This window comes from Phoenix dactylifera, chromosome 16 (genome assembly GCF_051530095.1).
Source record: "Phoenix dactylifera cultivar Ajwa chromosome 16, Ajwa_hap1_PhDact_Kaust_v1.1, whole genome shotgun sequence".
In the NCBI taxonomy this organism is placed as follows: Eukaryota; Viridiplantae; Streptophyta; class Magnoliopsida; order Arecales; family Arecaceae; genus Phoenix; species Phoenix dactylifera.
In genome coordinates this window covers 11,134,603-11,206,691 of record NC_143205.1, presented here as the reverse complement: position 1 = coordinate 11,206,691, position 72,089 = coordinate 11,134,603, and the positions used below count along the sequence as shown (strand labels likewise).

Sequence of the window (72,089 nt, the reverse complement as noted above, 5' to 3'; positions counted from 1 at the left end):
TTGCCAAAATCTCTTCATAATATCTTGAGAGGTTTCAGGCATAACATTTATTTTTCACCATTTTATTATTAATCAGACTATTAGTCTTGCTCAATTTCAATGCTTTCATTGACCAGGATGTCTCATATGAATTAACAAGCTCTTAGAAGCCATGTCTTGACGCTGAATTAGTGGATTCATATGATCTTAATTGCGAATGATCTATATTTACCTTAGTCACCCCAAGGTCTCCAACATGTTAGGGGTTTCAGAGTGGCTGCAAGTTCAGTTAGGCTCAGCATTGAATTTATTCCAATTTTTAGACATTCTTGTGAGGCAAGTAAATTAGCAAGGCATCTACATTATACTACTTTTTGGAAGTTTCATACTTCAAGTAACAATTACTAGAGGTACTTCTTTCTTACCTGTCAGATGTGTTCAAGAACCATGGACAGAACCTCTTGAGATTAAAAGGGAAGCAATTCCAATGTTGCAGGAGGCAAGAATGAATTCAGTACCACAATACAGAAGTTCATGCTTCTAAGCACATGCACATTATCTTGGAACGATGTTCATATATAAGCATTGCTTTTTGTGTGGTATAATCAAAGGGATGGTTTTGCTTGTCAGATTGAAGTGTAATACCTTTCATCATGATTTCTTTATTGCCCTTTTCGCTTTCATCATCTCTAGATAGAATTACAGAATTGCCTCTTTAGGCTAATACAAGGGTCCATGGCATCTCACTAACCTGACATTACATACATATTAGATCATAAAGTTTCAAAAAAAAAAAAAAAAGAGCTTCACCTGATTATTGTTGTTGTTGTTGTTTTGGTTTTTATTTCAGGAGTTGGTCTTCTAGAATCATAATCTAAATGCATGTGATGCTTGGTCAGAGATTTTCTTGATTTCTCTCATGGTTGATGATAGTTACCAATTATCTATTCTGTTGCCGAGTAGGAGGCTGTCTGAACCTATTCTTTACTTTATTTAAAAGGTTTTCTTGGATTCCTTCTAATGTTCTGAAATAGCTGAACATTTTTCACTCTTAAGAAATTTACCAGGCTCCATTGGAAGCACAAGTGCTAGGTCTATTCAATCATTCAAAATTTTCATAAACTTTTTCTCTGAAATACTTATGGTTTTTCTGTTTTCCTTCCCCTGGGGGAGGGCTTGCTTAAACATCAGAAAAGCTATTTCTGTCCTAAATCATGCTCGGATGCATCATATTGCTATTCCTTCTGCAGGTTAAAATGCGGAGAGTTCCTACTGATACTCATTGGGCATGTAAATGGGATGGAAAACTCTCCCTTGGGAAGCATACATGATGATGTAAGGCGGCTTTTAGGTGAGAAGTGCGCATCTCTAATATGGGCAGCAAGCCAATTTGGATCCACCCTAGACCCAGAGCAGAGGCAGACTGCATTGCACATCCATGCGCGACGGGTTATAGAGTCCTTGGAGCTATTCTAATGGATGGGTTTGGCCTGCTATATATATATTATTATCATCTTAAGATTTCTTATACACTAATCAGTAGATTTATCTGAATCAAAATTCCCTGAATTGAGAGATCTCTTTTTTCTCCCAAGCTATTTGTTCATCCACTCCTGTTATTACAATCATTTGCAATTTTCAAAATATGTGCACTATGTGCAGTTTATACATGCAAGTTCTTCAACAAAGTTTTGCTATGTTGAAGGCCGATGAACATATTCTTTTTGTTAATGGAATATTGCTCAATTGTTGGTATCTTTCGAATGCCACGCATCTGGTATTGGGGTTCCTCCTTGAAAAGATGAAAGTAATCTTTGGAGATCACAAGATGTTTTGGCATATTGAAGCCAAGCAGTCCTAAGTAACATAATCTCTTTAAAATTGTATTTTATATTTTAACTGAAATATGTTTTGCCTCAAAATATGGAATTTCCTTCCCTTGGGGATTTTGGATTATCTTTTTATCTATGGCTTTCAACTCCTTACAGAGATCGCTATCTAAAAAAAAAAAAAAGGCCTCTGTGGTACATTCTCCTGGACCGCTGCTAATGTGGATGCAGGACTAATAGGAATGTTAGATTAGAATTCTCCTGGATTAATCGTTATATGCTTTTCCAAAGCCGGCTCCAGGATTCATATGCGGCAGCCTTTGCATGGGATGATACATTTACAGAAATTTCTGACGTAGATATCAGTGTGCCCGTAAGAAGAAGAAGAATGATGCTATGTTTTTTCTTATCTTTTATAAGCTAGGCTACTCTTCACCTTATTTATCTGATGTCAGCGAGTCGGAGCTCAGGTTCCCAAACAAAGCGAGTCATTGCTTGCAGAACCCAATATTTAGTTGTTTATACCCCATCTTAGTTAATGATGGCGTTTAAAAGGTAACACACGTACTTGGCCATTTGGTAAGGTCAGGATGAGATAATGATGATGAGGTTTTTAGCCGAACAACCTAAACCGACAAACTGAGATAGTAGACCGAAGCAGACCAATTAAAGCTTGGAGATAGCTCATTTCGGGGATCTATATAATATCCCACAAGCCGAGTAAACAGAGTATTGGCCTGGATAGGCTGGAAAGCTGCCAAAGTCGTGCCGAGTGAAGACAGGCTATCGTGAATTTGAAGCTGATCAGGTATGGTGATTCATGGGATTCTCCTATCGGCCTAGCAAAAAGATCATGATATGTTAGAGAAGTGGAAGCTAAATGTCGGCAGATGCCAGCACCAGAGATGGACGGTTAGTCGGTTACTAAACCATTTATAATGTTATGTATAAATAGTGACATATAACTTTAAGAAACGAATTTTTTAGTCAATTAAACACCTATCGTTATCTTTATCTTTATTTTTAGTTTATTGTTGCATTTATTTTGCCTTAGTAATTTTGCTTTACCCTCATTTATCTGTAACTGTAGCGTAGAATCGTAGCTCTAACTACAACCTGCTTTTTCTGCTTCTGAATAAATGGTACAGTATGATGAAAATGATGTGCAACTTACCACAAGATGATTAGTCGGTATTATAACCCTACCATAGAATGATGTGGTTATATCTCAGGATCGATCAGATAAAATAAATATTTGAAATAATTTGAATCCATGAATAAAATTTTAAGATTTTAAGAAGAATGTGATTTATATCTTGGTATTACATATATTCTTATTTTCTGCAAATTATTATCTATCTGATTGTTTGATTTGTTTAGTTAAAGTGATCATTGCTGACTGGGTTGTTTAACTCATTATATAATTTTTCATTTTTTTTATAGATTCAGAGAACTAGCCTACCAGAATTTTCAATATGGAAGAGTGACTAGAAGAACTATGGCACAAGTTATCTTATATTAGCATTTATTAAATTAATGTTTAAAATTGTGAGACATTGTAAGTTGAGTTAGTTAAAAAAAACAGTTATAGAGAAAGATTGATTGCAATGTTTTGTGCCTTTATTAAAAAGATGTTCTATTTTTTTATGCATGAAGCTATAGAGAAATATTGAATGTTGGATTACCTGAATATCAGTGTAGATATTGCGGTGCTATGTTCTGGTATAATGAATCTCTAAAAAAACATGGAATACATCTAGACCTACTTTTACTCTATGTTGTCAGGAAGGAAAATTTCTTCTTTCGTTGCTCAAACAAACTCCTCCTTTTTTTGGATGAGTTGTTGAATTATAGCTGTGGAGCAAGATCTTCAAAATTTCTAAAAAATATTAGGATCTACAACTCAATGTTTGCATTTACATCAATCGGTGAAGAGGTTGATAATGAGATTAATGCTAGAGCAGGTCTGTATGTTTTCAGGATCAATGGACAGAATCATCACAAGATTAATTCTCTATTGCCTATCGATGGAGAGAAACCTCGATTTGTATATATATATATATATATATATATATGATACTAAAAATAAAATCGATAATAGGATAAAAATATTATGTTCGAACGATGAATTGTTGGGTATAGATCTACATATTACAGAAGGTTTAATAAAAATATTTGATCGGAAAAAACAAATTGTCAAAGCTTTCAGAATGGCAAGGGACCGATTCAAAGAATTTGAATTCTTACTGATTAGATTAAAATTATTGGAAAAATGCCTTGATGATATTATACAATATAATGCTCAATCATATTCTGAAATAGTTGGATTAATAGTAGATAATTTAGGGCAGTTTGACCATCATTATGACATCATTGTCAAGCATAAAACGAAAAGTCTGAAATGTATTAGCGATTTGCACCAAAGGTCTGAAACTCCTTGATGTCAATGCAATATCCAATACTATTTTCCTATGGTGAAGATAGTTTTAGAATTGATATCAGATATAACAAAATATTTAAGAAAAAAAGTACTATCAGATAATATGTCCTTATGCGTAAATTCTTTGCTTATAGATTGCAGCAGAAAATAAATAAAGGTAAAACATTGATTAAAGGAGATCGTCTATTCCAGCAATACATAGTTGATGTTTTTTCGTGCATTGAAGAAGAAAGACTTCATTATATAAAAAGAAATCAAAATGATCTTAGATCATAAATTTATCAAGGTATTAAATATGCTATTATAAGAGAAGATGTTGATAGTAATGCATTGGCAAAAGAATTATATTATCCTCTAGTTTTACCGGAAGTCCTAGATATATGATTCAGAATTATCAGAATGCACTAGCTATTTGTAGATGCTATGGACATCCTGATCTATTCATCACATCACATTCACCTGCAATGCTCAATGGCCTGAATTTCGTTCTGGATTAAGCTTTATATTGGGTCAGAAACTAGAAGATAGACATGACATTGTTAGCAGAGTTTTCAAGATGAAAGTAGAAGAATTGATGATCGATATCACAAAAAGAGAATACTTTAGAAAAGTTGTTGCATGTATGATTTCTCCTTTTTAGATTCTAATTTTTTTTCATATAATCCTAACGCATGATTTACTTTATATATCCTTTCTTTTTCTCAGTTTTATACATTATAGAGTTTCAGAAATGTAGTTTGCCACATGTTCATATACATCTTTAGTTAAGAAAAAAATAATAAGTATCTAGCAACAGCTGTAGATATAGCTTCCATAATTTCTGCAAAAATATCGAATAAAGATGCCAATCCAATTGGATATGAAGGCATTGTAAGATTTATGATGCATGGTCCTTGTGAATCAGCAAATACTAAATCTCCGTGTATGGTTAAAGGTCATTGTTCCAAACATTTTTCTAAAAAAATTTCAAGCCAAAATTGTTATTGACGAAAATGGATTTGCTACTTACAAAAGAAGAAATAATGGATGCACTGTATTTAAGAATGACGTTGAGCTCAATAACAGATTTGTTGTTTCTCATAACTTGGATTTAGTTATTCGATATCAAGCTCATATCAATGTTGATGGTGTAATAAGTCGAGGATGATTAAATATTTGTTCAAATATGTCAATAAAGGACCTGATAGAACAAAAGTTCTTATAACCGAAAATATTTTGACCAATGGTGATACTGGACAACGTCGATACGAACCAGTTGATAAAATAAAAACTTAGTTGGATTATAGATATCTATCAGCATAGAGTTTGTTTGGAGACTATTGCAAATTGATATACATTTAGAGAACCAATTGAATAATTAGTTGTTCATTTACCTTATATGAATACAGTCGTCTATCATGAGAATCAAAATTTATCAGCAATTTTATCCAGAAAAAGTTTTGAAAAAACTATATTTACTGAATGGATGGAGACCAATAAATTTAGTGTAGATGCATGTCAGCTAACTTATGCAGAATTTTCCACAAAATGAGTATAGAATTTTGAAGATAAAATATGGACCCGAAGAAAAAAAAAATGGCAGAATTGTCTACATTCATCCGAGTTCAGGTGAGTTCTATTATTTAAGGATGCTTCTGAATGTTGTAAAAAGACCAAGGAATTATGATAAGGAATGGCGCGAAGCGTTGAATGAAGCTCCTAATTGGGCAAGTGCATCTGAATTAAGGGGGCTTTTTGTAACTTTGATCGTTCAAATGTATTGGAAAATATTTATAGATGATATTATTTCTAGGTTAAGAAATATTTTGGATCTTCATAATCTAGAAATTCTAGAATCGCAGCTTAAAAATTATGTTCTATTTAAACTGAAAAAATTATTCAACTGAAATTACAGTTTTCTCTATGAGCATAGTTTACCGATGCCTAATAGCACTGTTGTAGAACAAATAAATAATAAATTATTAAAGGAGGAATTAGACTATGATATTCAAGAACTTCAAAACCAGCATTCCAAGTCATATAAAGGTTTAAATGATGGACAAAAAATTATTTATGATGAAGTTTTGAATTCTATAAATAACCTTAAAGGAGGATTGTTCTTCGTATATGGACATGGAGGTACAGAAAAAACATATCTCTGGCATACCATTGTATCCAAAGTTCGTTCAAAGTCATGGATTATTCTTGTTGTTGCTTCTTCAGGAATTGCATCTCTTTTACTTCTTGATGGCAGAACAACATATTCTAGATTCAAAATACCTATACATATAGATGAATGCTCTACATGCGAAATTAAAAAAGGAACACAGCTTGCAAAATTAATTGAATCAACAAGTTTGATAGTTTGGGATGAAGCTTCGATGAATCATAGAAATTGTTTTGAAGCCCTTGATAAATCTTTAAAAGATATTTGGAAAACAGCATACTCGAACAACGATCAGAAACTATTTGGCAAAAAGATTGTTCTTCTTGGCAGAGATTTTAGACAAACTCTTTTGGTAGTTATTGGAGGTGGCAAGGAATAAATAATCGATGTATCTATCAGTCGATCATATCTATGGAAATATTATTGAGTTTCTTTTTTAAAAAATACACAATTATTAAATAGCATTATGGCTGATATATCAAAATATATATCGTCTCAGTTTGCTAAATGGGTTTTGGATATTGGTGATGGTGTAGTTCCTTCTATTACATTTTAGGAAAGTGAAGAGACCAAATTGGATACAAATTCTAGATAATCTACTTATAAAAAGTTGTCAAAACTCTATTCAACATATTGCACATGCAATTTATCAAAAATTTGAAGAAAAATTTGATGACCCTTCATATGTAAAAGAGAGAGAGATATTGTCACTCCTACGAATAAAAAAGTTGATGATATTAATTCGTATATACTTTCTTTAGTTTCTAGTGAAGAGACAATATATTTAAGCTCTGATACAATATGTTAATATTCGTCGATCGCTAATTTTGACAATGTTCTTTACCCTATCAAATTTTTACATTATTTAAAATTTAGTGGAATTCTGCATCATGATTTGCAGTTGAAGATAGGCTGTGCTATAATGCTGCTATCAAATATCAATCAGAGCGCGGGTCTCTGTAATGGTACCGGGTTGCTAATCACACAATTAACTCCAAAGGTGATTGAATATATAATTATCACTGGTAATCATGTTGGTGTCAAAGTGTAGATTCCCCGTATTGTGATGCAAGTTTTTGAAACAAAATGGCCATTTATTTTAAAAAAAGATAATTTTTGGTCAAGCTTTGTTATATAATGACTATTAAGAAAAGTCAAGGACAAATTTTAAAACATGTTGGAGTTTACTTGCCTAAACCTGTGTTCTCGCATGGGCAATTATATGTTGCTGTTTCCAGAGTAACTTCACGACAGGGATTGAAATTTTTGATTGAAATTTTTAGTAGCCTACCTTCAAGTACTATTTTTTATGATGAAAATAAGTCTTCGTTATTTACAAAAAGGAATATTTTAACTATTTATCAATGTTGTTTAATTAAGTACTATTTTCTGTAAAAAATAGGTTGATATAAGAAATGGAGTATAGTTTATTATCCACATTGTCGCTGGAAAAATATAATTGGAAAATAAAATTAAGGCTTTCAAGGATGTGGGATTCCATAAACCCGAATATGGATAATCAGTTGATGAGCCTTGACTACATATTTCTTGACAAAGAGGTTGTTCAAACTTCTACTTATTTTCTTTCATGATATTTTTGGTGTCAAATTCTTATGTATATATCACTGATATATTTCTTCTGTATATAGGGAACCTCCATTTAGGCATCTATACGGAAAGAAGATGCTGGTAAATTCAAAAGCTATCTTATTGAAGGACATGTATATTATTTAGAAAAAATTAATATAGCATGAAATAGGAAAAAATTTAAGACAACTGTCCATGAATATATGATCTATATAAATAAATGGATAAGTATACAATATGTGGACAACAGCACTGACATTATACCTCTACATAAGTTCAATTTTATTGATATTTCTGAAATCCCAAGCAAGAAAGTATAATGATTTTTATATGACGGGTATGCTTACAAAATAACTGGCTTATTCCTAGCAAATATTGATAAAATATACTTATATAGCATTTCTTTCCTCCTATGCAGATGTTATTGGTCATTTCGTAATAATTGGCCTCCTTGACTAGTTATATATCAAAAAAAAAATGGTTTATAAAAGGATTTTGGAAATTGAAAACTTAAAGCAAACTAATTTGGTTGTCATTTTTATAAATATTCGTGCTTTCTTTTTGCTTCCTTCCATTTTCTTTACATTGTGCTGGCAAATTCTATTTGACTAGCAAAAATGAAAGGTTGCTATCACTTTTTGGGGTCAATTAGCTCAAGAATTTGATGAAACTATTGTTCGCAAAAATGAAAGAAAGAGACATGTGATAGTCATTTTGGTTCACATGATTGTAAGAACATATAAAAGTAACTTTCCTTCTACTTCTTTTGTTGAAAAAAAATGGCGCTAGACTCTTTGCAATAAAATTTTCCTGCAATTTTCTTCTTATTCGAAAAAGGACTGCCTATCCACCACTTCTGCATCAAAATATTACATAAATTCACATATTACAGAAACTATAGACTATTGAAACAGGTTATGATGAAATAGTTTTCTCCCCTATTCAAATTATATAAAAATTATCCAGCTTTTTACCCGAATATGTATGGTATTAATGTTCAGATTAGAAATACAAATTGCTCTAATTATATTCATGGCACAACAAGAACATGGCACTTTTGACCCCCGTGAGGAAGCATTGGCTAATAGAAAAGAAATCAAAGATTTATTGGAATTGGGTCCAAATAAATTTCAGGTACGATATAAAACCCCAAAAAAATACTACAAATGCTTCGACATTTAGAACATAAAATATTTACTTAAGGTGATTTAACATTTTTTGGGATACAATCTAGGTATTATGTTTTTTCAAAAAAATTAATATTTTTTAGGGGATCAAATTTACATGCAAAGCTATTTTAAAAATGATTGGCAATAGCTATGGGTAGTGGTAATAACTGCAGAGCTGTTGTAAAAGTTTATGAAAATAGTTTTTGGTGTAATCAATTTTACAAAAATAATGATCAACCTCTCATACCATGGTAAAGACATATTTGTCATATCTTTTTCTTTGTTTGCTTTAAAAAATATATTTATAGTCTAAGATCAGAATAATATTTTCCTGTTAACCTATATATAGGTACAAATTAAATGCGATTGTTGAGAATAAAACTGATATTGCAAATTTCGTAATATTTGGCAATTGGATCAATAATTGATTGGTGTACCAACGGTTAACCTTGCTATCGACAAAAAATCTGATAGATTCGTTCTTCCTCCTGTTATTCAAAAGATACTCAACCTCAGTTATATATTCCAAATTACATTTGGTTCACAGAATTTTGATACTAATATAACAAAAATTTTCCAACAAGAAGAATTATTAGTGGACGAAGCTATTGTTTCCACTCCAAAAAAGCATATTGGTGCCGAATTCTTTGAAGATAAAAGTCCCAAAAAAAATCTGTCGGTCGAGTATTGTATCTTTAATACCAATCAATTTTTCATCACTTTCAACTTTTTAGACTTTTATTTCTCTCCTATTTTGAGAAAAAGATGCAGGAACCTACTAGATCTTTCTTCAGAAAGAAGAATGGGTACTGTTGCTGGAAATTGGACCCGGGGGCAATCTTCGGTTGAGGAGAGGGAGCGGCAGGTCCTCACAGGGGAGCGGCGATCCGTCGGCGAGCGGCGTCCTCCGTCCGGGTGCCTGCAGACAAACCGGTGGCCGGGTTTTCCGGCGCCAGCCCTCCGACGCTCAAGTCAGATGGGGGGCAAAATGTATAAAGAGAAGAAGAACAGTGTTTGTAGAGTGTGGAATTTTTTCCAAGCCCCCTCTGAGGAGCAAAGGTCCCCTTTTATAGGAGGGTCGGTTTACCTGTGATGTGATGGGGCGAGGCCATTGTACGGCTCGGCATGTTGCTCAGATCGGTGCACGATCGAGTGAATTATTGCGTTGATGTTGGAGGTGAAGTCGTCGTACGACCCGAGCTGGCACGCAATCGGGCGAATTATTGCATTGGTATCGGGAGTAAGGCCGAGATCGGAAACTTATCATAGCTGATTGGACTCCGCTAGCCTGACTTGCCGTGGAGAACTGTGAGTCCGTAGATAACAGGAGCCACGCGCATTAATTGTAGAGTAAGCCGGAGATCCGCATTGATTGTGGAGTAAGCCGGAGATCCGCATTAATTGTGGAGTAAGCCGGAGATCCGCATTGATTGTGGAGTAAGCCGGAGATCCGCATTAATTGTGGAGTAAGCCGGAGATCCGCATTAATTGTGGAGTAAGCCGGAGATCCGCATTAATTGTGGAGTGAACTAGAGGTTTGTAGGGGTCGTGCGCAATAAATGCCGGGGCAGTGGCAGGATATGGCCCTTGGCCGGACCTCGGAGGGGTATGGCCGTGGTAGGTGGCTGACAGGAGTAGACCTCGGGTGTCAGGAATCTTCCGGGTCGGGAGTTCTGAGGTCGAATATGTTGAGGTCGGACGTTCCGAGGTCGGACGCCGACTTCGGCTATCCAGGGTCGGCGATTGTGCGACTTCTTAGGGGTACTTGCGTCACTGGGGGGGGAATCTTATTCCCCCAACACTACCCCCCGACTTCCGAGTTCGAGCAGCTTGCAGGCTCGGACGTGGGGAGTAAAGACTATCATTAGAGTTGGAGGGAATCTCATCCGCACCCTTACGCTTCTCGGAGCCTTTATGACGGGACCTGCGCCCTTTGGCGCTTCGAGGTCGCTTTATTCAGCGAACTTATGATAGGGCTCGTATCTTTATGTTTTTCGAAACAGCTGTAACAGGAGTGGCACCTCTTGGATCTCCGAGATCGCTTCGTGCGGCGAACCCATGATGAGGGTCCCCGAGCCCGACGAGGCGGCGCCTCGATTTCGTGGTCGAGGCTCCCTGTCCATCAATGAGTATGCCGTTTCGTGCTTCGAAACGGACACGCGGCATGATCTGAGGTCGGACGTTTCCGATCTCGTATTATCGGATCATTGATCTGGGGAAGTGGAGGCTGCATCGGGGCTCCACGTGTCCCAGAGATTTATTAAATGAGGGGAGTGGGGGTGACGTCCGCTCGTTCTTCAAGGTGATCTGATCCTGCGGACCCATGATGAGGCCCCGGGATCCGATGGGACAACATTTCGATTTCGTACTCGATTTATTGATCCGGAGTGAATGCGGTGCCTCGGCCTCCGAGGTCGACACGTGGCGTAATCCAGTCGGGGGATGGGGACCGACTCTGTCGATCTGGGCCGTCAGGGGGGTCTATATAAACCCCACGGGTCTGCCCTAAGGGTCCCATTTGGTTGCCTTGCATTTTCGCCATCCTCTTTCTTGTTCCACCCCTTGACTAAATCTTGCCGTCGGTGCCCGGAGCGATTTCCGGCAATGTCCCGTAGGTTCCTATCCTGTAACTGCTAGGGTTCTTCTTCCTCCTCCTTTCTCTGTTTTCAATCTAGTTTCATTCTTCTGCAAAATGGGTCTCGGTCCTGAGGAGGTAGGGTCAAGTCTGTCGTGGGAGGAGTTGGAGTTGATCCGCTCCCGGTTTTTCTTCCAGCCCGTGTTTCGCCTCGAAACTGCAGGGCCGGAAGATAGGGTGACGCGGCCGCCCCCAGGTCGGATCGCGGTCCATCGCGAGACGCTCTGGGCCGGCCTGCGGTTCCCTGTTCATGAGTTCGTGAACAATTTGCTGGTCGAGTACCAACTCGTCCCAGCACAGCTTGCTCCGAACTCGTGGAGGACTATAATCGGGTTCCTATCCTTGTGCCTCGGGCATGGGATCCCGATCTCGGTGAGCGTTTTCCGCCGGTGTTTTTTATTGAAGAAGAACCCGGCGGACGCGGAGTGGCTATACTTCGCCTTTCGGGGCGGTATGTCACTTTTTCATGGGGCCCCTTCCTCTATTCATGAGTAGAAGGGGAAGTTTTTCTTTCTCGCGTCCGAGGCGCCGTGGGGGTTCAACCCGAGGTGGGGGCACCCTCGGCTGGAGACCCTCAACAAGCTCTCCGAGCCCTCGGGGAGGGAGCTGAGGGTCCTGGACTCTTTGCGGGCCCTCAGAAAGGGGTACGACCTGACCGAGCTCCTACGGGAGGACGTCCTGGCGAGCATGGGTCTGAGCTCGGCGCGCCCCGAGGGTAAGAGCAGTTGCATTACCTTCTTGTTTTTCCTTTTCACTTACATTGGTCTAACACTTGGGAAGATTTTTGGTCTCAGATATCCCTCACATGCCGACCAGCAACGTATCCCTCTTCTCCCGCTTGAAGAGGCGAGAGGCCGAGGCCGGGGGAGCTATTCCCCAGCCTCGGAAGAAGGCGAGGTCGGCCGGTGCTTCTACATCGGCCGGGGCAAGTGGCCCAGAGGCGGGGGCCTCCGCAGCCGACCCAGGGCGGACGCGGGTCACCGGCAACACGGGCCCAGCGGCCCCCCTTTGTCCTCCCCCTATCGCCCAGTGGGAGGGGCCGGCCGTGGTCCAACTGCGGCGCCCGGGGCCCGAGCCGACCCGAGGCCCCGAAGCGAGCGGCTCCGGGACCTCAGGCTCGGGTGTGCCGGGCTTTTCCTGGGCTTTCCGAGAAGAGTCGGTCGAGCCGGACTCCCCTGTTCTCGAGGGGAGCTCGGCTATTCATGATGCCGAGGTCGCACGCTCTGTATTCCGGCGTGCGATGCTTCCAGCGGACCGGGCCGAGTTCCAGAACTTGCCGTTGGAGGAGGTCGTTGACGGTACCTACTGCAACACCGCCCGGGTAAGTCCTCTTCGGAATCTCCTCGAAGTTATTAGTGAACTTGTGTGCTTTTCAACTCACAGCCATCTTTGTTCCTTTCTCTGCAGCATATTCACGAACTTGACACCCTGGTGTTCATCGCCCAAGGGTGTCAAGAGGAGGCCCGGCGGCTCGGCCGACAATTGGAGCCGACCCAGAAAAGAATCGCCGAGCTGGAGGCGGCGTTGGCCGAGGCCGAGGCTCGGAGGGAGGCTACCGAGGCTGGGCGCCTCGCTATGGCGGAGGTGCTCGAGGAGGAAAAGGCCGCCCATGGCTTGACCAAGTCGGCCTTGCGCGCTTCGGAGGCGCGCCTGGGGGAGGCCCAATCCGAGGTTGCGGGCCTCAAATACGAGGGCGGGGTCTTCCGCCTCAAAATCGAGCAGCTTGAGGCCCGGGAGAAGAGGGCGCTCGAGCGAGCCAAGCATGCCGTGGAACTCTTCAAGGAGTCGGAAGAGTTCCGCGATATGTTGGAGGAGGAGACGGTAGACGAGTTTCTCCGGGGTTTCGATAACTTCCGGAAGCAGATGGCTCGGATCTGCCCCCAGTTCGATCTTTCGATGGTTCGTCCGAGGATGAACCTGGGCTACGGGTCCGACACGGACGACATTCCCGCCATTTTGACATCCGAGGCGGGATTGTACGAAGGTGACGCCGCCGAGCCCGCGACGGCGGTGGCCGAGTTGGAGGCACCTGCCGAGGCCCCCGCTACAGACCCCGAGCCCGCACCTGCCGAAGGCCCCCAGGTCATCACCGTGGACGACCCCGAGGGTGATGCGGACGCTGCTGCCGCCGCTTAGGACTCGCATACATTTTTTCTTTTTCGTTGTAATCGAGGTCGGCTTTTGAATGGCCGACCTCCAATTTTGTAATTGGCCTTCCGACCCTTTATTAATGAAAGGTCCCTTTTATCACTTCGTTTTTCTTCCTTTCTCTTGTCGTAAATAAGGCCGGAGCCTTAACCTATCGTTCCTCCGACTTTTAACTTTGTATCTTAGTTTTCGAGTTGCTTAACGAAGTCGTCCTTTTTCCTTGGCTATATCTTGGCCTTCTTGAGTTCTGGTCATTCCGACCAAAGGGAGCTCCGAGCTTAGGTTTCTAGAAAATTTCTCTAAGTCCTACAACTCGGATCTTAGAATCGCGGAAGTTGCCATGTTTGGCCTTTAGGTTTCCAAGGCATTGAGGTCGGGCCTTAGCGCTTCAAGTAAGATCGTGCTAGGTTTGTATGTGCTGCTATTCGAGGAGTCTAGTCGGGCTTCCGAACTTGACTCTCCGGATCGTAGGATCATAGAAAAAGTCGGTGCCGTCCCGCAAGGGAGAGCATGAGCCAATAATCGAGTTGTCGCCAGGGTTTCTTAATTTTCATCCTCGGATTTTGCCGAGGTCTCGGTGAGCGGGGTCGGTACCCTTAAAAGATACCTCGGCCCTTCCGGACCCAATTGGTATGTCCGCGGTCACGATTGTCTTCGTAGCTCGACATTGGAGACTACGTATGGGGGCCGAGTTGGGCCCTAATTTATGAGGACTTGCATAAGTCGTGGAGACTTGACGGGCGGAGCATGCATAATGTTGATGGGAGATCGGTCTTAAGCCGACTCATAGGAGTGGTCCGGCTTTGGGCGAAATAAGGCTCCGACTTCGACTGAGATTCCTGTTGCCCAGATAGACAACCCAAGAGGGGGGGGGGTGAATTGGGTTTTTAATATAATTTGGCTAATTAAAACTTTGTGGATGATTAATTAAAAACTATAGCAAGTTATTTAATTAAAGCCTAGTGCTGTGAGTAATGTGCGGGGAAGGAGATGAGAGACAATGCACTACAAACACAAAATTTTATAGTGGTTCGGAGCTAACCCTTGCTCCTACGTCCACTTCCCAAGTCTCACTTGGGAATTTCACTATAACCCCCTTGGATTACAGCCGGTTGTTTTACAAGCTCACAACCAAACTTGTTGTTTTACGAGCTCACAACGAACTCGGTCGGTTTTCCCAGGCTCACCGACTAGAACCAACCCCGATTGTTTTTCCGGGCTCACAATCAAACCCTTACACACGTTGGTTTTAACTTGGCTCACCAACCAACCTTAAACCCCTTGATTCAATCCCCCGATTGAATCAAGTAAATACAAGAGATAGAAGAAAACAGAAAATAGCTTCTTAAAAAGCAGATTTAAGACAATATAATCGTAAAGGAGTTAGAAGCCCTCAAACGCTTTTAAGCTGGTGAAGAGGTATGGCTTCTGGAACTCTGGTCTCCTCTTGAAAGAGTGGTCGACTTGAATGCAGGAGGAGGAAGCTTTGATTGTTGGGAAGAAGTTGTTGGAGCAGTAAATGCAGATCTCCCCTTTTTCGTTTAAGAGCACTTGGAGAGCTTGAAAACTTGAATGCTTGGAGTGGAATATCTGTTCTCTACCTTGCTACAGTCCTCTGTGGCTATTTAAGCCAACCCCCACGGAAACTAGCCGTTACTCTGCTTTTTCTGGCCGTTCTGCACACTCTGCGCAGCCTGACAATATGACCGTTGGTGGGTTGGAGTCGACTCGCGCGATCAGGAGTCGACTCGGCTGTAGCAGGAGTCGACTCACGCTTTTCCAGAGTCGACTCGGCAACTGTTCCAAATTTGAATTAAAGTTGCCATCTTGACTGGGAGTCGACTCGTCTTGACCTGGAGTCGACTCGCCAACTTCTGGAGTTGACCTGGCAATTTTTGGAGTCGGCTCATCCACTGAAGTCCGTGGATCCAAATTTGAATTTTGTCCACTCGAGTCGACTCGACTGTCCTGGGAGTCGACTCGAATCTCAGAGCCCGAACTCTCGATTCTCTGTCGTTTGGCTCATCCAGTCTTGGAGTCGACTCGAACCTCCTTGGAGTCGACTCGGCTCTCAGTTTCCGAAAGTTGGTCTTCTGCCTTTTGACGTGTAGCTTGTCTTGGAGTCGACTCGAGCTGTCTGTGAGTCGACTCGAATCTCAGAGGCAGTAACATGGTCTTCTGTCTGTTGATGGTCGCTCAGTCTCGGAGTCGACTCGTGTACTGCGGGAGTCGACTCGAATCTCAGAGTCCGAAAATCGTTCTCTGACTTTTTTCTTGTGTTCCTCTGAGAGTCGACTCTTACCTTCTTTGGAGTCGACCTGCCAACCATCGGAGTCGACTCGCGTTCCACTGGAGTCGACTCGAATCTCAGACCCGAAAACTGCTCTCTGACTTTTCTGCCTGTGACTGCTTGGAGTCGACTCTTACTTCCCTGGAGTCGACTCGGTGAACATTGGAGTCGACTCGCGCACTTCAGGAGTCGACTCGTTGACAGGTTCTGAGATGAAGCTTTCTGTTCTTCTTTCTGTTCTCAGTCGGAGTCGACTCGTACTAATCTAGAGTCGACTCGAGCTCGTGCCAGTGAACTTGATACGCTTGGAGTCGACTCGTGATACTCGGGAGTCGACTCGAGTCTCAGACATTGGTTCATGCAGACTTCTTAACTTATCCAAAATACTATGAACCAAGTCTAGAAACACTTGGACAGGATTTTCACTGAAACACTCAATTGAATTCATTAGTAATCACAAGATATACTCAATTGCTTTGAGCTCATCAAAATCAAATGGGGTTTTAATCAATCACTCCACAATCTCCCCCTTTTTGATGATGACAAAACTTTGAGTATATGTAAAATGAATTGCTCATAAAACAATGAAGTAAAATCCATAAATGAATTCAAATGTCTGATAATTTAATTTATCCAAGTTTGAAAGGAGTGAAACATTAAATTTCGGAGTTAAAGCTCCCCCTTTCATTTGGAATTGTATAAGCCTTCATATTATGCAATCAATTGTTTGGCTTATATGTCATTAATGATTTAGCTTGATTAAAATTCAGATTCTCCCCCTCAACATATGCATTCAACTATATTTTGATTTTCTGAATTTCCTCTTCATGCTTTGAAGTTTTTTTTTTTGAACTGAATTTTATCTTTTTAGAGGGAAAATCTGTCAATTTGTTCTTGAGTAGGATTCAGCTAATCTCCGAATATCCCTTGAATAGATTCTGGAGATTACTCCATTAGGAGCCCCAAAAGAGAGATAATGAGCCTCGAGGTACCGAATCCACTTAGAACAAATTTGTGTGTGTTTTTAAGAGTTTATCGTTTTATTTATTTCCATTGATTTCTTTTACATATTTTTTTTCAATATTTCTCCCCTTTTACATATTTTACCATATTTTATACATATTTCTCCCCCTTTTTGTCATCATACCAAAAAGGAGGTAATCACACACAATCAATGGCACAATCAACAAATGGCACATCAAATGGCACATAATTGAAGATAAAATGTCTACTCATTGTATTGATATGAATGTGAACACATTTGAGCATACAATAAGTAAAGCAAAACACGACAAAACACAAAAAACATCTATGGCCTCCTCGAGGATGAGGCTCCCCCTCTCGAGGATGCATCTCCTCCTCTGGAGGATGTGGCTCCTCCTCTCGAGGATGTGGCACCTCCTCTCGAGGATGGTGCTCCTCCTCTCAATCGGCTCTGCTCCATGAGGAGGGTGACTGCATCTGTCACATGTCCGAGCTGCGTGATAATAGACGTGGTGGCTCTGCTATGTGTAGTGGAGAGCTCTGTCACCGACGCCTGAAGCCCAGTCACCGATGTCTGTAGTGCGTCCAGCTTGTCGATGAGTACATTCGACAAGCGCTCGGCCCCCTCGGTGGTGGTGTGCATGTCACGACCTATCTCCTCTCGCATCTGTCGAGTGGAGCTCGTGACCTCATTCATGCTTTGGAACTGGGCCTGGACCAAACTCCGGATATTGTAGATCTCTTTCCGTACATGAGCCGTCATGTCAGTCACGACTGTCAAGGAAGGGACCAACTGAGAAGATACGGGTGCAGGAGTGGGAGCAGGCACCGCACCTCGGAGCTCCCGAAGCAGCTCGTCCCTCAGATCTCGGACGATCTCCTGCCGCAGCTCCCGGAGCTGCTCTGGATCAATCCGAACCTTCATAGATGGTGTAGCTGAGGAGGAAGGTCCGGCAAAGGTGGTAGGAGCAGGAGGAGTGGATGGGAGGTCTGGATGGTCTGGAAGGTCTGGGTAGTCTGAATCTGGCTCAGGACTGGGTGATGGTCTGGTGGTCTGAGCAGTGAGAGTAGACTTCCTAACCCAGATCCCTTCTCTCTTCCGAAATCCCATCCTGTGCATAGTCCCCGTACACAAGCGATCAGTCCATCACAAGGCACGAGAGGGTTCCCTCTCAGGAATGGGAATCTCGTACTGCCTAAAAAGAAGAATGAATAACATCCCGTATGGGAGTGAGAGCCTAGGTCTATCTAGGGGCTCACACATATACCTATAAATGAGCTTTGGGAAGTTGATCGGGGTGTCCTGAAGGATATAAGACATAATAGCTAAGTCCCTCTCATTCACAAAATCAAATCTCCCTGTCTTAGGAAAGATGGACCTGGACAGAATGCTCAAAAGGATTCTCACTTCAATAGGAAGTGAGCTAGCAGATACCTCATCTAGGGGGGACTGAGGTGGATGCCCTAAGACGACCGTAAGGGCCGCAACTCTATCCTCAGGGTGTGCGGGAGCCACCCCTACTAATGGAAGGTGAAGGATATGGGCAATGAGGTCCTCTGTGACACGCAACGGGACACCTACTACCGTACCCTCGATACCTCCATCTCCCCGATGGACGGTACTGTAAAACTCTTGAACTAGGCCAGGATAGGTGGGAAGGTCCAAGGTGAGGAAGTACTCTAGGCCCTGGGCTCTAAGCCTATCGCCTATGGTGAACCCCTCCCGGGAGAGATAGTCGAAATCGACAAACCTCCCGGAGGTGACGGCCTTCCCGGCCAACGGCCTAACGAGAACCACCCTAGGCGGGGAACGATCCGGAGGTGGTTGCCTCGCGGGATCGTGCCGCGCCTTGGAGCGTCGCTCGGGACCGGCCTCGGGACGGGACCTCTTCCTAACGACGGTCTTACGAGGCATCTTGACTTAAACGGGAAGAAAAATACCTAGAGGACGGTGAAGAACCGACAGAGGAAGCTCGGGACGGACCGGAAATGACCTAGGAACGGACGGAAACTCAATGTCCGGCGAAGAATCGACGGGAAAAGGGCTTGGAGACGATCGGGGATGACCTAGGAGTCGGCTCTAGGGCTTTGTGAACAGTGGCGGCTTGAGGAAAAGTGTTTACGAAACGACAAACCTAGGGTTAAAAAGTCGGATCCCGACTGCGAGTCGACTCCCCTGATTCGCGAGTCGACTCGACCTCGAGTTGACTCCAGAATATGCGCGAGTCGACTCTCTGTTAGCGCATGTAGACTTCGAGTCGACTCCCGACAGTGTGCGAGTCGACTCCCCCTCAGCTGCCAACTTTGCGAGTCGACTTCCGCTAATGCGCGAGTCGACTCCCCCTTAGGAGCCGGCTCTGAAACTTACTCGAGTCGTCTCTAACCTTGGCACGCACCTAAAAATCATGCTATAACCGTGCCAAATGAGGGAAAATCACCTAATTGGGATCTGATTTGATGATCATTGAATAGAAACTCTATTTTAACCACATTCTAATCATCAAAATCAATTAATCTAGTGGAAACTCCCACTAGGATGGATCAATCACTCCTAATCCCCTCCTAAGCACACTAAACCTCTCTTCACTTAGGAGTTTTGTAAAAATATCTGCTAATTGATTATCAGTACAAACAAATTGGAGTGACACATCACCATTCAATACATGATCTCTTATGAAGTGATGTCTTATCTCAATGTGTTTAGTTCTTGAGTGTTGAATTGGATTTTTAGTTAGATTTATGGCACTTGTGTTATCACAATTAATGGGAATTTTATCTTGTTTAATGCCATAATCTTCTAATTGTTGTTTAATCTATAAGATTTGAGCACAACAACTCCCGGCTGCAACATATTCAGCTTCTGCAGTGGATAATGCAACCGAGTTTTGTTTCTTGCTAAACCATGAGATTAGGTTTTCTCCTAGAAATTGACAAGACCCGCTGGTACTTTTTCTATCAAGCTTACATCCAGCGAAGTCTGAATCTGTGTACCCTATTAAGTTTAGGCTAGATTCTTTAGAGTACCACAGCCCTATGTTCTTAGTTCCAATTAAGTATTTAAAGATTCTCTTAACTGCAGCTAGGTGTGATTCTTTAGGATTAGCCTGATATCTAGCACACATGCACACACTAAACATAATATCAGGCCTACTTGCAGTAAGATACAGTAAAGAACCTATCATACCTCTATAAAGTTTTTGATCTACAGATTTACCTGATTCATCTTGGTCTAACTTGCATGATGAGCTCATGGGGGTGCTGATTGACTTGTTTCCCTCCATATCAAACTTCTTGAGCATCTCCTTGATATATTTTGCTTGATTGATGAAGATGCCTCCTTCAGATTGTTTGATTTGAAGCCCTAGGAAGTAATTCAGCTCTCCCATCATGCTCATCTCAAACTCACTCTGCATCAAATCAGCAAACTCTTCGCAGAGGCGATTGTTAGTAGCACCGAAAATGATATCATCAACATAAATCTATACTAATAACATATCTTTGTTTTGCTTTTTCAGAAATAATGTTGTGTCTACATTTTCCCTAGAGAATTCATGTTCTAATAGGAATTTACTAAGTCTCTCATACCATGCTCTAGGTGCTTGTTTTAATCCATAAAGTGCTTTGTTCAGTTTATACACATGATTAGGGTATTGATGATTTTCAAAACCAGGAGGTTGTTCTACATACACCTCCTCATTAATAAACCCATTTAGAAAAGCACTTTTTACATCCATTTGATATAGCTTGAAGTCCTTAGAGCATGCATATGCTAATAGAAGTCTAATCGCCTCAAGTCTAGCTACGGGAGCAAAGGTTTCATCAAAATCTATACCTTCTTCTTGATTATAACCCTTTGCTACTAGTCTAGCCTTATTCCTTATAACAATTCCATTTTCATCTAGTTTATTTTTATATATCCATTTTGTACCTATTATTGGATATTCAGAAGGTCTCTCTACTAGATCCCACACTTTGTTTCTAGTAAATTGGTTTAGTTCTTCTTGCATTGCATTTATCCAATTTACATCATTTTCGGCTTCTTCTATATGTTTGGGCTCAAAGTGTGAAACAAAAGCTAGATGGTTATTCAAATTTCTAAGAGATGCTCTAGTCCTAACCGGTTGTGATGGATCATCTAGAATTAGTTCCTTAGGATGCCCGTGAGCATACCTCCAAGCTTTTGTTAGCCCATGATCCACAATAGGCTCTTGGCTTGATGATGTTTCTTCAATCAATTTTTGATTATCATCTTGTAATCCCATCTCATCTATCTTTTCTTCAAGTATTTCAACATCATCATCAAAATTAACTTTCTTACTAGATGAGATGTCACTAGAGTCATCAAAAACAACATGTATAGATTCTTCTATAACTAGGGTTCTTTTATTAAAGACTCTATAGGCTTTACTAGTTGTAGAATAACCTAAGAATATTCCTTCATCAGATTTAGGATCAAATTTTCCTAGATTATCTTTCCCATTATTATGGACAAAACACCTACATCCAAAAACATGAAAGTAATTAACTTTTGGTTTTCTGTTTTTCCACAGTTCATATGGTGTTTTCTTTATGATGGGTCTTAATAAAACTCTATTTAATATATGGCAGGAAGTATTAATGGCTTCTCCCCAAAAGTACTTAGGGAGGTTACTTTCACATAACATCGTTCTAGCCATTTTCTCTAGAGTTCTATTTTTCCTTTCCACAACTCCATTTTGTTGTGGTGTCCTAGGTGCAGAAAAATTATGGGTTATCCCCTTTTTACTACAAAATTCATCAAATAATTGATTTTCGAATTCGGTACCATGGTCACTTCTAATGGCTATGACTGAAGACTCTCTAGCATTTGTTACTTCCTTATGGAACTTCTTAAACATAGAAAATGCTTGGTCCTTATGCGCTAGGAACATGACCCATGTGTACCTAGAGTAATCATGTACAATAACTAGGCCATATTTATTTCCACCTAGGCTTGTTGTTCTAGTTGGACCAAATAGGTCCATGTGTAATAATTCTAGAGGCCTAGAGGTAGAGACACATTTTATGGATTTAAAAGAGTTCCTAGATTGTTTGCCAAATTGACATGCCTCACATATTTTGTTCTTTTCAAATTTTAATTTTGGCAAACCTATCACGGAGTCTCTTTTAACTAATTTAGTTATTGTGTCCATGCTTGCATGACCTAACTTACGGTGCCATAACCAACTAGCATCATTATCTTTAGTTTCATTTACAACTAGACATTGGTTATATTTTGCAAGATCTTCTAGGTCTACAACATATACATTTCCACGTCTAATCCCTTTAAAAACTAAACTATTATCATTAGGATTTGTTATAATACATAGTGATGGTTTAAACATAACATCATATCCTTTATCACATAATTGACTAATGCTTAACAAGTTATGTTTAAGACCATCAACATATCTAACATTATCTATAAAAGTAGAAGGGGTGATTTGAACTTTACCAATACCAATGATGTGACCTTGGTTGTTGTCTCCAAACGTCACAGCACCTCCCTTCTTAGCTTCAAGGGTGAAAAATTGGTCTTTATCACCCGTCATGTGCCTTGAGCAGCCACTATCCAAATACCAGCAGTTCTTGTTGACCTTGGCTGCAAGACACTCCTACACAAGCAAATCATGTCATCTTAGGTACCCAAGTTTTCTTGGGTCCTTCATGGTTAGTCAAGTTGGTTCCTTTTGGAACCCATACCCGTTTAATTTTTCTTTTAGTTTTTCTTTTCCTATAGTCACATGTATTTGCCTTATGTCCTATATTTCCACAACAAAAACAGGTCATTTTCTTAATTTTATTTTTTCCAGCTTTGACAAAGAAGTTACTAAGAAGTTTTTGTTTATTTTTCAGTTTATACCCTAAACCCGCTTTATTGAATACGGCTCGTTGACTGTTAAGTATCATGTTTAACTTTTCAGAACTATATGTGAATTTTTCAACTAAGGGTTTGTATTTGTTAAGTTCTTTAGTTAATGTTTGATTTTCGGCTTTTAGATCATTTAGTTCTTTTGTTAGATCCTTGTTTAAGATTTGTTTATGGTTTTTAAGTTCTGAAAGTTCCTTAGTTAGTTTTTCATTATCTTTCGTTAAGTTGTTAGTCTTCTTAATTAAGAGTTGGTTGCTTGTCTTAAGTTCTAGATTTTCTTTGGTAAGATTATCTTTATCCTTAATTAATGAATCATGCTTATGAATGTAAGTTTGGTTAGTTACTTTTAGTTCTCTGTTTTTAACATTTATATTCTTATATTCAATCATTAATTCATTAAACGCATCATAAAGTTCATCAAATGTAAAATCAAAATGCGTATCGGAAGTTACCTCGTTTTCGTTTGCCATGAAGCAGAAATTGGCCTTCTCTTCTTGTTCATCATCTGATGAGGAGGATGATGAGTCGGAGTCCGATAGGGTGGTGACAAGGGCTTTCTTCTTCTTCTTGTACTTGCTGCCCTTCTTTAGTAAGGGACACTCAGCTCTGATGTGTCCCGGCTTTTTGCACTCATAGCACCCAATCCCCTCATTTTCTCTTTCCTTACCTTTGTCCTTGCGGTAGGAATTTGAGGGGCCTCTCCTTTGATGATAGGACTTCTTGTGGTTGATGAATTTCTTGAACTTGCGCACAAGAAGTGCCTCACCACCATCTTCCTCATCTTCTTCTTCTTCACTACTGCTACTGCAAGATAAGTCTTTGTTAGATGAAGTAGATTTTAAAGCTATTACCTTTTTCTTATGGGAGGACTCTTCCTCGTTGTGTTGTTTCATGGTGAGCTCGTGCGTCATAAGGGATCCAAGAAGCTCCTCAAGTGGTAGCTTGTTCAAGTCCTTGGCTTCTTGGATTGCCGTCACTTTAGCTTCCCACGACCTTGGTAGACACCGAAGGATTTTCCTGACAAGCTCACTGTTAGTATAGTTCTTGCCAAGACTTTTTAGGCCATTGACAATATCAGTAAACCTAGTGAACATGCATGTAATTGTTTCGTTAGAGTCCATTTTAAATAGTTCATATTTATGAACCAAAATATTTATTTTGGACTCTTTCACTTGATTCGTGCCCTCATGGGTCACTTCAAGTCTGTCCCAAATCTCTTTTGCAGAATTGCAAGTAGAGACCCTATTGAATTCATTACGGTCTAAGGCACAATATAGGACATTCATAGCTTTAGAGTTTAATTGTGCCTTCCTCATGTCATGTTCATCCCAATCCTTTTCTAATTTGGGTACCTTAACACCCTCTACATATGTGGATGGGATGTATGGGCCATTCACTACAATGGTCCACATCTCATAGTCTTGGGCTTGGATGAATATTCTCATCCTAGCCTTCCAGTATGAGTAGTCGGATCCATTGAAGAAAGGGGGTCTTTGGGTGGACTGACCCTCAATGTGAGAAGATCCAAATGGGGTTGTCATTTTGATCTTTTAACTCTTGAGTGGAAGAGTTTTTGGCTCTGATACCACTTGTTGCCCAGATAGACAACCCAAGAGGGGGGGGTGAATTGGGTTTTTAATATAATTTGGCTAATTAAAACTTTGTGGATGATTAATTAAAAACTATAGCAAGTTATTTAATTAAAGCCTAGTGCTGTGAGTAATGTGCGGGGAAGGAGATGAGAGACAATGCACTACAAACACAAAGTTTTATAGTGGTTCGGAGCTAACCCTTGCTCCTACGTCCACTCCCCAAGTCTCACTTGGGAATTTCACTATAACCCTCTTGGATTACAGCCGGTTGTTTTACAAGCTCACAACCAAACTTGTTGTTTTACGAGCTCACAACGAACTCGGTCGGTTTTCCCAGGCTCACCGACTAGAACCAACCCCGATTGTTTTTCCGGGCTCACAATCAAACCCTTACACACGTTGGTTTTAACTTGGCTCACCAACCAACCTTAAACCCCTTGATTCAATCCCCCGATTGAATCAAGTAAATACAAGAGATAGAAGAAAACAGAAAATAGCTTCTTAAAAAGCAGATTTAAAACAATATAATCGTAAAGGAGTTAGAAGCCCTCAAACGCTTTTAAGCTGGTGAAGAGGTATGGCTTCTGGAACTCCGGTCTCCTCTTGAAAGAGTGGTCGACTTGAATGCAGGAGGAGGAAGCTTTGATTGTTGGGAAGAAGTTGTTGGAGCAGTAAATGCAGATCTCCCCTTTTTCGTTTAAGAGCACTTGGAGAGCTTGAAAACTTGAATGCTTGGAGTGGAATATCTGTTCTCTACTTTGCTACAGTCCTCTGTGGCTATTTAAGCCAACCCCCACGGAAACTAGCCGTTACTCTGCTTTTTCTGGCCGTTCTGCACACTCTGCGCAGCCTGACAATATGGCCGTTGGTGGGTTGGAGTCAACTCGCGCGATCAGGAGTCGACTCGGCTGTAGCAGGAGTCGACTCACGCTTTTCCGGAGTCGACTCGGCAACTGTTCCAAATTTGAATTAAAGTTGCCGTCTTGACTGGGAGTCGACTCGTCTTGACCTGGAGTCAACTCGCTAACTTCTGGAGTTGACCTGGCAATTTTTGGAGTCGGCTCATCCACTGAAGTCCGTGGATCCAAATTTGAATTTTGTCCACTCGAGTCAACTCGACTGTCCTGGGAGTCGACTCGAATCTCAGAGCCCGAACTCTCGATTCTCTGTCGTTTGGCTCATCCAGTCTTGGAGTCGACTCGAACCTCCTTGGAGTCGACTCGGCTCTCAGTTTCTGAAAGTTGGTCTTCTGCCTTTTGACGTGTAGCTTGTCTTGGAGTCGACTCGAGCTGTCTGTGAGTCGACTCGAATCTCAGAGGCAGTAACATGGTCTTCTGTCTGTTGATGGTCGCTCAGTCTCGGAGTCGACTCGTGTACTGCGGGAGTCGACTCGAATCTCAGAGTCCGAAAATCGTTCTCTGACTTTTTTCTTGTGTTCCTCTGAGAGTCGACTCTTACCTTCTTTGGAGTCGACCTGCCAACCATCGGAGTCGACTCGCGTTCCACTGGAGTCGACTCGAATCTCAGACCCGAAAACTACTCTCTGACTTTTCTGCCTGTGACTGCTTGGAGTCGACTCTTACTTCCCTGGAGTCGACTCGGTGAACATTGGAGTCGACTCGCGCACTTCAGGAGTCGACTCGTTGACAGGTTCTGAGATGAAGCTTTCTGTTCTTCTTTCTGTTCTCAGTCGGAGTCGACTCGTACTAATCTGGAGTCGACTCGAGCTCGTGCCAGTGAACTTGATACGCTTGGAGTCGACTCGTGATACTCGGGAGTCGACTCGAGTCTCAGACATTGGTTCATGCAGACTTCTTAACTTATCCAAAATACTATGAACCAAGTCTAGAAACACTTGGACAGGATTTTCACTGAAACACTCAATTGAATTCATTAGTAATCACAAGATATACTCAATTGCTTTGAGCTCATCAAAATCAAATGGGGTTTTAATCAATCACTCCACAATTCCGCTAGCAGTGCGTAGATAAAATCTGACAAGGAGGGCGTCGAGTTAGATGTACCTTTTGCATTCCCAGAATTGTACTCCACATGGCGGAGTAGGTTGTTTCCCTTCCTCTTCAGCTTTCGGAGTCATTTTTTGACTTGTTAGGGGACTCGGGCTTCTCACGGACCCGATGACGCCCGCCGAAGTCGAGAGGATCTGGGAAGGCTTCATTGATCCGTAGCTCTTTCCGAGGTCAAGGGAGTTTGAGATCCTACGGTCAGACCTCGGGGCGCCCCAACCTTGGTCGAGGGATCTTGCGTCAGGTCGGCGGGTCTGAGGACGCTTTGCTGACCTGCGGTGCATCCCGAGGTCGAGGGAGTTTGGGACTCTACGGTCGACCCTCGGGGCATCCCGACCTTAGTCGAGGGATCGTTCGTCAGGTCGATGGGTCTGGGCACGCTCTATCGACCTGCGACGCTTCCCGAGGTCGAGGGAGTTTGGGACTCTACGGTCGACCCTCGGGGCATCCCGACCTTAGTCGAGGAATCGTTCGTCAGGTCGATGGGTCTGGGCACGCTCTATCGACCTGCGACGCTTCCCGAGGTCGAGGGAGTTTGGGACTCTACGGTCGACCCTCGGGGCATCCCGACCTTAGTCGAGGAATCGTTCGTCGGGTCGATGGGTCTGGGCACGCTCTATCGACCTGCGACGCTTCCCGAGGTCGAGGGAGTTTGGGACTCTACGGTCGACCCTCGGGGCATCCCGACCTTAGTCGAGGAATCGTTCGTCAGGTCGATGGGTCTGGGCATGCTCTATCGACCTGCGACGCTTCTCGAGGTCGAGGGAGTTTGGGACTCTACGGTCGACCCTCGGGGCATCCCGACCTTAGTCGAGGGATCTTGCGTCAAGTCGACGTTTCGTCGTCCTGCGATACTTTCCGAGGTCGAGGGAGTTTGGAGCTCTACGGTCGAGCCTCGAGGCATCCCGATTTTAGTCGAGGAATCTGAGGATCACAGACGACCCAACATTAGAGGAGAATTATAATCATTGAAATAGGCGAATCATTTGCGGAAAAGAGACTGAGTCCATAGTCCTGATTGTCTTTAACCCCTAGGGGTTTCATTGGTAGTACATTCGTAGATTCTCGGAGTTCCAGCTTCGCGGAATCAGAGTCCCCTCTAGGGACTTTAATTTGTATGCTCCGGGTCGCTGTACTCGGGCGATCTGGTACGGCCCTTCCCAATTTGGGGCGAGCTTTCCTTGCTCGGTTGGTTGAGAAGCCTCGGCTCTCCTGAGGACGAGGTCCCCTACTTTGAAGAGCTTGGGCTTGACTCTGGAGTTGTAGTATTGGGCCGTCCTCTGTTGGTATCTCGCCATACGGACCCGGGCGACCTCTCGTGTCTCTTCAACGAGGTCCAAGTTGCTCCTGAGCCGGGAGGAATTGGTGTCGGGGTCGTAATGCTCCACCCTTGAAGAAGGGAGGCCGATCTCGAGCGGGATGACGGCCTCAGTGCCGTATGCTAGGTTGAAGGGGGTCTCTTCCGTGGGTAGTCGGAACGTAGTCCGGTATGCCCAGAGGACGTTGTACAAGTCCTCGACCCACTGTCCTTTGGACCAATCAAGCCTAGCCTTGAGCCCCTGCAAAATAGTACGGTTAGTTACCTCAGTTTCCCTGTTTGTCTGGGGATGGGCAACCGAGGTGAAGCGGTGGTTAATGCCGAGCTCAGAGCAAAATTTCCTGAAGTGGACATTGTCGAACTGCCGACTATTGTCGGATATAAGGATACGGGGGAGTCCGAATCTGCAAATTATGGACTTCCACATGAAGTCCCGCATCTTTTGCTCGGTGATCCGGGCTACAGGTTCGGCTTCGACCCATTTGGTGAAGTAGTCGATGGAGACGACCAGAAACTTTCTTTGTCCGGTGGCCAGGGAAAAAGGCCCCAGAATGTCGATCCCCCATTGGGTGAACGGCCAGGGGGCAATAATGGAGGTCAGCAGGGCTGATGGTCGGCGCTGGATATTAGCGTTCCGTTGACACCGGTCGCACTTCCGGACGAAATCCGTCGCGTCTTTCTGGAGCGTGGGCCAATAGTATCCTTGCCGCAGGATCTTATGGGTTAATGCCCGACCCCCCAGGTGATTTTCACAGATTCCTTCATGGACCTCTCGGAGGGCATAGTCCGCCTCAGAGGGGCGGAGGCATCTGAGAAGAGGGGAAGTAAATGATCGACGATAAAGTCTGTTTTCGTACAAGACATACCGGGGAGCTTGGCGCTTGATTCGACGAGCTTCTGCCTCGTCATGGGGTAGGGTTCCGTCCTGAAGGTAGCAGACGAACCCGTCGATCCAGCTCGGTTCAAAGTCGATACACATGGTAGGTTCTGGCTCCTCCGTGCTGGGAGCCTGTAGGTACTCGAGCGTTGTCCCCTTGGGAAGCTCGCTCATGCGGGAGGTTGCCAGCTTGGACAACTGGTCTGCCCTGAGATTCTCCGCTCTGGAAATGTGCTGAATGTCAAAAGAGTTCAGAGTAGACGTGAATTCCCGCACCTTTTGGAGGTACTTCTGCATGGATGGCTCTTTTGCTTCGAAGTCTCCCTGGATCTGGCTTACCACCAGCTGGGAATCACTGAAGGCTCTTAAGTCTTCCACTTTCAGTTCTTTCGCCAGCTTGAGCCCGGCGATGAGAGCCTCGTACTCAGCCTCGTTGTTCGAGTCCGGGAACTCGAGGCGCAAGGCTTGCTCGGCCACCACTCCGTCTAGACTGGTGAGGATGAGTCCGGCCCCGCTACCCCCCGAAGTTGAAGACCCGTCCGAGTGCAGGACCCATGGTGGCCTTGGTGCTTCCTCCATGGATATGGACGGCAGCTCGGGGTCGTCCGGCAGGGTACACTCTACGATGAAATCAGCGAGTATTTGAGCTTTGATAGCCGGCCTGGGCCGATATTCGAGGTCAAATTCCCCGAGCTCGACCGCCCATTTGGCGATCCTTTCCGCACGATCCGACCTTTGCAATATTTGCTTCATGGGCTGGTCGGTCAGTATAGCTATTGTGTGGGCTTGGAAGTAAGGCCTGAGTCTCCGAGCCGAAATGATAAGAGCGAAGATGGTCTTCTCGAGCTTGGAGTATCGGGTCTCAGCATCCCTGAGAACCCGACTGATGTAGTAAACCGGCTTTTGGAGCTTGTCCTCTTCCCGGACGAGGACTGAGCTCACTGCAACTGGGGAGACGGCCAGGTATAAGTAAAGGACTTCGCCCCTCTGTGGCTTGGTGAGTAGCGGGGGAGAGGCCAGAAGGCTCCGGAGCTCCTCAAAGGCTCGCTGGCATTCTTCTGACCACCGGAAGTCCTTCGGCCGTTTAAGGCTCTTGAAGAATGGGAGGCAGCGTTCAGCTGATCGGGAGACAAACCTCCCCAAGGCGGCCGTTTAAGGCTCTCGGATTTTCTCAGGGTTGGCTTCAATTCCGCGCTGGGTCACTATGAGACCCAGGAACTTGCCCAAGGTGACTCCGAACGCGCACTTCGCCGGGTTGAGCTTCATTCGGTATCTCCTGAGCTTGGAGAACGTCTCGTTGAGGTCAGCTACGTGGTGTTCCGCCGCTCGGCTCTTCACCAGCATGTCATCCACGTAAACTTCCATATTTCGGCCGATCTGGTCTTTAAAAATTTGGCTGATCAGTCTCTGATAGGTGGCTCCAGCGTTCTTCAGGCCGAAGGGCATTACCTTGTAGCAGTAGGTGCCCTTGTCGGTGATGAAGGCCATCTTCTCCTCGTCCTCTGGCGCTATTCGGATTTGATTGTACCCTGAAAAAGCGTCCATAAAAGTTAGCAGTTGGTGTCCTGAGGTGGAATCGACGAGTTGGTCGATGCTTGGGAGGGGGAAGCTGTCTTTTGGGCAGGCCTTGTTCAGGTCGGTGTAGTCCACGCACATGCGCCACTTTCCGTTGGCCTTCTTTACGAGGACTACGTTGGCGAGCCAGTCCGGGTAGGAGACCTCCCGAATGAAGCCGGCTCCGAGGAGTTTGTCCACCTCCTCGGCTGCAGCTCGTTGTCGTTCCGGGGCGGCGCCCCTTTTCTTCTGCTTTACAGGTCTGCTGGTTGGCTTCACCTGGAGTCGATGGACCATGACCTCAGGGTCAATTTCCGGCACATCCGCGGGCGACCAGGCGAAGACGTCAGCGTTGTCCCGCAGGAAGCTGATGAGGTGATCCCTCTCGCGGGCGCCAAGGCCAGAGCCGACCTGCACAGTTAGCTCGGAAAAATTTTCTTGTAGTGGAACTTGAACAAGAAGCTCACCGGGCTCTACTTGCTTCTTCCAAAGGGTGTCCCTCGCATCGAGGGTTTCTATAGGTAGTGAGGGACCCGTTGGCTGAACCGGCACCTCGGTTGGCTGCCTTACTTTGTGGGCCGCCACGTAGCATTGCTTGGCAACCAGCTGATCTCCGCGGGCCTCGCCTACCCCTTGGCCGGTGGGGAACCGCATGAGCAAATGGCGGGTTGAAACCACGGCTCGAAGGGCGTTTAGCCCCGGCCGCCCAAGGATGGCGTTGTAGACCGAGGGCAGATGGACCACAAGGAAGTCCGTCCTCACAGTGCTCTCTCGGGGAGCGAGGCCAATTGTGACAAGGAAGCTAGCCTCACCTTCAACCGGGACCGAATCTCCTGTGAACCCAACCAGTGGGCCATTAATTTTTCGGAGATGTCCTTCCGACAACTCCATTTTTTGGTAGGCATGATAATACAAAATGTTGGCTGAACTTCCATTGTCAACTAGGACACGCTTTACATCAAACCTATTTACAATCATAGAGATGACCACAGCGTCATCATGAGGGGTCTCGACCCTTTCCAAGTTCTCGTCCGAGAACGAGATGACTTTATCAGCACGCGGGCGCTTTGGGGGTGCTTCCTGGGCGACTGCTCCTGCCGAGGCCCTTCCAATCATATTGATGGTGCCGGCGATAGGCCTGTTGTCGTCCGGATTTTCGGGCAGCACGGGGTTCTCCGCCGGCCTCCTTTCCTCACGTCGGTTCCTCACGAACTGGTTGAGTACTCCCCGACGGATGAGCGCTTCTATCTCGTCCCGGAGCTGGAAGCAATCCTCCGTGTCATGCCCATGGTCTCGATGGAAGCGACAGTACTTCCTGGAATTACGGGGGACCCCCGTGTCTCGCATGGGAGGCGGGGGTCGGAAGAAGTCCCGGCCCTCGATTTCCATCAGGATCTCGGCCCGGGGAGCATTGACAGGTGTGTAGTTCTCGTATCTCCCCGGGTATGTCCGAGGCCGTGGTGGAGACCTCGGTCGAGGAGGGGTCCTCTGCTGAGGTCGTCTCTGCTGCCGGGGAGGGCTCCTCAATCGGGGGAGATTCTTCTCTCGACGGGGAGATCGGCTCCTTTGTCGGCCGCGTTCCTCGCGGCGTTTCTTCTGCTTCTTTGAGGCGGGCTCAATTGCTCCCCGCCTGGAGGCGACCGCCTCCTCGGCCTTGGCATACTTCCGGGCTCGGGCCAACATTTCAGTGAAGTCGGCCGGGAAGCTCTTCTCGATGGAGAAGAGGAATCGGTAGGAGCGAACCCCAGTCTTCAGAGCCGACATGGCTATCGACTGGTCTAGCTCGCGAACTTCCCACGTGGCGGCGGTAAAGCGGTCCAGATACTCCTTGAGGGATTCCCCCTCCTTCTGTTTGATGTCCAAGAGGGAATCTGACGTCCGTCATTGACGTCGGCTGGCAGCAAAATTGGTGGCGAACTGCCTGCCGAGTTGCTCAAAGGAGGATACCGTGTTCGGCTTCAGTCCAGAAAACCAAAGCCGAGCGGTCCCTCGGAGGGTTGCTGGGAAGGCCTTGCAGAGTATGGCCTCCGAGGACCCTTGTAGAGCCATAAGGGCTCGATAACTCTCTAAATGGTCGAGGAGGTCGGTCATTCCGCTGTAGGGCTCTACTTGAGGCATTTTGAACCTCGCGGGGACCGGCTCATCCTCGATCTGGCAGGAAAAGGAGGACTTGGTAGTAAATTCGAAGTCTCCCTCCTGCCTTGCCTTCTTGCTGTGGAGCGCTGCAATTTTGCGCTCCAAATGCTCAACTTTCCTGTCGAGCTCCCCCACCCGTGGGATTGTCGCCGTAGTCTGCGCCGGCCCACGGTGGTCTGGGGCTGATACAGCCTCAGAAGGTTGGGGTCTTCTGTTGAAATCTTTCCCAGGTAGCTCTCTTTGGGGGGAAGTCCGCTCTTCATTGTTGGCTCTGGAGGAGCCATGCAAATTCTGGCCTGAGAGAACCGGGCCGTTGGGAAGAAATTCCGGCAGGACCTGGGCCTGCGGGGGAAGCGTTGGTAGGGCCTCCTCGCGCCGCAGGCCTTGAACGGCGGCGGCCAGGGCCTGGACTTGCTGTACCAGGGCATTAAACTGTTCCGGCTGGACCTGAGGAATCGGGTCAGCCGGAGTAGGCGAATTCTGGACGGAATGTCCAGGACTCTGTGGGGGACACCGGGAGATGTTGGAGGCTCCCTTGCTTCTCAACTTCATGATCGCTACTCGGGCCCTTCCTCTAGCGCCAACTGTTGCTGGAAATTGGACCCGGGGGCAATCTTCGGTTGAGGAGAGGGAGCGGCAGGTCCTCACAAGGGAGCGGCGATCCGTCGGCGAGCGGCGTCCTCCATTCGGGTGCCTGCAGACAAACCGGTGGCCGGGTTTTCCGGCGCCGGCCCTCCGACGCTCAAGTCAGATGGGGGGCAAAATGTATAAAGAGAAGAAGAACAGTATTTGTAGAGTGTGGAATTTTTTCCAACCCCCCTCTGAGGAGCAAAGGTCCCCTTTTATAGGAGGGTCGGTTTACCTGTGATGTGATGGGGCGAGGCCATTGTACGGCTCGGCATGTTGCTCAGATCGGCGCACGATCGAGTGAATTATTGCGTTGATGTCGGAGGTGAAGTCGTCGTATGATCCGAGCTGGCACGCAATCGGGCGAATTATTGCATTGGTATCGGGAGTAAGGCCGAGATCGGGAACTTATCATAGCTGATTGGACTCCGCTAGCCTGACTTGCCGTGGAGAGCTGTGAGTCCGTAGATAACAGGAGCCACGCGCATTAATTGTGGAGTAAGCCGGAGATCCGCATTGATTGTGGAGTAAGCCGGAGATCCGCATTAATTGTGGAGTAAGCCGGAGATCCGCATTAATTGTGGAGTAAGCCGGAGATCCGCATTAATTGTGGAGTGAACTAGAGGTTTGTAGGGGTCGTGCGCAATAAATGCCGGGGCAGTGGCAGGATATGGCCCTTGGCCGGACCTCGGAGGGGTATGGCCGTGGTAGGTGGCTGACAGGAGTAGACCTCGGGTGTCAGGAATCTTCTGGGTCGGGAGTTCTGAGGTCGAATATGTTGAGGTCGGACGTTCCGAGGTCGGACGCCGACTTCGGCTATCCAGGGTCGGCGATTGTGCGACTTCTTAGGGGTACTTGCATCACTGGGGGGGGGGGGATCTTATTCCCCCAACAGGTACCAAATAACCTACCACACATAGATATATATTGTTAACATATGTTCCTCTCAATTTCTAAACTGTCTTTTTTTTTTTTTTAATCTTCCAGACCATCCTGTAAAATAAAAAAAAGTGATAGATGACTATCTCAGAATACATGATGATTATGGCTCTGTTTGGGGGAGCTTTTGGAGGGCCAAAAAGCACTTTCTGGCCCTCCAAAAGTACTTTTAGATAAAAAAAGTGTGTTTGGTAAAATTTCCAAGAAGCTGTTTCAGCTTTTGCAGGAAGCTGAAAACAGCTTTTTCGCAGAAGCTCAATTTTGGAGCTTTCCGAAAACGTTGTTTTCAGCTTTGTCGGGAAGCTGCATTTTTGACCAAAACACCTCCATTTAAAAGTTTCTTTTTCCTCCCAAAAATCTCAATCCCACTGCCTCTTTCTCTCTCACCATCCCCCCTCTCTCTCTCTCCCTCTCTATCTCCTCCTCAATGCCGCCGGCCCTCCTACTTTTTTTTTTTTTTTTTGGGAGGCAGCCACCACGCCGGCCACCCGTGGCCGCGCTCCCCAGCCGCCGCTGCGGCCTGTCGCCCCGGCCGTTGCGACCCACCACACAGCAAAAAAAAAAAAGGAAGGGGAGGAAGGGGCCGCCAGGGCCCCCCTCCCCCGCGGTCGCCGCGACACGCCGTCCCGGCCCCCTCCCGAGCCCCCCCTCCCCCGCGGTCGCCACGACACGCCGTCCCGGCCCCCTCCCGAGCCCCCCCCCCCCCGCGGTCGCCGCGGCACGCCGTCCCGGCCCCCTCCCGCGCCCCCCCTCCCCCCGTGGTCGTCGGGGCCCGCTGTCCCGGCCCCCTCCCGAGCCCCCCCTCCCCCGCGGTCGCCGCGGCACGCCGTCCCGGCCCCCTCCCGAGCCCCCCTCCCCCCGCGGTCGCCGCGGCACGCCGTCCCGGCCCCCTCCCGAGCCCTCCTCCCCCCGCGGTCGTCGGGGCCGCCGTCCCGGCCCCCTCCCGAGCCCCCCCTCCCCCGCGGCCGTCGAGGCCCGCCGTCCCGGCCCCCTCCCGAGCCCCCTCCTCCCGCGGCCGCCGTGGCCCGCCATCCCGGCCCCCCTCCCGCGGCCGCCGCGGCCCGGCCCCCCTTCCGGCGCCGCCGGCTTCGCGGGAGAAGAAGAAAGGAGAAGAAAGAAAGAGAGGAAGGAAGGAGAAGAAGAGAAGAAAAAAGAAAAGAAAAAAAAAAGAAGAAAAGGAAAGAAAAAAAAGAAAAGGAAAGAAAAAGAAAAAAAAGAAAATAAATAAATAAATAAATATGTATATAATGAACGAATAAATAAATAAATAAAATAATAAATAAATATATTTCAATGAAATAAAATAATAAATAAATAAATAAATAAAAATATTAGTAATTATTTAACCAATTTTTTTACCTAGCTAGAAAATTTGTTAGAGAAATAAATGGTCATCAAAAGAGTAAAAAATTAATTTATACTAATAATTATAATATTTTATACATTTATTATTGTATTATACTATAAATATAATATAATATAATATTATGTTATGTTAAATAATTTAATATTATATTAAATTATTATCCTATAGTATACAATGTTTTAGTACTATATTATAATAATATTATGTTACATTACATTAATATTATACTATATCATATATTTATGTATTAATATATATTATATTTTATTATGCACTATTGTATAATACTAGTAATGTCCTTTATGGTCATTTTGTCATACAAAAGTACTTTCTCAGTTTGTTTACCAAACAAATGTTAAAGTGCCACAGCACTTTAGAAATGTAGTTACCAAACAGCAAACAGTTTTTTATAAAAGCTCTACTTCCAACAGCTCTACTTCCCACAGCTCTACTTCTAACAGATCTACTTCCAACAGCTCTACTTCCAACAGCTCCCCCAAACAGGGCCTATATATGCCTTTACATGAAGGTGGAATAGTGAATTATAATTATAAAGCATTGTTGTGCAGTATCCCTATCTTCTACCAATTTTGGACATACTTATAAATTTTTTATATTACTTAAGAGCTAAATATTTTTTTTTATTTTTTTTTGAAGTATATTGCTACTGGAGACGACCCCTCCCCCTCCCCCACTAGGTAAACGACAACCAAATGGCTCCCATCCCTTTGAATACACCGGTGGCTAGCATGTACACACTCCATCTCCATCACCCACCACGCATCTAATGAAGTCCAAGCAACTCGATTGAGTGTACAAGCAACCGTCGACCCAAGTGAAGGACAACAGTGACATCAGATAGACCAACCCTTCTCATGTGTTCCCCACTAAATCTCCACCGACTGACCAAAATCAAGACATATCTTAGATATCTATATCTATATAAATGGGGCTGACCTTAAGGCCCTTTCGCTCCACCAATCATTTGTTAGGATTCTCTGACTCAAGGTTTAATACTCTAAATGTTTTCACCTCTCTCTCTCTCTCTCTATATATATATGTATATATCCACAGAAATTTACGTAGAGGGCAGTAGAAAACAAGCAAATTTGGACGGTCTGATCTCCCTTGGCCTCATTTCTATCTTCCTCCTTGTGGGTGGTCTCTTCTTCTTTCCCTTTGTTCTCAGCCTCTCAGTGAGTGACTGGGGGGTGGGGAGGAGAAGGGAGAATCAACAGGTGCCAGTTTTTTCCTCTTTCTTTCAATCGGTCCACCGATTTCTTTGGAATGAGGAGCCCATCTATCTGTGGTATGAATGCTCTTATCCTTCTTTTGGTTTTGTTGATTGATTTATTTTTTAGAATCTATTTTTCTATTCCCCTATTAAAAGAATCTTTCCCCCCTCTGTAGCTGGATATGAGGGGTTTTATTGCTTCGATTTTCGCGCTATTAGTGTTAGCTAGAAGAGAATTTTGGGGTATAGATTTTTGGGTAGTTAAAAAGTTGCGATTTTGATGACTTGGATTGGGAGATTGGTGCTGCTTTAGGTTGATATGTTGTGCGGTAGTTGTTTCTGGAGGTGACTCTGAATTGGTCGCTCTGGGTCAGTGGAATGAAAGGTTTGAAGGTTTTTGGATTTGGGAGAATATTAGATTTTGAAAAAAAAAAAAAGCTTTGAAGAAGTAAAAAATTTCGACTGAAGTTTCTCATGAAGATCATATGGTGGAGTTCTCTAGTGGCTGTGGTGTATATGATTAGAATGAGGAATTTGGATGATGATTTGATTGATCGCTGATTGTTTGTTGCGTTTTGATTGAATTTATTTGGGGGAACCTTGATTTTATTGAGCCCATCATTTAAGAATGTTTCTTTAAGAGTCATGTTGACGTCTGGAATATTAGTGCAGCACATAAATTTGGTTTGAGAGATTCAAATGAGGGTTATTTACTGGTGCATATCCAGAAATTCTTTTACCAACAATGTCTCCTGAACACTAGAATCTAAAGATGAATCAGGATGATGAGTATGATCGTAAGTTTATTTCCCATGATGAGAGACACTTCCATATAATGCAATATGGAAATATGAGTTGTATAACTCAAAAATCCCCTTTAGTTTTCTTCCAAATGCTAGCCTTCCTCAGACCTAATTGCGTTAGGTACCCGTACTAGTGTTGGGTAGACATTGATACTATAATTGGACTTGGATGCACGTCTAAGTGTCTGATATGACAAGAGCAAAGAAACAAGATGCAAGGAAAAATACACAAAAAAAAAATCACTTTAACCATGTAGTAGATCGAGTTTTATATTGTAATGTAGAAAATACTAAAAGGCAGCATTTCTTCATTCATGGCCTATTGATTTGATTGATCTCTTTTTCTTATTCATTCGACCTGAGGATGAAAAAAGAGTCTCCATAAAAAGAAAAGGTTCTTTTATGCAATGCATAATGGGCGGGCCTCCTGTGGATTCGTCCAACTCAATGAATGAAGGGGAGAGTATGAGGAAGGCCAACTTTCTTTCTATATGAAGATGAAAAAAGGAAAAGGGTCAAACATTTCTTTCTTAAGAATATGACGGAATGAGGAAGAGCTCCTTATGTAGTATCACTTTACCACCATTTGAAATGCGCAAAACTTCGATTGGTGGAAGCCAGTCCATGAAGATTCTCCCCTCTCTTATGTGCAATTCCCATGTAATTGACAAGTACTTTATGGATGTTAATGCTAACTTACTAGTAATCAATCAGCTCATATCACCATCACAATGTAACTTTTTAAAAACAATTATTAGTATATTGGAAAAGGAGGTATATTAGTAAATTTGTGAAGCTTTGGAGACCATAAAAGTGGTCACAAATATGACTCATGAAATATAAGGTTGTTCATTTGCTGTTTGCATTTACAACTTAAGGGCACTTACATCAATTGTTGTTACAAAAGATGCTAGCATGGTGAATTATGTGTTTTTTTTGTTAAACTCTTACAGAATACTAAAACAATGGTAGTGGTTGGCTCATTATTATTACTGTTATTAAATACATGCTTCTTTCTAGGAATTGATGATTAGTTTGGGGACAAAATATGTATGCCATAACATTGTTTTGTTAATATATTAACCTTAAAAAAGCAATAAGAGCAATCAAAGCCTGATTCTAGTTATGTTAGGTATTGTTTGAGAGCCATGTCAAATTCGTTGTTTGAATAATCTCTCTGCACCATTTTTTTTTTATATCAACAATCCAAAATCTGATGTGAATCTAAAGTATCTGATGCATATCTTACTTAACTATACACGCCAACACAGATTTCCAAGATGCACTGAATTGGCCAGGTAAGACTGACATGAACATGGGTTCAATATAGATTTTTTCATGTTTAGTTCAGGATTGTGGTGTCATTACATCAAGATGATTGTTCATCTACCGTGATGGCTTTGACTACCATATTTACCATCTACTGTAAGAGTTTGACGAGTTCTGGATGCACTACATGATTCATATGTAATTGCATGCATCATAGTTATTCATGGCTCTAACCAACATAATTTTATAGGACTATGTGTGATTTCATTCACATGACTGATGTACTGAATGACCATGATTTCATTTTCTTAGCATATTTGAAATATTTGGTTGTTGCTTAACATTGAGACACTCTAAAATGTAAATACTCAAAATATTTGAACCATAATGAGCTCTGAGAGAAGATACAATCATGAAATCTCCATCTTCATTTTTAGGGTGTCAAGTTTGGCGAGGACTCATTTATCTGAGCCAACCAATTGAACCCAACCTCGGGCCTGACATATTGGGTTAGTTGGCTGTAGCTAACCCCACCCTACCAGCAAGTTGGGTCGGGTTCAGATCAAAGGCCCTTGACCTGTCGGGTCAGAGGCTTTTAACTAGAAACTCAGTATATATTAAATATATAATCAAATTTGAAATGCTTATATAAGCCATTATATATTGATCAAATGATTATAGGCTTTGGTTGGGAGGAGATGGCCACCACTACCTGATTTCTAAACAAATAGACCCTATTGGCTGCCTCCACCTCTTCTGCCTCCCCTTCTCTTCCTATGGCCACCCTCCACGCACCCCCCCCCCCCCCCTTCTTCCCATCCCCCCCCCCCCCCTCCCTCCCTCCCTCTCTCTCTCTCTCTCTCTCTCTCTCTCTCTCTCTCTCTCTCTCACCCTCCCTCCCACCTCTCCACTGGCCATTGCCACTCCTCTCCATAAGTCATTGGTTTAGCTTCTCTTTGGCTAGCTTATCTACTTCAGAGCTTCAAATGGGTCCCTTTAGAAGGTGGGATGGATGTATCCAAGTGCTTGAAGATGTCTCTTGAGATGGAGATGATGTAGCCTGAACTCTTGCAAAAAGGAAAGTTGCACTAGTTTTCTTCAGGATCTACTTTATAGCTGTTAAAACAGCAATAGTTTGCTTGATATTTCAGAGGTTCGCTGCTACCGGTTGTGGAAATATATTTAGAGCAGCAAAGGGAAGATAGAAAGAGGATTAAGGAAAAAAAATTAGAAAGACTAGAGAAGAGTAGATGGATAAGAGAAAAAGATGCAGATAGAAGATAGAACAAAAGAAGAAGGAGAATAGAGGAACAAATATCAATATAAGATTGGGGGGATGGGGGGCCATCCTGAAGCCTGTTATTCCACTCAAAATAACTCACATACAGTATCAATATTCACCAGCATCAGTGGCCAGAAGGCCTTATTTACAGACTAACTAGTTTCCTTTTCCATCTTAACTAGGACACTGTAAATTGGAAATAAATCTCAGTAATCAGTGACTGATACCCTCCAGCTGGCCACCTAACAATTTCCCACTTTGAATCTAACAGGATTCTCAAAATCTAAGCTAACTTCTATTGGGCACCCTAATTCTTAGTTTTTTGAGCATCAATTGCATCTTGATACAAGCCTTAAAATATGGAAAAGGAATCCTACTGCAAGTCATTCTTAGTTATTGCCCAAGATGCAGCACAAAAAAGTACAAAAATGTCTAAAATGAACAGTCCAAATTTATACATTTTTCTGCTAAAAATAGGAACCCCAGAAATTAAATGGGCCTGGTTGTTACATTGGTCATCCAGGCAGGTTCAAGTCAGGCATTCCTGACCAATGGGTTTGGGAGAGACCCATATGGATTTGTTATACGTTACTGACCCAACCCAACCTGGCCTATCAACACCCTTATTCATATGAGATTCCTCCAACCAAACCCAACCTGACCTATCAACACCCTTATTCATATGAGATTCCTCCAACCATTTGTAACTTTCATTTAACAAGTTGTCAAACTAACTCTTCCATTTATTGTATTTTCCTAATAATCTCCAGGCTTATACCTTTTTGTGCTTTGTCAGTTTTCTGTTTTTATCGTTCTTTTCACTATAGCTGCTACTATCATGTCTACTTTATTACTCATGACAATTATCTATTCTATTAATATCAGTAGTGATTGCTCATCATTTCAGTGAAATTGTTATGTTTATCATAAGTTGTAAGTTGGGTAAATATCTCTATTATGAAGTAGAATCAGACATTTAATGACCCATTAAATGGTGAAAGATGATAAAGGAATACACTTGTAGAGATGCCATGAAGCATACTTCTAAGATTAGTGCACTAGCCTGCACATAATACATGGTGGGTCACATACTTCCCACTAAAAGCGCCTTAAATGGGCATGCAATTTCTTTTTAAAAAAAAAATGTGAAATCTTGTCATTTACATGTCACTATTAGTGCACTAGCCTGCACATAATACATGGTGGGTCACATACTTCCAACTAAAAGCACCTTAAATGGGCATGCAATCACTATTATGTTGTTAGTCTTTCCTAAGACATTGTCAAATTTGGTTTCTTGAACTATATTAGATGTAAATATGTGAGTTTTTCTTTTTTTTCTTTTTTTTTGGAATCTGCGATGGATCACTAATGGCTCTATTTCTTGACTGCCTGAGTGATGATCCAAATGTCCATGGATGAAGCATTGAACTCTGATTGTAAGTTCAAATAAAGCAATTAATAATAGAATTTTACGTGGTGTTTATTTCTAATGATAAAACAGACACTCTTAGAAGCACTACTTTTGTTAGGAAATGCAGTTTTAATAAATTCTTGAAAAGATTTATGTTGGGATCATATTTCACTATACAAGGTTTATGCCTTATGTTTTAAGGTTTGCACTGGATGTCTCCCATCTTTAAGTTTGAATGCCTCATCCAATGGCAGAGCCATATTTTGCTTGTGGAGGGGCAAACCTTGCCCTTTATAAAATGCATAAAAATAATTTTCTTCAAAGCATTTCGAGTATTTCAAAGTTGTCTGATCAAAACAAGAATTAACAGGAAAGTATTAATGATAATGAAATGAGAAAAAGGAAGTCAGAAGTTACATAGAAAACTGCCATTGATCTTCTTCTTCCACCTATTCTTCTTTTGAATGAAAAATTAATACAAGTTCCTCTTCCGTTTCCTCTCCTTTTCCTTCTTGCATCATGTGCACTTTTATATTGGAAAGAAGATCCATTTGAGAAAGAAATTGATATAGGAATGAAGTGAGCTGGAGTCTAGGAAATTTCAAACAAGATGGGACTAATGGTTGTTGAGTAAGACAAAACTATTTAGTTAATCATAACCATCTACTCTAATATGGATGCTCATCATATTCATTGGCTTAGAAGATGTCTTATTGTTTATTTGAAGAAACAAATCAGGCAAATATTTGGAAACCACAGACATCACTTGTAACAGTATCTATAGTTACATTTGAGAGGTATTATCATAATTTCCAAAATGAGACCATATTTTCAAGGGACCAAGGGCAAAGGATTGGTTAGCTCTAGCTATCCTGTTAAAAATCTATACTTTAGACCAAGGGTTAAGGAACTCAAAAGTTCAGTATGTAAACACTTGATTTGTACTGAATTGAGGTTGTCTCTGTACAAAAGCCTCTATTTGGGGCTGAATCGAACGAACCGTATCAGGACCGCTCGAATCATCTCGATTCAAGTAGTTTGGGGCATACTGCCTTCCATTCGGCCTTGAACTGTTGGGTTCACCAGCAGTATGGCTCGAGAGCCTTATGTCTCTTGATTTCTCCCTTTTTTGCCTTATTGGCAGAGAAAACACGGAGGAAGAGAGCGCAGGTGGCATACGCCTAGATTCATCATTTTTCTGGAATAAAATGATTTGGCTTGAAAAATTTCCATATCCAGGGTATGTGTCTTCTTTCCTCTCTTTTTTATTTTCCAAAAGGAGAGCCCAAAATCATAGATTAGTTGATAAATTGAGGGAAAACTATGTCCAAATCTTGTCTAATATGATTTGATGCTTGGTTTCATGTTCGAGAGCAAGATTCCAAGATTCAATTAGAGGATTTTTGGGGATTTGGGTTGAACCCCAAAACCTACACCTAAAAACTATTTTAATTCAAAATTAACATGAGCAAAAAGTGTTTTCTTATGAAACATTATTTATTTCACCTAAAATAAAAAGGTTTATTTTACAACCCTACCAGATTAATTTTCTTTATCCATTATTTAATTTAAAAATTAATTTTCCGAAAATAATTTTAAAAATAATAAATATATGTAAAAGTCAGGAAATATTTTTGGAGCATGTTTGCACTTGTGATATGCACATGCTATCAAATTTTCACAAATAATGGGGTCGATTTGGACATGCTCAGGTTCCACCCAAGCCTAGGCCCAAACACTAAAAAATACACCTGAAATTGTCTCAGAATGTATCCATTAAGGTTGATTGTTTTATGATGTGTATAGGGCCAATCTACAAAATTCCTCAATTCAATTAAATTTAATTTTTGTAATTATTTAGAATTTTTAATATTTATTTTGAATTTATTTTGTAAAATAAGAAAAGATATAATTAAAAATCATATTAATGTGCTAGCTAATCATATGCTAATTTTGACTTGGATGATGTATTTTTTCAGTAAACTTTTTGTTGCCTTTTCAATTTTACAAGCAATTTTCAAGTACCTTGGTGGTTCCTATTTCACAATGATTAAAACTTGTGAGCGTGCCACATGCACAGAATATCATAAGTGATGCAAGTTCTTAATTTCGTTCGCCTTCTTTTTGTTGTTTTTTCATCAACAATGTCTTTGAAACTTTATGAATTCATGAATAACATATCTTAGATTTAGTTGTACATGCATTTATTGATTTGTACCATGACGAATTTGTGGTGCATAATTGATGAGAGTTGAAAATTTTAAATAATTACCCAAACAAATAATTCTCACAGAAGAGAAATGCTGCTCTATGTGTTTGCTAGATCTCAAGGGACCACAAAATTAACAGCTTCATATGCTATGAGTTACCAAAATGCATCCTTATAATTTAGATCAAGACTATAGATAATTGGATACTTTGGGTTTAAGGCCCCTTTGGTAAAGAAATAAGAAAAAATGGGAATGAGGAAAGTTATGACATGTGGCATCTTTTTGGTTGTCCAAAATCTTATGCCCAGATAGAATAGCTTGAGATGTTATTTGGTCGATTTTTCTTAAATAAGCTTAAAAATGGGATTTATATCTTTCTTTTTGTTTATATGTATTTTAGATTGTAAATTATGTGTTTTATGTGATGTATATGCATGTCTCTAATTTCCACATGCACGTATGACCATGGTTGGGATAGTTAACTCGATATCCAACATTCTTTCTTGCAAAAAATATAGCACAGATTAAAAAAAAAAGAACAAGATAGAAAATCTGAAAACCAGAGGTTCATTCCATCCCTTCTAATTAAAACGTCTCCAATATGTAATCTGTTCGTAAGTGCCAATCACACAAAAGTTTTAACTGTCTCTGGGCAACAACTTTTCCAAAGTAATGGAGCAACTGGGCAAATGACTCCCTCACCATGGTTCAAAGATCCATAGGAGTTGATTAAGAAGACCCTTGATGCAAACCATTTCCATAAAAGTTTGTCCTCATTGGCATTAGGCAGTGCCAGAGATACCACCTTTTACTGATTTAGTTTGTAATTCGTGCAAGTATAGGTTTCTATGATGAATGCTACCTTTTTGCCGATTAAGAAAATCTTTGAACTGGAAAAATAGATTTTAAAACAAAGGAAGAAAGCTAATATTTTGTGGAAATGGATGGATAAGTTAGATTCGGATGCTTAACAAAGAGTTTAATTTGGTAAGGTAGCAAACCAAGCAAAGATTGATTCATACAGAATATAATTTCCCCAATAACATAAGGAAAATCTGTTGATAAGTTAAAATATATTAATAGAACAGAAAATTAAGATAAATAGAACTAAAACAAACAAACTCCTTTACTCATTTTCTTCTTCTTGGATATTACTTGATGTTTTTATCATTTGAATTTATCCTCTCCATTCTTTAGTTTATCTTAGCTTAAAAATATCTGAACTTTTACATTGTAGATTTTTAAGGGGCTAACAGAGCATGCAACACAGGTACAAAGTTGACTTACAATTTTCTTGGATGGATACGAAAGCCCAGGTAATACTGAAGACACCCTAATTATAGTTTTGAACATATGCACATTCCCAACTATGATGATTGGAACAGCATGAATTGAAGTAGTTTTCCTTGATAATCTAATTTTTCTGAAAAAATAAATTAGTTATCTTTGGTGCATTATGCATGGTTCTAGCATAAAAATTTGGTATTAGTTTAGTAATTGTTGACAATGGCTTGTGAAGATAAATTTAAGTGAAAACCTTGGTCATCATTTTAAATTGCAAACTTAGAAAATGTGTTCCTAAATGATGCCGCGACCTAAGATTCAAACTTATTTGAAATTCAAGAAGCAAATAGCATATTAGTCACTTTAGCTGCAAAAGTAGTTATATGATTGAACCATCCTTAAACAAAGTATACAGTCATAGAGTGCTTAACTATTACCTTTAATAGTTACAAAACAACATTACTTCAAATATGATGGCACTGGTGTTGCTTCAATAATCACTAGATCCAAAAGCAATCACAAGACATGGAGTCCACTTCCTCTAGAAGGTCCACTACAGCCATCACTAGTCATTTTAACAAATGTTCTATTGAGGTTTTAAATACCATGCGATAAGGTCGTCCTAGTGTTTTCGTGGAATAGGATGCCCCAGTCTACCGATACTTGGGTTGGTGGATGTTCAATCCCATCGTGATCCATTTCTTGACTCGTCCTATCCGTATACTCAAGACAGTGCCCCATCCGAGCACTTTGGATGGTGGGATGCCTCACCGTCCCACTGGTATTTAAAACCTTGTGTTCTATAATAGTTGGATTGAACTACACAGCTAATTAAGTAATTTTAATATGAACAAAACAATTTTTATTTCATTAAAAATAAATGACCTTTAAGATGCAACACATAAATCAAGTTCATTGGAAAGTTCAACTGAAGTTTTGTTGGAACCATTTTATAGGGAAATGCCAAAATCAAAAGACTTTCAATAAGGAATGGGATACTATAAAAGGGATTAGAGCATATAATTGTAGAAAATAGTTTGAATAATTCACATAAGATTACATTTTCCTGCAAAGTTCACTCGTGCCCTTAATGCCACTTGTGTCCTTATTGCTAATGAAGATGACACCATATATATGCTCACTAATAATATTGAGCAAGCCACACATATCCTCAAGGTCTGCTTATGCCACCTAGCCAAGGTCTATTTCTGTTATCATAATAACTTATATGAGGCCAACCATACCACCAAGGAGTTCTGTCATTATTCTCATTGACAAATGATATAAAGCATGCCATGTGACAAGGTCCAAATATATCTATCAAGTATGATATTGTTCAAGATTAAATAGAAATTCATATATGATATCTTGAAAAACTCCAATGTGTAAACATGCCAATATAATGATATGTAGAGAAGTTCTAATCAGAACAGTTTCAGTTTAGGGCACATAATGCAAGTTTCAAAAATATCAACTTGAATCATATGATTTTTCAGATATTTTCAACTAGAAAATTAGAAATTGAATACCTAATTCAGAGTAACAGTGTCCAAAAAGTTTCCAGAAGAATTAATTGGGATCTTTCCATCCAATTACATGTTTCAAAAACTACATCAAATATTGACTGTAGAGTCCAAAATTTGGGTGAAATTCTGTGATTCACAAAAGACAGCTTGAGCTTTAAAGCATCATGAAAGCTCAAAATTGACTAAAAGGTTCAGAAAACATTCAAGAAACTACAAACTTGAGATTCCAAAATTTACTAGGTTTAGAGTTCAAAACAATACCATAGCTTGGAATTTACTACAAAATTCAAAAACATACAATCTGGCTCAAATTCAAGGTGTATGGTAAAGGCAATATAGAAGAAACCACAATTTGAAATTAGCTATGAGACTAGAATTTCAAGAACATAAACTTGAAAAATGACTACAAGGCTCAAAGCACCTACTAATATTAAAGCAAATACTAAATTCAAAAGCGTGGGAAAAGATTGCTTACCGATGCAAATGAAATCCACTAATCATCTCCTGGCTTTCCTCAACACCCCCCTCTCTTTTCCTCCTCCTCAGCTTACAATTGTTGCCCCTATTTATATGTATAATAGGCCAGTTACCTACGTAGGCTTCTTGGATAGTTTGGCTTCCATTTACCTAAGATAAGGAACTACCCTTGCATTTGATTTTGGATTTAGTGAAAGTACTCAAAAGTTCAAATTCCATTAGAATAAAAAGTCAGCTTCCCAACTCAAGAACAAAATACTGGATTCTAGGCTGAGGATAAAATAGTGGCATTTAAACAATGAGTTTTTTCTCGAATCTTAAGAGTTTGTGAATTCTGTTATATCCAAATATTGCTAAAACTTTAAGGTTCAGCAAGAAAAGTGGTATAACATTGCCTTTAAAGATTTTATCTAAAATGGTGTTAATCAACTCCTAACACTTCAGTGTCAGTGTAAGGTTCAGCAAGAAAAGTGGTATAATATTGCCTTTAAAGATTTTATCTAAAATGGTGTTGATCAACTCCTAACACTGCAGTGTAAGGATTCCTATTAGATGCTACACTTGCTCTTTTGATATATGTGGGTACTAAAAAGTTGTAGAAGATGCTGCATGTCCATCAATGAGCCACACACAAATACTTTAATGTATATAATATATAACATTATATATTGTATAATATATAAACATATTATACTAATATATATATATATATATATATATATATATATATATATATAGTATCAGTACCATACCATTCCAAGACAAAACCAGCACAGGGCTTGGTACCGGTATTTAAACCCTTGGATAAAACAACTCTGTTATTATGAATGATTGTGGTGTTCTGCTGCATTTTGAGTTCTAACAACCAAGTGTGGCACATTTCTTCTTAATAGTTGAAGTTTTAGGAAGCATAATTTAATGATAAACTATCTATTTTTCAGTATCATGTCTATCTGAATTGTTATTTCAAGATACAATAGTTAGTACCTCTTCTGGATATGAAGGTTCAAGAAAATTGGATATACATTGAAAGATGAAAAAGCTACCTAGGTACATCCAGGAATTGCACCACAAATTTCGTCAAAGAAAGAGCATAAACAAATAAGGTAGTCAAAAACTTATGCAATGGGTTTCATTGACATCGAGTGGTTTTATGAGTATTCTGGAAATCCAATAATTACATCTTTAGTTCATGCTATTTTCCTGCTGTGCCGCATTAAAATTTGTCAAAACTTCATAATTAGCAGCTGAGTTCACGTCTTCGTTGCAGATCTATAGCATCATCTGGAGACTTATCGTCTATATAAAGCATGAATCTCATTAGACTTTACGTAACCATATGGACCATGCCAGGGCATGTGGGACATTTAAGTTGGGTGATCAATTCACAAGTGATGTCACTGTTCGCTTAATAAATAGAGATGGGAGGCCTGAGTTGTTCCCTTGCCACCTGTTCATTTTAACAAAAAAGTGCAAGTTCTTTGCAAACTGGCTTTCTAAGCATCCTAGTTATCCAATTACTGAATCTAGTAACTGCATCGAAGTACACTGCCTAGGATCTGAGTATGATCACTATGTTAAGCTCTTGAAGCTTATCTACCTCCCCGAAGAGTTAGTTTCAGACTCATGGGATTCTGTAAAATCTGCCCTTGGTGTTCTCCAAGCTTCCATTGCTCTTCAATGCGAAACAATCACCAAGAGCTGCATCCGGTACTTGGAGGCTGTGCCATGGGATGAAAAGGAAGAGGAGGAAATTTTGAAAGTTGTTCCAACCTTAGGTCCAGAAGCCATGCCCATAGTGGCCCGGATGCAACCTGTCAACACCAATGCCACTAAGAATGTTTTCATCTCTGCAATTCGCTTTGCTACAACCATTGAAAGTTCATTTCCTCCATTCGCAGATGAACTGAAGACTTCTGCTCAGGAACAAGTAGAGTACATGCTTCTGGAAGATGAAGAGACTCCATTAATTGCACTCAATGAAGATGTGAAGTACGAGGCGAGATCAGGCCTTGCCAAGATGTTTACCACTTTAGAGAAGGGACTTAGTTTGCTGCCCTCGGAGTATGATCAGTCACCAGAGGTGGCAGAGCAGAGAGTCTTGCAGAACCTATTGGACCTTGAGTGGATGTGTAACATACTCCCAAAAATGGAAATGATGAAGGATTTTGTTTCCACCTGGGCTTGCATCTCTGATCATGTGCTTGCAATAGTCCAAGATGAGAAATTCAGCTCTGGCTTGTGGGCGGTCAAAGCAAAGCTGATAGAAGTGACAGGGAAGGCTTTGGATGCCATTGGGTATGGGAATGTGGTTCTTCCAGCACCATCCAGAGTCCAGTTCCTCAAGACATGGCTTCCTTATATTAGGAACTTGAAGCCCTTGCTGGATTCAAAGAATGCTGATGATGAAGCATTTCCTTACAAGATGGACGGCGATCTGTGCCAGAACATTGAAGGGGCTATTACCTCACTGGTGCTTGCCTTGCCATCGAGCGATCAAGCAGACATACTCATGGATTGGATGCAGAGAACCGAGCAGTTGAAATATCCTGATCTGAGTGAGGCATTCGAAGTATGGTGTTACCGGACCAAATCAGCAAAGCGGAGGTTGCTGGTGGGTTTCAATGGAATACACAATCCAACCATCACCTTCTGAAAAGTCCGTATCCTAATTTTGTATCAGTAGGTGATTTTGGTTGAATTGTCATTGTTGCAAGTTGCAGCAGATGATAGCCTTTCTTGTCTAAATCAATCATGGTTTTTTTTTTTCTTTCTATTTAATAGTTTAAGGTTAGTACTTCTGAATCTCTTCTAAAATTTGATTGCAAGATTCTTCAACTAAGCACAGATTTTGATAGGGGAACTAAGTGTTGCCTTCACCTCTGCTTTCTGAGGGTTGGCAAATAGACCTGTTTAATAAATGGGACGGGCTGGGGATTGGTGATTAAAGCCCAGTTTGATTTTTACCCCTCGCATTGTTTGTTTATATTTGATGTATTTATAAGCTTTGTTAAGAATTGTTACAATTGTTGTTGATAAACATGTTATAGGTTATTAGCAATATTTTAGTTATTCAAATTTAGCATTTTCTAAAATATTTTTAATCACTTTTAGTATTTAAAAAAAAAAAGGGGGTCTGGAAGCTTAAGGCCCAAGGGCTGGCCTTGTGCCTGGAAGGGAGGCCCATAGCCTGGGTGGCACCTGGGTCTAAGTACATTATGGTAACATTTGGGCAAAGCTCAGCTCGGTCCAAACCTTGAGCAGTTCTATTTAGCATACGAGGAAAATAGGTGTAACTTTCGTCATCACACCCGTCAAAAGTTTCCAAAATTTTTATTACTTGTTACATTTTTGTTGAAGAGATATTGGGATGTTTATAACAACTTACCATGTGTCAAAATGATGGTGTGCGCGTCCCTGGCAGGTAAAGCTGATCATGGGGTGGGCTTGGGCATAAAAAATATTAAATTTTGCATAGGCTCAGCCCAAACCTCAATTAAACATGCATAGAGTTTAAGCCCGAGGTCCAACCCATGATTACTTCTATTGGCAGGTCTGTGCAGGTGCGCGAACATGCCACCAGTATTAATATCCAAAGAGAAGAAAGGGTGACAGATTGATAATGTGGGTCTTGATGTCTTGAACTTTAAGAACTTTCACTGCTGTAATATTATCTGCCAAAAAAAGACAGAGATAGGTTATAGTAGGGGCTACGATTCTACTTTAGGAACTATAGATAAACTAGGATAATTAAAACAAGGTAAAGATACAGAAATAAAGTAAAGATAAAGATAAGTATAGAAATAAAGTAAAGATAAAGATAATAACATATGTTTGATTAGCCATAATGTCATTTCCTAGAGTTACATCCAACTGTTTATACATGGTATTATAACCGGTTTTGTAGCCGTCCATCTCTAGTACTGACACATGTCCACATCTAGTCTTTCAATTTTTTGGCGGGTTTAGTAATTAGGGTTGACTACCTTCTACTCCATGTTTCAATAACCCACAGATCCCACAACGTATCATGATTGCTTTGCAAGGCCAATAAAGGAACCCCATAGATCACCATACTGGCTTGGCCTTTATAGGAACACATAGTCCTTTTTCGGTGATGGTTATCCAGCTCATCCTAGCTAATGCTCTCCTTATTCAACCAGGAGGATGTTATATAGGTCCCATATTGAAGTTGGTATTGTTGTGGCTCAAATCTGGCTCGAGGGTGACCATGCCAGAGGAGTCAGGAGAACTACCAGAGTGCGGAAGAAGATGGAGAAAGCCACCTCCTGCGACCGGCAGTGTACCTGTACAAAGCCTCACCAGTATTTTCGGTGAGAGCCCTCTGACGATCAAGTTAGAGTAGAAATTTGTATATCCAGCCCCGAGTCCCCCCCGGGTGTTACCTGTTGATCTTTATTTATAGTCCCAATAAGGGTGCTTAGGTGGCGGAGGTATGGCCTGTTCCCATCATGAATGGAAGTGGCGCGCAGCCAGAGCTTGGTTGTGGCGCACAGTGGAGTCCATTCTTGGGAACAGTAAGGCGTTGACAGCCACGATAGGGCATGGCCCGTCCTCATCATGAGTGGGGATGGGTGTAGCCAGGGTTTGATTATGGTGCGCGGTGGAGTCCGTTCTTGGGAACGGAAAAGCATTGGCAGAGTATGACCGGAATAATACGTTGTGGTGGCATCATAATGTACGGCCACGTAGGAGGGCATGGGCACGCATATAGGTGCGGCTACCGGTTAGGCCGAACTTGCTGAGAGGTCGCGTCGTGCTTTTGGCGATTTCTGCTTGATTGGTACAGAGGTATGCCCGGTAAAGTGCCCCAAGCTTAAAGGTCGGAGCGTATAATTGGAGAAGGTGCCCCGAACTCGGCCGGGGCGCGTCGGCGAACAAGGAAGGCGCCCCGAGCTTGGCCGAAGCGAGTCAGCGAATATCCGAGGTCGGGCTGATTCTGGGCCGGACTGAGGACATGTCTAATCGATGTAGGTGTCTATTTGGCCAAAATTGGACGGCCCTTTTGTTGTAGGCTGAATGATCCCCCCCCAGCATTGGCAGAGTATGACCGGAATAATACGTTGTGGTGGCATCATAATGTACGGCCACGTAGGAGGGCATAGGCACGCACATAGGTGCGGCTACCGGTTAGGCCGAACTTGCTGAGAGGTCGCGTCGTGCTTTTGGCGATTTCTACTTGATTGGTACAGAGGTATGCCCGGCAAAGCGCCCCAAGCTTAAAGGTCGGAGCGTATAATTGGAGAAGGTGCCCCGAACTCGGCCGGGGCGCGTCGGCGAACAAGGAAGGCGCCCCGAGCTTGGCCGAAACGAGTCAGCGAATATCCGAGGTCGGGCTGATTCTGGGCCGGACTGAGGACATGCCCCCCCCCCCCCCCCCCCCCAAGGTGTTGAGGGTGCCATATTCGTCGATCTATTTCTCGGCAACACAGTATGCTCCTTGGGCAAGACCAAGATGATATCGAAGCCTTAATTTCTAGGTGCTTCGTCCAAGTATTTGGTTCGAGACCCTCTTAGTTCAAATCCCCCTCTTTCGGGATTCCCACACTCTCCATAAGTTTTTACCCCTCTAGCTATGATTCTAGCCGATATATTTTCTCTTCTTCCAAGGATTGACCACGTGTCATCATGAGGCAACACACTCCTTTGATTAGGTTACTTACTTAGATATCCCAATCAGTTAGAATCCTATTAGGGTATGTTTAAGTACGGCATAAAGGTCTTTATAAAGTCTCAGAAGTTTATCTTCGACCTTCATCGCCCTCATCAACTCCTATCATCCAAAATCTCATCATCTTCGCCCAGCTCTTGCAAACTTGCTCTTATTCTACAATAGGATGACTTAGGATCCTGCTTTGCTTTATGCCCTTGCCCGCTAGAGGTAAGTGCAGCTCTTAAAGGATTCATATGAGTGCTCTAAAATGAAAAAAAATGCCACGTAGGTTTGATTTGTTTAACCTGCATGATTATGAAATTTGAGGGTGATAGTATTACATGCTAGAATGTAATGATATTTCCTACTTATGCACATGTTTTCACAAAATATATCCTTGGTTTTTTCAATATGACTCAATTAAGCTGTTGGCAATCACCAATAGAAGCACATACAAATAACATTAAGAAGGTATTCGAGACAATTCTTGAATACATGTTTTCAAAATTTCATTCAAAAGGGTACCGAAAGATGAACAGGGAGCAGCAAGATATTTGATAATCATATGTAATGTTAATATGCAATTCTGCAATAAATATTATAGATGATTTAAAAATCATAACAGATTTTCATTTAAGAAAGTTAAAATTTTAGTAACATCATAGACATACAAATAGGGAATAAACTAAAGCTCAAATGCTAGCTAGCTAACTTTTCTATGCATTCAATCCCAGGTCAAATATGCATCACGATCATGTTAGTTCCCTCGGTTGATTAAAGAAGCACCAAAACTTTGGAGAAATTTAGTCGGACCATATCTATGTGGGATTGGACCATTAGATGGAAGGGGATTACCGAGCAAGTACTATCAAAGGTTTGGAGTATTGGCTTGCAAATATGCTGCTATCTTGCAAATACTCTTATTTATGATTGGTCTCTGTTGTGGGATGGGGTTCCGAATTTTAGTTTCACATCGGCTAATCAGCGGAAAGGTCTGTGCGGAGGTCCAACCTTTCCTCCCAAGGGCCCTTTTGTGGGACAAAACCATGAGGGGTCGCCCAAGCCCCCTGTGCGAGCTCCGCACCCGCAGGGTTAACCCCAAAGCGGACAATACCTCGGGAAGGGACACAGTCGCTTTCCCTGCTCCGCACAGACCTTCCCACTGAGGGGGGCTGTGTTGTGGGATGGGGTTCCGAACTTTAGTCCCACATCGGCTAATCAGCGAAAAGGTCTGTGCCTTATAATGAGAAGGTCCAACCTTTCCTCCCGAGGGCCTTTTTGTGGGACAAAACCGTGAGGGGTCGCCCAAGCCCCCTCTGCGAGCTCCGCGCCCGCAGGGTTAGCCCCAAAGCGGACAATACCTCGGGAAGGGACGTAGTCGCTTTTCCTGCTCGGCCAGTATGTGGGCTATTGTCGGGGTGAAAATCCCGCAACAATCTCAATGAACAGAACATTCAAAATCTAAAAATAATTTTAAAGAAGTCAAATATCTACCTATTCAACAACTTGATTATGCGTGTCTTATTGTCTGACCAGAAACATTGAATGAAGAGGATTCTGGAGTAAGGAGGAAAGACATCAATTGAAGGCCCTCAAGGCAACTTCACTCGCCCAACACGTTATGGATGCCTTTATATTCTCCCAAAAAATATTTTTACCAAGATATGCTTTGATGTCCTTGCCTTGAAGTAATGTTAGCGAACTTGTCTTTGCAGTGCATTATAATTCTAGAAGTCCATATCCTCATCATGATATAAACAACGAAAGAAGAATTTAAAGTTTTAGGAGTTGTAAATATTTGGAGTTCTTCTCTTGAATATTTTTCTTTTATGAAAGAATTTTCTTTTGGGGACCCTCTCTTTTATTCTTGTTGTCATTAAGGCTTGCTTTAGTTCAAATGACTGTTGGAGGGGCAAAGAGAGTATTAATTACATTAGCTTCATCAGTTGCCATTCTCTTGAATCTTGACAGACAAAACATCAGGCCATTCTAGTCCAGAATTAGTGCCAGTCATAAATTCCTCATAATTAAACATGAAATTTGATCTTTTTACTAGACAACTGGAGTATCATCAAAAATGTTTGTCATTATTCAAACCTATTCTGGCATTATGTTCACTTTCCTCTCAATAAAACTTGTTAAGAGACTTAAGTAGTTTTTTTTTTTTCCTCCACATATATGCCCTCAGCTGCCATCAAAGATCATTGCGGGACTAGTTGATTAAAAAGATCGCATAAATATGTTCAATGATGGGATGCATAAGGAAATGAACGAATGGCTCTGCTCTCAGAAAACACTCTATACAAGCTGATCATGTTAAAATTTTACTATAATTTAATTTGTTAAGTTTTATTTCATGATTGTGATATAAGTGATATAGATGGTTTCCAAAGGTTATATAGGTGATGGCTGCGTCTGATAATTAATGTCATTCAACTCCTTGATCACTTCAATTTAATTCTTGGATCAAATACAGCAGCTAAGTTATGCATAGGATATATCTTGTCCCAATACTCATTCCATTTAGATTCCATTTGTTCAATAATAGGCATTAAAATATCATCATATCTATGTTCTGCAAATTTTTGACTAATCATATATGCTTGTTGTAAAAATGATCATGAAGTTGAATAATAAATACCAGAAAGAACATTAGTAGCATTATAAAAACTAAGCAAAAAATCTTCTAAATTTTTTTCTTTATTCCAATCAATTCCAGTCAATGTAAAGCCTAATCCACGATCATTAATATATGCACTTAATAAGTTTTTATATGGGTATGCATCATGTATCATGCTATATGTTAAGTTCCAACGAGTAATTACATCAAGTTTAAATTTTTTAAAACGTTTACCATGATTTATACATAGTTCCTTAAATTCTTGAAGTTTTGATCTTGAAGCATGAATAAAAGAAACTGCATTTCTAATTTTTGAAATGACATCTTGAATCATGCCCATGCCAGCTTAAACAGAAAGATTTAAGATATGACATGCACATCTAATATGCAATAAATTTCCATTTAACATGGGATGCAATGAGTCCTTTAATAATGTAACAGCAGAATTATTATTAGATGCATCATCAAAAGTAATGACATAATTTTATCATTAATATCATATGAACATGTAGTTTGATAAATGGCATTTGAAATTTGTTGCCCAGAATGTGAAAATCAAAAGCACGAAAAACAAGAATACGTTTATTTAATTGCCAATCATTATCAATATAATGAGCAGTAATAGCAATAAAACAATTACTACCTACAGATGCTGACCAAATATCAAAAGTTAATAAAACTTTTACATTTAAAGTAGAGAGTGTTTCAATTAAACTTTGTCTCATTGCTAAAAAGTTAGTCATACCTACTCTTCTAAATATACGCCTACTAGTTCTTTTGTAAGCAGGTTGTAGGTTTAATTGAACATATTCTTCAAAATTAAAAGATTCACATAAACTAAAAGGTAATTCATCCTTAACTATCCATTTTACAAGTAATTTTTTTTATTTTCATGATTATATGCAAAATTACCTAAAAGTGATCCCCTTTTATATTAAGGGTACTTTGAAGACGAGAATCATGCATCCTATAACTCTCTTGATGTCTTTTTAAATGGCATGTTCCCCCACTACTACTACAACTATAAAGTTTGGCACATTTTTTACATTTTGCTTTCCAAACTCCATCAACCATAATTCTATCAAATTCATTCCATACAGCACTAGTGCTCTTACGAGAAGATGTTTGATCTTCACTCGGTTCACTGGTTCTAGAGGAACTAGGAACATGGGGTTGGGGATTAGTTTCTTCTCCCTCAGAAATAGGAGGAATGCCAAAATGACTTTCATCAAAAGATGACATATCTAAATTGATGAATGCAAAAAATAAAAACTAACCACAAGGAGGAATTGAGTAGAGGACTAGAGGTAGAGCCGAGATTTGCGAGCTTCCTCTTGTGCTCTCAACAAGGAGTGACCTTCTCTTCTCAACAAGAACCTCCTCTTGTATAACACTTGAACACTTGCTAAATACAAACTAAAAATTAAATTGCTAGAAGCCTAGAGCACTTGCTAAATATTGCTAGAAGAGAAAAATAGTAGTAGTAGAGAAGGAGAGAAGAGTTGGTTTGGTGTGGTGAGAATGAGGGAGGAAAGGGGTATTTATAGGAGTCCAAATATTTTTTTCCCCAAAATACCCCTCAAATTAGCCGTTTTATGACTGTTGGGAGGGGTATTTTGGGTAAAAACCAAAAATAGCCGTTATGGGTAACAGCTTTTTTTTTATTGCCAGACGGGCCGTGCAGGCACGGCCCGTAACGGCTATTTTTTTGTTGTCAGGCACGGCCCGTCTCGTGCCTGGCACGGCCCGTAACGGCTATTTTTTTGTTGTCGTGCTAGGCACGGCCCATTTCGCGGCCCGTGATGGGCGTGCCAGGCACGGCTCATCTCGTGCCAGGGCCCGGCACGGCCCGCCACCCCACGGGCCTAGGGCCGGGCCGGGCTTAGCTTTTAGGCTAAGCGGGCCGTGCCTGGCACGGCCCGTTTAGTAACAGGCCGGGCCAGGCACGACCCGTTTAGTCTGTGGCCCGGTGGGCCTGGGCCGGGCCGGGCCCGGCACGGCCCGATGCCCATCTCTACTTGAAACTCATGTTCCCATGTTTTCTTTGGTTGTAACAGTTCTAATTTGAATAGTTAAATAATAATATATTGTCTTGTTTCTCTCTATATGAGCCCGGCACGGCCCGATGCCCATCTCTACTTGAAACTCATGTTTCCATGTTTTCTTTGGTTGTAACAGTTCTAATTTGAATAGTTAAATAATAATATATTGTCTTGTTTCTCTCTATATGAGCACAATGTGTAACACTAAATTATATGTGGAACAAATACTGATTACAAATTCTAAGAGAATTTCTGTTCTCCCGTTTTTGAAAGGCAAAAATTTTTTTGCCAGTGTTACATGGAGACAAATACGAGAATTGGATTAAAAGATGTGCCCAGGTATCTGACTCGACAAAAAACAAAAAAAGAATACCGAAATATGTAAAAAATAATTTTAATTAAATTATATATATAATGTTTTATTAAATAAAATATTAAAATTTATTTTTTGTTAAGTTTTTTTCCCTATATCTATTTTCAAAACTTCCTAATTTGTTGAGAGATACAAGAAAAAGGACACTTTGCAAATTAATTTCAATGTCTACATCCTTGACCAATTTGTAAAAAAGAAGAATAGTCAAATTATCCATTTATCTCTACAAGCTGGAGGAAAAGAAACTAATATTCCAGCGTCTGATGCATATCCAATCCCTCTCTTTGCATCTCCACCCTTTTGTATTTGCAATATCATTTAAAGGGATTTGGATCACTTGTTTGAAGTTTTCCGTGATACAATCAATACAGGTTCCGATTATGTTTTTATGATGGAAGGTTCCGATCTAATCAACAATTTGTATCATGACACTATCATGGAAGTACCTTTTTATCCATGCTAAATCTAGATTCTACCTTATGTCCATAAGTATAATCACAAATAATAGAGTATATTCTTCAAACTTGAAAAATACAATCTTCAGCAAGCTGTCTGTCTTGTATTATCATAAGAATGTTACAATTTGCTTGGACTCACAATAATAATAATAAAAAAGGTGCTAGATTGCTCTATGAATATTTTTCTTTTCTTTTTTGGAAATAAACTTTATTAATATTATTTTTATTAGAAACTATTATTTTTTTGCATTTGTGCCACATATATAATGTCCGCCCTTCTTTTGGTGCATATGCACAATATTATTTGCAATCTCGACTTCAATTCCAATCTTACAAACCAGATCCTTCCACAATTTAAAGTGGAAAGAAAAAGCAAAAAAAGATTAAGAAAATTAAGTGATCATTTGTTTAGAAAATCCAAAGGAAATATTTAGCACTCCCAGACGCAAACTTCTTTTTTCCTTTCAATATGCCAAGTAACAGGAAGAGAAGCAAGGGAGCTTGCTCCATTCCTTCAAGTGCATCCCTAAGATCTCCTTAGCCATCTCCTTGCTCTTCCTATTGCCCTCCACCTGCACCACCATGAAAAGCTTGCCCACTCCTCCCACCTCCATCATCTCCTCCACCACCCCACAATGCCTACAAAACACCCCCAGCACCTTCACTGCCTTCTCAGTCGCCATGCTTGACACCTTTAGCACCTTCCCCACCACTGCTGCCACCCCTGCCGGGTGTGCCATCAAGGCTGCCCTTCCCTCTGCCCTCCCACAAACCAACTCCAATAGATACAACATATTCTCACACTTCCTCTTATCCTCCCTCTCCTCCACCAATAGTTCTACCATCACAGCCACAGCCCCGGCCTCGACCACCTTCACTCGGTTTCTCCCATGAGGAAGCACTTCAATTAGAATAGATAGCAAGGCCATGGTTGTTGCACGGCTCGAGTTTTGGTCTTTTAGTATCTCCACCACCCCTTCAAATAGACTAGGGGGTAGACTAGTTTTGTAGCCATGGCCGACCACTTTAAAGATCGAGCGAAGGAGTAGGGCGGCATGATTTCTAGATCGGTAAGAACCTCTATGCAATAGTAAAGATAGAGACGTGATGAGCTCACCATTTTTGTGCTCCGAGACTTGTTGTAACGTCTCATGCAATGGCTCAAGGAGACGCAGCACACTCATGGCCTCGACAACTGCTGTTGAAGCTTCATTAAGATTTATAGTCTCCAACGGTGATTCATGTCTTGCGATTAGTGATGCAACGAGAGACGTGATGCCGGCTATCTCCATGCGAGCTATGTTGTCAGCATCGTCTTGTACCAGTGACCTGATCTTCTTCAAAGCTTTTATTTGGAGGTCAGGATTGATCATGGCATCGCTAAGCTCAGAAAGAATATCAGAGATGCTGAAGCCAGGCTTCGGCGTAACGACGGTAGACAAGTTGGAGGATTTGCAGGCTCCAGCGGCCCAAGACTGGATAAGGCGGAGGAGGGTGGTGTTGGGGGTGAGAGTTCGGTCGTCGAGGGGCTGCCTCGTCACCGGGCACGTCTTGCAGTCATAGGTGGAGAGCCAGCGCCCGATGCTTGGATCGATCGTAGGAGATGCCGGTCGATATGGTGACTGGATCCTTCATGATCTGAAGAGATATGGGACATAGGAAGTAAGGAGGGATCTCAGGCCCATCCATTCTTCCCTTCCTCCTCTTCCTCCTCTATTAATCCTTCCTTCTTCTTGATGGGATAATTTAGATCTCTATAGATACAACTAGCTTGATGGATAGGTGGATAGAGAACCTTTTGAATCCCATAAAGGTGAGCTGAGATTTATGAATTAATGGGTATGGAAGAAGAGGATGGAAAGGTTGGTTGGTTGTTGCCGTTCAGAAGGGTCAAAGAAGAGACGCTACGTGAAGAGCATTTAGGGCAGTGAGAGGGAAAAGGAATGGGCATAGATTAGACCACGAGAACAATTAAGGACCATAATATTTACAAAAGAATAGTACACAACTTGGTGGTTGGTTTTAAGTTTTAACGTTACATAGATGTAAGCGATGGAGATCACATGCAATATCGTGAAGGAAATTAGGGTTGAGTTGTTCTTTTGACTCGCTGTTCGGATGTATGACTTCTATGGTGGAGATATACTGCAAGTTTTTGATCTTGTTGATCGGACGGCTGGAAGAGTGCCGACTAGATTTCCCGGCGCTGACCGCCAACTTTGCGAACCGGTAGGGCGTCGTAAACCGCGAGCGATGGACGGCAGATGCTGACGTGTGAGCAAGTTGGTGCATATCGGCTGGGCCCATTAAAAAAGTTGACTTTTTGGCCATGTCGCAGCCAATCAGGGATTGATACGTCATGGATAACACGGTGGAGTGGTTGACTGTTCTCCGCTTAATTAGATTCTTGGACTTTTGGCGTCGGTCAAAGGTCTGTCGCCGGTGAATTCCCCTTTTCGGCGGGAGCAGGACATGTTGGACGAAAACTAATAGATTTGTTGACGGCGAAGAGGATTAGGTTAAAACTGCTGCTCTGATGGCCGAGGGTAAATTTCTGAGGTACAAGTTGATGGGTAAACATCAAGATGGCATCAAAGGATTGGTGCAACTCAGGAGGTGTTTGTGGACACGCTAGTTAAAATTTTATAATTTGCAGTACCACAGCAGGTGGAACAACTAGTGGAGATTTTTAAGTGTGTGATGAGAAAATTGAGTGGCACTTCTTTGCATTTTTTGTAGAATGAAATGGGAAAGTTTGCTTTCTTACGATCAGGGAACGTAGATATCAATATTAAAGTGGAATATGACATATCTTTCAGGATAGACTAGAAACTTCTTTATAGTGATCGTAACATGGATACGAAAATTAAAATGGAACATCGCAATTGTAGATCTTAGAAGGCTGACTAAGTAAACCTACCAAATTTAAGATTGGAAATGCCTGATCCATAAAATGTTTATGCCAACAAGCCACCAAGAGCTTATGCCCATAACATGAGTTAAATATCAAGTTAGTTGATTTAATGTTAGCGGAACCGGTACCGGCCACCGTACCGGTTGTCCGGCGGGACGAGTCGGTATGGGTCTATGCCGTGTCATGCCGGGCCCATACCAACACGGTAGAGGATGGAGAAGAGAGGAAAAGAGAGAGAGAAGTGGGAGAGTGGGAGGGAGGCCGACGGAGGGTGTCAGAGGCCTACAGAGGACTGGTGGAGGCCGACAGAGGGTCGTCGAAGGCTGGCGACCTAGGTAAGAGGTGGAGAAAACTTCACTTGCTGATTTCACTTAAACATCGCAAAATTAAAAAAAGGACTGGACCCCTGTTTCGAACAAAAAAGGGAACCCGCCATATTTCTCAGTCGTGGAGCTGCGGAGCCCGGAGGAGCATCCTCCGCGAGGCTCACCAGCTCCACCGGCTGGCTTCCACCTCTCGCTCTCTTCCTTCCTCTCCCTCTCCCTCCCTCCCTGCTTGCTATCTCTTTTTTCTCTTTTCTTCTTTTTCTCCTCCTTCGGCAATGAATTTCGTTTCCATTGTCGGAACCATGCCGGCCAGCCGCCGGGATGGCTTGGAATGGCCGGAACTGCCCAATTCGGGATGGTTTATGCCGACCCCAGTTTGATTAGTAGCTATTTTATTTGTCTTTTTCTAATATTCTATTTGTTCTTGCCTAAAAATATTTTATTTGAAGTTTTTGATTGAATAAATAATTGGCAATTATGTAGACTTTGATGGTCAAGAGGCCATTAACAAAAACCTTATTGTGCAAAGTATGTTTAATAGCATATTTGTTTCATAAATAGTTGTTTTCCATACATCAAATAATTTTCTCAAAAGAACAAAGTAGGATAAGAGCACTTTCTTAATGGAGATACAAGCTAGGCACAACCCATGCTTGGGCATTATAATCAATTTAGACCAAAGGTGGCACATGAAAGACATTTTTTTAAAAAAAATGCATTGATAATCATGTTTGATAATAAAGATAAGCATTTGATGCATAAACTAAGAAATCATCATATCGAGTGTTGAATTTGAAAGTCCAACTTATATCATAGTAGGTGTAATAATCAAAACTTCCATTTGGAGTTAAACATGCATTTGAAAATGCTAGGATGGAGGAAAGCAACATGAAGGAGAGAACAATGTCGATGAGGTGTCGCTGATCAATTGTTAAGATGTAGTTAACAAACGTAGAATCTTGTGTCTTACTAATCTTGGTCAACAATAGCAGGTCTAACTATTAAGACTTCAAGATTACATATCTGAATAGTATATCTTGTCACTAGATATATATTACACGTAACTTACTTACTCTCATTCTTGAACTAGTTCAAATTTCTGCCTTCTAATTGACAATTCAAGTGAAATTTCATAATTCTTCTTCAAAAAATCTTATTTAAAAGGCTAACTTCTTGTTTTCATTTTTCCATATAATAATAAATGCAATCTTATAACATCAATTCACTTTTTATTGTGTATTTACGGACTTATCAAGCAAGACCTTGCCTATGATTTTGTCATACAATTGTTGATTTATCGTCTAACAACTTAAACTTTTCTACAATTATAATATATTTTTAAGCAATTAAAATCCTTAGAGTTCATGAATTCAATGGTAGAGAGATACTCCAATCTAATAGTAAAATTTAGTTATAGGTAATTATATTAATTGTTACATATGAATGCTACAATTTATTTGTAACTTATTCAACAAATAATCATAAGTTAAAAACTATTAATTCTTTTTGTAGTTGCTAGCAGTGATGTCATGACCTTAACTTGCTTATTATTACTGCCTCACCAAATAAATATTTCAATAGATATATATTAATTTTCTTGCAATACGGTCATTATTTTCCATGCTTTAGTATATTGGAGCTAAGAGACTCGGTAAACTTATTGTTTTGTTTTCTTCTTTTTATATTTCCAAAGTCTAAAACCTTGTTCTAGAAGTGGTTTACCTAACCGATCCATGAGATACTTTCACCAGTAATTAACGCTCCTAGGGCAATATAAAAGATCAATTAACTATATAAGTCAATGTCCCATAAAATATGGAATCCATCCATCCATCTCTGTGCTTGTGTGATAGGTCAACCAACTTTACCAAAGACTACTATGTGGCAACAAACTAACATTTGATGTTTACTTCCTTGTTTAACTTAAAAATTTGATTTAAAAGAGAGAAATTCTGTTTTCTGACAAAGATAATCAAAAGTTGACGCACTAATCAAATGAGCAAAATCAAAGCCTAAAAACTTCAGGCAAGTGGGCCATCTCCTGAGTACCGAGCCCACACACCGCTGAAAGTACTTCCAACGGCGTCTCCTAGACGGCCAGAAGAATGCTGAATGCCTCTCCGTCTGGACACCCGTCAACCCGATTCCATCCCGGCTGCGAACTAGATTTTTACCTCAGACCTAAAGTTAGAAGTCAACCTTTTGACCGTTCTCTTTCTCCCGATCTCCCCGCTTTCCTCTTCTCCTCTCTGAATTCTTCTCCTCTTCTTCTCCCCTCCCATTAAATCCCCCACCTCTCCCGGTAGTTTTATAGAAGAAAGATTGGAGCTTTTTGGATAGAGAGAGCACGAGAGAGAAGAGGAGGAATGGCGAAGCTCTACGTGCAGACGGTGCCGCCGGCGGATCTGAACAAGAACACGGAGTGGTTCGTGTACCCCGGGGTCTGGACAACCTATATCTTTATCCTCTTCTTCTCCTGGCTCCTGGCACTCTCTCTCTTCTGTTGCACCCCTGGAATGGCGTGGACTGCCGTCAACCTCTTCCATTTCGCTGTATGTCCTCTCACATTTGCTTCTTACCTCTCCTTTTTGCTTGTTTTTGATATTTGATCTATAAAGGGGCTTAATTTGAATGATTTTATTGAGTCATTGGCCCTTTTCTGATGTGATTTTGTTGGAAAGATAGGATTTTTTCTGTGTTTGGAATATTTTTTGGATTGGAAATTGGGAGTAGATAGAGGGAGTAAGGGCGGAGGAAATCGTTGATGAGGGCGGAGGAAATCGTTGATGGCTTTAATTATTACTTTTAAGCTGTTTGACTGCATAAAAAACGATTTTTTAAAGCAATCTTACTAGGTAAGCATGGAATTTTTCAAGGTGGGTAGCTGATCGATGATGCAGTCCAAAGGTTCAACCTTTGGGGACATGGCAAAGGAAAACAAAAATAGATGGTATAATTTGGGCACGTTCCTGGAAAACTAATTTCATTTAGTCTCTTTGATTGATTTGGTAATCTGGGGTTTGGAATTGGGGTAAGGATACCCTGGAGGACCTTGTTGAGTTCATTGTTCTCTTTTATCCATCTTACTGATAGGGTAACTTATTCTTTAACTACTTTAGAAATTACCATTCAAATTTCAGTGAAAAAAATAACTTGATGATTTAACCTTCCGCAGCACAGCACAACAATGAAAAAATTTCTTGTTCTCTGTTGCTTCATGTTAACTTAACCGAACCTGGACGCATCAAGGTTGGTTAGCTCCAAGCCTTTGCATTATATACTAGGACCTTTAATTAGTGGTGATGGGTCATAGGTTTCTTCATCTGATTAATCTTAATTTTGTCAAGCATGTGACCCGGTAGTCTGAACACATTTGATTTACGAATTTCACTCTCCCTTGAAGACATTTAAGACTCCATCTTTCATGGGGTTGGAAATATAAATGAGACGGATACCATGAGTTGAATGCAGGAATTTATGTGCTTTAGCTAGAATATATCTTCGACAATGTGATTTTTGAGTGTTCAAAATATATATGAACTGACAAGAATATTATAGGAAGTTAGTAAAAGGACCTCCTTTGTGTACAGATTAGCATGCAGTTGCATCAGACACCGGCCTTGCCAAGCATGTAACACAAAACAAATTGACTATAAAACACATTCTTTAATGTTCTTTTGTGATTTCTATGGACATCTGAGTTATGTACTAAAATATTTGGAAGACATTGGATTCTCCAGTAGAGTAAGGATATTTGCATAGCTTTGAGTTGATTTGTTAGTGCACATTACTGATAATTTGTGTTGCTTGATTATAGATGGCACAGAAAATGTTGGATATTCTTTTATAACTCAGCATCACTGCCTAACTGCTTATTTACGATATAGTTATGCTGCAAAATTTCTAGCATCATGCTGTTACTATGATGATGTGATTATATTATTATACAGCATAGTGCAGATTAAATCTGTTGTTGGAGTTCCATGGACAAGGTTAGAAGCCCTTAATTTGTGGAGTTGAGAAGCTGAACCTTTGTCTCTTATTGTTTTACTTAATTATAAACCTGATGAGTGGTATCTGGATATTTTTTTTGTTTTTATCTTTATATTTACATTCCAACATTAGGGCGCACTGGTACATTTAGTTTGACTTTGCTATTTCAACCAGTCAAGCTTTTTTATTTCTTTTAGGCTGATAGATTTTATTTTGAGTTGAGAATTGATATTATTACCTTCCATTGTGATAATTTCTTCATGTTTATCTTTTAGTTGACTGTTATGTATTTTTCTTATTTAAATTGGCTGCTTGACTTAAATGTGTCTCAGGTTACTTATCACTTCTTCCACTGGAAGAAGGGAACTCCCTTTGCTGAAGACCAGGGTATGTATAATTCTTTGACTTGGTGGGAGCAGATGGACAATGGCAAGCAACTGACACGTAATAGAAAATTTTTGACCGTTGTACCTGTGGTCCTGTAAGTATCCTATTGTCATTCTTGGCCTGCATTTAACATTATAATTTATCGTGTATCAGAAAAATCAGTTGGAACCAGTCACCAGAAGGCTATTACAGTCGTTACTGGTTAGACAACCTATTGTTAATATTACTGAGCTGGATTCTAAATGGACAGAGACTGGACTAACAGTCTCCGCAATATCATATTCTGTAATGTCATCAGTCATCATCTTATTACCATTCGATTGAGCAACATCAAGTACATGCTAATAATTATATATGTTTTACAAATTTCTTCATTCCACATGTTGATTTTCTTGTATAGTATGCCCATTTTTGTTTCTTTTTTTTCCTTATAAGAGTACATTACTTGTGTTTTTCCCGAGATTATGTTTGGTCATTTATACTGTCCAAATATCTAGACTTTATAAATTTGATAATTATTTTATAAGTTGTCATTTTAATTATTTGGATATATTTGAATTTTGAATTCCATGGATAGTGTTGGATTGACAAGTTTTGCTTAAATATATATAAATTTGAACTCTTTTATGGACTAACTTTTAAAATCGATTGAATGCACAATTTCTCCTAGTTATATTCTGTGTGATGGGAAAAGGCCTTTTTTTGTTGATGCGAGGGAAGGGTTGTTCTATGGAGAAGTAAAGAAGAAATTGTTGTTATATTTTTTCTAAATTATTATGATCAAGATTCACCAAACCGGTACCGTGAATCATACCGGCAGGCAACCATTTTGGTACAGTATGGGACCATACCATTCCATTTTGAGATATACCGAAATAGGGAGGAGGGGGAGAGGGAGAAGAGGAGAGAAAGGGAGGGAGGGAGGTAGATGGAGAAGAGAAAGATTCATTCTAGCCTCGGGTGATGCTCGATGACCAAGATCGTGGCCTCGAGAGTGCGGATTTGGTGGAGGAGGCAGTGGTTAATGGAGAAGGCCTGGGGAGTGCAGATCTGGCAGCATAGGAGGCCTAGGGAGGGCGGATCTGGTGGCGAAGGAGGCCTTGGACAATGGAGAAGGTCTAGGGAGGGTGGATTGGTGGCAGAGGAGGCCGTGGATGATGGAAACAGGAACAGGAAGGGCGGGAGAAGGAGAGGGAGGAAGGGAGAGAGAGGGAGGAAGGGAGGGGGAGAGAGAGAAGAGGGAGGAGGAAGAGAGGGAAAGAGAGTGGCCGAGGAGCTTCGAGCTGTCAAACCTCCAGTTTGGCGACAGGGATTGAGAAAGAAGGGGGAGAGAGAGAAGCATCAACGATCGGTGTACCAGAACGATCGTCGATCAGCGAGGATGAGACGAGCGTGAGGCCATGAGCGAACATGAGAGATAAGAACAAGCCAACGAACCCTAAACCACGCCATCTCAAATTAATAGGTTGAACCGTACCGGTAACCGATAGATCCGATTCAATATCCTTGAACCGGTCGGTTTGGCAAACCATAGTTAGGATTAAAAAAAAGGGACCTTTTGATTTGCTAGAGTTCACTAGGAGACTAATATTTGATTTAAGCATCAGGTTTGAAAGAATTTCAACATTGAAGTAGCAGTAGAGACCACAGAGAGCTAAGTAGGGTTTTTTAGTTTAGGGTCTTGGAAGATATTTAATGAAGTGTATGGAATCAGAACTCTAGCTTATAAAACAGTTAATATTAGTTATGAAATTATTTAAAGTTAAAAAATTTGTTTAGAATGCAAAGAGATGATACCAAATGGCACTATGCTAACATGAGTCTAAGCAGCACAGGTGTGTTTTGCATTCCTCATACCTCTGCTGAGAATCATAGCATGAGAAAGGAGATACAACTCCTATTTTTAAACTAGAAAGGAATGAAGATAGTAAAAAACAACGAACAAAATCTGTGCAGATCCTAGGAGGGATTAATTCTCTCATCTTCACTTAGTTGGAGATTATGAATCATCTTCTTTATGAGTTTAGATCCTCTGCATTTCATGACTGAACTGGAGGTTCCATCATGAACTAGCAAGGATCTCGACTCCATTTTGATAGAATTCTTGATTGGGCATAATTGTGATTGGGGATTCTTCTATATGTGGTAGAATCTCATCCTTAGCTACAGATTCTTTCATTTATGAATCTTTAAGTTGAGATGATTTTTCATAAGGTGGCTAGCCTTTCCCTTGCAATGATTTTCCATCTTTATGACTTCCTGAGTAAGAATCATAGTATTTGGAAAAAATACAAAGGATTATAATAAGGCCTTTTTGGGACTACAAACCCAAAAAAAAGCCAAAGGGTACTCAAACTAGAATCCTATCATTGGATAACCTTCCTGTAGCAAGATCTTGTAATCTCCATCCAGTAGGCTAGCATGTATGGTCGCTATTTATCCATTTTTATATTTGTTTTTTAATTAACAAAACTTTTCTGTAGGGCTTTCTTTTATCTTATTTGAGTTAATTGCTATATTGTTCATTGTTGATATGCACATGCTATATGAGGATGATCTGAAGCATATTGATGGATATTCTATTTAATTTTTTACCTTAACTAAGAAAAAGACTAATTAAAGTATCGCAAATCACTTTCATGTTGTCACGATACATAGTGATGCATCCACTGCATATTCTTTTGGAGTCATTAGTGGGAAGTGCACACAATCGTATTATAATATGTCTTGTGGACAATGTAGGTAGAAGAAAAAGTCCTGATAAAGCAATTAATTTTTCGCTAGAGGAATTGGGTTGTTCTAGTCAGAAAGGACTATTAATTAAACATAACCATCCTGCTAGATAAGCTTGTAGAGTATCCTTAACCTAATTTTACATAATCATACTTCTAAATCAGCATGTGCTATTTTTATGATGAAATTCAAGTGAATCAAGCTAGCATGTTCTCACTGGAGTTCCTCTCAATGGTTTATTAGAACATAAGCCCTTTTCTTTGATGAATGCATGAGTGAGTCTACTGTTGGAGAATTGTCCCAATGCATGGTGCTATTGTTTAGAATGTTCGGTAATGCCCAATAATACAGCTCCATCAGATGCGACACTACACAAGGGAAGAATCTCAAGATCGAGGTTTCTAATAAAATTCCTTATTCAATTCTGGCAAAGCTCGACACAAATTGGTATTTATAGGTTTAAAATCGTTCATCCTATGATTCTCATGCGAGATCTTTCGGATAACTTAGAACTCTTAGCTGGAATTTCCAACAAATCAGCTCAAACGGACATTCTAAAAACACTATGTTACTATGTCTAAACCTAGAGTTGGATGCGGCAAATTATATAAGTACCATCTACCCAATGCGTAACCAATGTGAGACTAAACACGTACCCATATGGTTACTTACATTAGCATTTAGATGAGTGTTGCTTCCCAGCACTACTTCATTACCCACTAAGAGTAATAGTTCCCTGTGGCAGTTGGGGATTGGTGCGATACACGAGGATCACATTGGTGATAGCAGGCCCCATGTACCATCGCACCAATCACCATGCCAAGGACTAGAGTGGACAATGGAGTGGTATGATGAAGTATTTTTCCTTTTATATTTGCTCATCTCATGCTACATCACTTCAAATTGAATACTACCTTAACAACACTTAGTTCCATGTACATAACATTTTAAGAAGAGGTCAATTCCATTACCAAATATTGAAATGTGATAGTCCAATGCTTAGACTTATTGGCTTAACAATATCGTATATATCTGCTGGTGAATAATATTAAGTATGCATGATTGTGGTGACTAGCATGGAACTTATGTCTATACCTCTCATCAAACTGAAGTATTCATTTCTAGCGAAGCCTTGTAGTCCTCAATTTAGTTTCCAAAGGTGCCAATTGGAGATATGATATGTTGCATGTCTGGCAACAAATAAATGTAGTTTTTTTTGGGGGAAAAAGGATGCTTAATTTTTGTAAAACTGGATAATGTTTTCCATATTAATGCTTTCCATTGTCAAATAATTAGTAAGTAGTCTACAAAGCATGCTGAGTAGCAGCGCTTGCCGGACATGCTTAACTAGTTGTTGACCCAAATGTTAGACACGTCCTGTTTGATCGGTTGTTTTTTTTCTTCTGAATATTTATTTATTTATTTATTTATTTTGCTATCAAAGGGAGAACCTTTAAAGTAATAGTATTACTAGTAAACAAAATTGGGCTACAATCAACTTTAGCCAGATCCCTTCATGTCTGATGGAATCCATAATTAATTAGATATTGTTGTCATCAGGTCAATCTTACTCGAAGGTCTAGTGTTTGCATTTTGTTTGTTGGATTTTAAAGAACTTGCTTCCTGCATGAGGTTTCTTTGTTTCTGTTTCCTTTCTTGGTAATTGGCAGTCATTTTAATTCATGCAGACCTAATCAGTGACATTCTGCAAATCCATGACCACCATAATCCAGATATTTTAGAAGTTTGCTATCAAAATTATTTCAAAATTCAGTAGATCTTACTTCTTATATTTTCTTGTTATACGATGCTTGATTTCTCCTCCTTATCTTTGCAGGTACTTGATAGCCTCTCACACAACTGATTACCAAAATCCAATGCTTTTCCTCAATACCCTTGCAGTAATGGTGCTGGTGGTTGCCAAATTCCCAAACATGCACAAAGTCCGCATTTTTGGAATCAATGCGGATCATTGAGCAGCATTGTACATGAAAGATATCTTACCTGATATCTCTTTTTGTTGATAAAATGATCCTTACACAATACGTTATCAGATTGTGTCCAATTCCGCATCATATCATAGTAAGTCTCAGTGGATGTTCTTGTTATCCCTGTACAAAACTGTCAGAGAATAAGAAATCGTATTTGTGCTACTCTTAATATATTTAAGCTATTTGTAAGACTCTAAGTTATGTTTCATCTATCCAATTACGAGAATCAGTGAACTCTTCCCCTTCTTTGTAGGCAACTTTCTTTGTTCCCCTTGGATGATTCCAATTATTGTCTCACAATGATAGGATGTTGTTTTTCCTGCTTAGCCACAAAAATATTTCTGATTATTGAATGATGTTAAACATATAAACCTGATAGAACTTCTGTATATCTGCATCAGAAACCAACTAGTTTGTTTCTAACAGATCAATCCTCTCAGAATGTTTTATAGAGTCGGTTTTTTCTATCATTGGTTCTTGTTAGATGGATGCAGGTTTGTCTGGAGACATTCCATCTGCCTTGGTAGTTGTCGAATTATTGGATGGCCAACTGCTATAAATGATAGAGCCAGTACTTACAACATTAGACATGGTCCAGTAACATTAGATCATGTTAAGTCTTATGAGGCAGGATGCATCCTTGCAAAGCATAAGCCAGATGATAAAATAGGTTGGAAGCTCAATATGTTATCCACTCTGATCTTTCTAGATGACCCTTGTTGTGACTGTGCAAAGATTCAAGGAAAAAATAGAATATACCAAGAATACATGATGGCTATAGACTACGATCATCGTAGCCATGAGCAAGTTATGAATCATATTCCAACATGGGTCTTCAAAAGGCTCTCTATGTGAGCTGCACTTATATTTGAAGTGTACCTGCTGCATGGTGGACTAACAAGAAACAATCTCTAAATTTCCAAATAGATTACGATAGAAGAAGGGAAGAAAAAGCTCAGGTAAGATTTTATAACCTAGGAGGCACCCTTTTTATTAGTCTATGTGAGACTATGACATATGGGAGCCATCCTCTAGACTGCTATTTGCTGTCTATGACTCGGATCCAGGTTAACAAGTTTAGAAGGCATAGCCTGCGGCCTTTTATTTCCTACTCTCAAGGTTCAAAGATTGTTATTGGACTAAATTTCATCATCAACTTCTTCAAGCAGAGAAAAATCGTCCCTCATCGGAATAGAATCGATGCATTCCGAGTTGGTTTGTACGGAGAGATCCGGATGTAAGCTCTGGCCTTGTCGTTAATGGCTCGCTTGAAAGATTCGTGGAGGCCTCTCGAGATGCGAGTCAGTGGCAGACAGTGCGACTATTCTCAAGCACCCAGGAATGGAACGTCCAACAATAACTTTGACCTTATTTTTTTCCGGAAGGTGGCACTTTCAAGGCGTCCGTCAATCATTGCAAGACTTACTTGAGGCACTTTAGGGGTTTCGGGCCTAAGAAATTCAGGAAAAGATTGGCATGCTTCGATGGTTTGACTTCAAAGTCATCAATTTGAGCATTCATAAACTCTTTCTTGTCCTAGGTTAAA

General features: G+C 41.3%; 2 protein-coding genes and 2 pseudogenes across 5 annotated transcripts in view; 3 read left to right on the top strand and 1 right to left on the bottom strand.

Moving 5' to 3' along the window:
• LOC103695511 (uncharacterized) overlaps window positions 1-1,734 on the top strand; it is a 16,957-nt gene extending 15,223 nt beyond the window's left edge. Inside the window, exon 5 of the mRNA XM_039114762.3 lies at window positions 1,230-1,734. Coding sequence (XP_038970690.1) covers window positions 1,230-1,455 — 226 coding nt within the window. The 3' untranslated portion in view covers window positions 1,456-1,734. The remainder of the gene's footprint in view (window positions 1-1,229) is intronic.
• A 34,746-nt stretch (window positions 1,735-36,480) lies between these two features.
• Window positions 36,481-49,998, top strand: LOC103695508 (BTB/POZ domain-containing protein At3g05675 pseudogene; annotated as a pseudogene). Of its 3 annotated transcripts, none has more exons than XR_015973944.2 (3): window positions 36,481-36,842; window positions 45,016-45,061; window positions 48,303-49,998. The product of XR_015973944.2 is annotated as a BTB/POZ domain-containing protein At3g05675 pseudogene, transcript variant X1 (transcript). The 3 variants fall into 3 exon arrangements; XR_015973946.2 differs by having other exon boundaries at window positions 36,618-36,842; window positions 44,983-45,061; XR_015973945.2 differs by having other exon boundaries at window positions 36,619-36,842; window positions 48,037-49,998.
• An 8,538-nt stretch (window positions 49,999-58,536) lies between these two features.
• LOC103695509 (E3 ubiquitin-protein ligase PUB23 pseudogene) lies at window positions 58,537-59,888 on the bottom strand (annotated as a pseudogene).
• Window positions 59,889-63,636: 3,748 nt separating this feature from the next.
• LOC103695507 (uncharacterized) lies at window positions 63,637-70,789 on the top strand. Its single transcript, XM_008776858.4, has 3 exons — window positions 63,637-63,991; window positions 65,765-65,913; window positions 70,390-70,789. The coding sequence occupies exons 1-3, from the start codon at window positions 63,806-63,808 to the stop codon at window positions 70,526-70,528; spliced, it is 474 nt and encodes a 157-aa protein (XP_008775080.2). The 5' UTR covers window positions 63,637-63,805; the 3' UTR covers window positions 70,529-70,789.
• The last annotated feature ends 1,300 nt before the right edge of the window (window positions 70,790-72,089 follow it).

What these genes read in the sequence shown, in the direction of transcription:
- LOC103695507 (XM_008776858.4), top strand. Translation starts at nt 63,806, where the DNA reads ATGGCGAAGCTCTACGTGCAGACGGTGCCGCCGGCGGATCTGAACAAG. An exon ending in TCAACCTCTTCCATTTCGCT is followed by an intron (nt 63,992 to 65,764) that starts GTATGTCCTCTC and finishes AATGTGTCTCAG; the next exon opens with GTTACTTATCACTTCTTCCA. An exon ending in ACCGTTGTACCTGTGGTCCT is followed by an intron (nt 65,914 to 70,389) that starts GTAAGTATCCTA and finishes TTATCTTTGCAG; the next exon opens with GTACTTGATAGCCTCTCACA.